Source organism: Vicugna pacos, chromosome 31 (assembly GCF_048564905.1).
Source record: "Vicugna pacos chromosome 31, VicPac4, whole genome shotgun sequence".
NCBI classification, from domain to species: Eukaryota; Metazoa; Chordata; class Mammalia; order Artiodactyla; family Camelidae; genus Vicugna; species Vicugna pacos.
Window position 1 is genome coordinate 23,479,181 of NC_133017.1, and position 60,948 is coordinate 23,540,128.

At 39.3% G+C, this 60,948-nt stretch overlaps 2 pseudogenes; both read right to left on the bottom strand.

The window, feature by feature from the left end:
• Positions 1-50,050: 50,050 nt before the first annotated feature.
• On the bottom strand, positions 50,051-50,660 carry LOC116286099 (transmembrane 9 superfamily member 3 pseudogene; annotated as a pseudogene).
• A 3-nt stretch (positions 50,661-50,663) lies between these two features.
• Positions 50,664-51,219, bottom strand: LOC140690618 (transmembrane 9 superfamily member 3 pseudogene; annotated as a pseudogene).
• Between the last annotated feature and the right edge of the window lie 9,729 nt (positions 51,220-60,948).

The following is a 60,948-nucleotide window of genomic DNA, read 5'->3' on the forward strand; positions in this document are numbered from 1 at the left end:
TCATTTACAAGCATCTAGCAGAACCTTAAGGTACATCAGCAAAGTAAACTAACTTGGTAATACGCACAGCACGTTCTCTAGAAAAGCTGCCATGCGCTGGGAACAGATTGTTTAGCCTAAGCAGGCATTGTTGCATGAATAAGGGGTAAAGGTTGATATTAGAAGGCAGCCAACACTGTTGATTTAGTGCCACTTTCCTGGAGCCATAATGATCTAGTGATAGCATTTCCCCAGTAGGCTGCAGTGACCCCAGTGAGGCCTTCCCCCTCAGGCTTTTTCCATTTGCTGATGGTAACGTCCTGTGCTCGCAGAGTGTGTAATTCCTACAGGGAGAGTCACATAGAGCCGGAGAAATGCTCTCGCAAAAGACTGCCTGATGGGAAAATCAGAACCCAAGAGACCCACGGAAGTGATGCAAGAGCAGAGCGGGGTGTGTTGCTGACTTGCATTTTCCTGATGGAATCCTGAGCGCACAGGAGCCTCTTAAAGGGCACCAGGCCCTGTCTTCCCAGAAGCAGCTGGACTCGCGGTGAAGCAACGGGACAGCCCTCCACACCCCGGCGTGGGTTGCTGTGATGGCCCCTCCCAGGGCAATTCCCGAAGAAAGGCAGGAGGCAGCGGCAGGTTATAATCCCTTCTCAGTCTCTCTTTTCCTGGATGAAGTGAGTCCTAAGAGCAGCCAAGAGCCCCGGGAGTGATGCCAGAGAGCTGAAAAAGAACGCTCATGTCACAGCTCCACGCAGCCCCCGCACTAAGAGACAGGGCTGACCCCAGCATGGCTTCTGGCAGCCCAAGGCCACATCCTCTGAGCTCAAGGCTTCCAACAGAATTTACCACTTTTTCTAGCCGACACCTGATCATAGGCCCCTGAGTCCCCTTTCTTACTTAGTGAAAAATTCTTACAATTGTAAACCTCCCTGTTTCTTTGAGACAACATACATAGGTATCTCCATCTCCTACAAACCAGAAGGGTCTTTCTCAAGGACCTGAAGGCCATGCCTTTGAAAAGTAACCATCAGTAAGGGTAGGGCCTCTGTCTCCCAGTCTCTGAGGGAGGACAGAATCTGGACTTTGGTCACGGCCACTAGCCGACGCACTCACTTTTACTGACCAACCCAACCTTCTTGACTACTTTTTGTGTTTTTGTTTTTGTTTTACCTCCCTGATTATATTTGAGCGCCTGCTCACTCCCCCTCCCCACTCCCTCATTCTCCCTTTAAAATGTCCATCACTGCCCATCACCTCTGGACCCGTTAGAATGGAGCTCAGCTTTCCTCTCTACCGTCAGTAGTTACTGAATAAAAACCTCACCGATGACCAGGGGAAGCCTCCAGGTAATGGTGGTGCCTAGTCCCAGAGTCAGCTGTGACATTTCAGATCGGTTTAGATGTTCTAATTCTCAGCTCAGAACAAGGGAAAGTGGTGAGGAAGTCTGAGGGATATTTCTGTAGTTCTACAAGAAAAACAGCAGTGGCAACTCTTGAATTTAAAATACTCAAACTACGCATTGATACCGCAAACTGACAAATCACTCCGCTACTGGTTTTATTAATTCAATTTTCTCTGCATAGCAGGAACCATGTCCTCTTGGTGCTACAAATTATTCCCAGGAGAGTCCTAGACTGGTGCTAAATAGATATGATCTAAATTGAATTGAAATCTTTTATCTTACTGAAATATGCACATTTAAAAATCATAAAACCAGGAGAGCAGACATCTAAGGTTTTGGTTTTTTTTCAATGTTAATGAAGATACTGTATTCCACGGCTGATCTCATTCTTAATTTTTCTGAGGGTAGAAGACTGAAATCTTTCTTCAGCTTTTCCTTTTTATGCAGAGAGTTCAAAGGGCACACTGGGCTATTCATCAACCGGTGTTTTAATTACATACATAAATGCAGACCGCATGTGAGACCTCACAATACATAACTGTGCAAATGTATCTGCATTTATTTTATAAATGAGGTCACTTTTCCTAATGGAGCTATAACTTTTGTTTTCTGAAGCAGATGGAAGAAAATTCAGGGAAGTAAAATTACCTTTATGAGGTGGTAGCCCAGAGAGGGGGGCTGCCTGTCTTCGGGCTGTGAGTCTGAGAGGGCTCACCCATTCAGTGTGTGGTGTCAACAGCGTGTGTGTGTGTGTGCACACACGTGTGTGTGTACGCGCGCTCTCTGCCTCTCTTACTTTTGTCATTGATGCCTTTTTTTATGAGGTTCTGTGCTGGTGAGAGAATTTTAGCTGCTCTGACCAGGAGACGTCCACCACCTGCATGTCACCACTGCAGTTGTTCACCTTCAGAGCAAACAAGCCGCCCATTGACAGGCCTTGCGTGAATGTTGGTCGTTAAATTCATTGCACTCGGCAACTGGGCTGTGCCACCATCTTTGTAACAAAAGTTTCAGCTAAAGATATCCGGTCCAAAAGAGGATCGTACACATTTTGCCTCATGTTTTACAACCAGAAGTATAAAAGAAGACCTTTGGAAAGCTTAAAAGTGTGCGTAGGTATTTATGGAAGACATGTTGGGTCCCTAGCACTGACCTCTACAGGAGAGGACAGTACATACACAAAAGTCCAAAAATCAAAGCCTGGGTTTCTTGAAGTTCAGGCATTATTGTTGAGACAAATCACACCAAAATATTACTGAGAACAAGGTAGGTGTTACTTTTTTGGAGAGATGAAGAAAGACTGGAGTCACTGTATGGAAGAGAAAGTGGAACAATCAAAGGTAAACAAATGCTCAGCGGCTCTGGACCCCGGCAAGTGCAGAACAGAGACTTGAGATTAATTTCTTCAAGTGAAAAGACTGTCAACCATTGTGGAAACAGAGTGCCCCATTCCTCCTGCTCTGCTCCCATCCTGACCAGACATCTAGAAGCGGGAGGTGATCCTGCAGGTGGAGGGGCCTGGTGATCCTCTCCCAGAAAGGCAGGGTTTGAGTGGGAGCGGAAGGATGAGTAAAATTTAGATAGAAGAAGAACTAGCCCTTCCGGACACAAGCTATGGTGTGAGCAAGGGTGAGGGGGGATGCGTTTGAAGGTGGGGTCGGTTTCGTGGTTTGTAAGAAGAAAGTTGATCGGGGCTACTTTGTGGTATCCATCTGAATTTCGTATTTTTCTCATGTATTACTCATTACTCCCCCAGTTCTGGCTGTATCCAGCGTGCCTCCCATTCTGCGTGGCCTCTGTTCTAAGTATAATTATATATATATATATGCCCTTGTTAGAACAATTCCCAGTTCAGCAATGCTGGGTCTCTTTCCATCATCGTGGAGCAAGCAGCATAATTAAGCATCAATTAATATTAATGGATGTGAAGAAAAAGCAGGAAAGTCAGATGGCATAGACTTGAGAGTTTCTTGAAATACATATGTTTGTGGAAGACTTTTCTGTTCAACTTTTTTTCTTCCTTTTTTTTAACATATTATTTATTTATTTATTTATTATTGTATTACGTTTTTTGGTGGGGGAGGTAACTAGGTTTATTTTTTTAGAGGAGGTGCTGGGGATTGAACCCAGGACCTCATGCATGCTAAGCATGCGCTCTACCACTTGAGCTACACCCTCCCCCCATAAAACTCTTCTTTTTTTTTTTGTAGTGTATTTTTTTCCTTTTTTCTTGTTAATGGAGGTACTGGGAATTGAACCCAGGACCTGATGCATGCTAAGCAGATGCTCTACCACTGAGCTGTACCCCACCCTTTTTCTTCCTAAATAATTAACCCAAAGCCACGTTGAACCAAAGCTGCTTAATCTTCAGAACTCATGGGTCAGCTGAAATGACCCATGCAGTGAAGTGCAGGGACAAATTTCTGACCGTCTGCAGGAGATCCAGGCCACGTACTGACCAGGCCCCTATTAAAGATGCAGCCACTTGAGTTATGCCAATGGCCCTGGAAAATGTAGGGAGAGGGGCCTAAAAGCAACAACGCACATCAGCTCAGCGCTGTGTAGGGCGGAGTCCTTTATTTCATTCTTATGTCTAATGAATGAGTCTTTAAAAATTTTTTCTGTTCAAAATTGTGACTTTTCAATGATATAAAAATAATTAGGGAAAAAAGTCTTCCCTTGATCTTGAGCTTTTAGAATTTTCAAAATTTCAGGAGATTCTCTGCCCAACCAATCTCCAAACATGGATACATGGTAGCCGAGTGTGGCCCTCTGATGCTGTGGGAAGAGCTGGTCCTGCCCATTTCAGTATGCCGCAGCCCCCGTTCTGGCTCTCCTGGGCGTAAGGACCTCAGAACGCCATGATGCTCCCTCTCTTTCTGCCAGCCACAGTTTGTCCTTTATCATAAAATGTCCTGGAGTCCCGGGATGAATAGCCACCTGCCGTCAGGAGCTGGACCAGCTTATGTCACATGAAGGACACTCGGCAGAACTGAGTTCTACATTGCAGGGCCCTTAAGATCCGAGAGAGCGGGCTAAGGCAGCTGTGCTTCAGAACACCCCCAGACCTGCCTTTCTCTGCAGCAAGTCACCAGGGGTAGAGTGGAACATTATTTACCACCAACGTTGACAGGGTTTCACGGAAGCTATTTCAAGGTAGGAGCTTCTGGATGCACAATTGGAGCCTTCGTCCCCCAACACACCTGCAGGCTTTTCATCTGAGCTCTTCAGGGGAAAAGCACAGGGGATGGATCTCTTAGGGGCAGAGGCCCAGTTTATCACCATTCTGCATATGACAGGCTCTTTATTTAACACCATGGCCGTGACTCTTCTCCATGATGTACGACCCAGCCCTTTCCCTCGTGGCTCTGTCTCTCAACTCTTGGTAGTCTGTGGGCTCTGTGACAAATCCTTTGGCTTAGTTGTCACTGGTTATTCAAAATACATTTATCTTCAGGAACCTGTCATAGAAAAGACACTAGGGACAGCGGATCCCGTCACAGTTGAGGAGAAAATTATTATTATACCCTGCTCTCCGACTAAGTGTACAGTATTTGTTTTCATCTTAGCAGGAATTTGCGCCTTGGCGGGGCTTGCTTCCAATTGTTTTCTGATAACAGGACAGAATTTCCATAATGGTTTACTGTTTCTCCCTCAGCTATGTAAATGGCTCTCCCGAGACTATCACACCAAGTGCGAACATTATGCAAAGGGCATTACAGAACCCCTCAACCCCTGGATGCTCTACAGTGTTCTTGAGTGAGACTGATTGGAGTGCATTTTGAGAAGCCCAATTACAAGATGACTGGCATTTAAAACATTTTAATCTTCACTTACTCCTTCTTTTTGGTTCTATTTCTCTATGCAGATCCACACTTCTGATTTATATTCTTTCTTTCTCTCTAAAGAACGTCTTTTAACATTTCTTGTAAGGCAGCTCTTTGGGCAAAAATTCCGTCAACTTTTTGTTTGTTTGAGAAAGTCTTTATTTCTCCTTCACTTCTGAAGGGTCACTTCTGAGTTGGCGTTTTTTTGTTTTTGTTTTCTCTCCACACTTTGAATGTTTCTCTCCACCCTCTTCTTGCTTTCGTGCTTTCTGAGAGGTTGGATGTAATTCTTATCTTATCTGTTCCCCTATAGGTAAGGGCTTTTTCTTCCTCTGGCTGTTTTTCAGGGTTTGTTTTTGTCTCTGGTTTTCTCTAGTGGGAAATAATGTGCTGGCGTGCTGAGCTGTAGGATCCGGGGGGCATTCACCATGCCCGTTTTTCCCTGAGCTTCCTGGCTCTGTGGCTCGGTGTCTGACATTAACTGGGGAAAATTCGCAGTCACTGTTGTTTCAAATGCTTCTTCTGTTCTCTTCTCTCTTTCTTCTCCTCTTGGTGTTCCCATTACGTGTATGTCCCACCTTTTGTGGTTGTCTCAAAGTCCTTGGGTATTCTGTTCTGCATTTTTTGGTCTTTGTTCTCTTCGCTTTTCAGTTTTTTGTGGATTCTGTTGAGATACCCTCTAACTCAGCCCTTATTTCAGTAGCCATGTCCGCTCTGCTAATAAGCCCATTGCAAGCAGGATAGATTTTTACCTCTACCCTCTTCGAGTTTTTCAGCTGGGCCTGAGAATTAAGCTTGAGACAGGACGGAGGGGGGCAGGGCACAACCGCTGAAGGAGTGACTCAGCAACTGAGGACACGACAAACTGGTTAGAACCAAGATGCAGAAGATTCTACTTCCAGTGGACCTTGAGCCTCATGGCACAGCCACAGGCGCCATGACAGTTCCCAGGCTGACCTTAAAAGGCCAAAAAGTAGGCAGGGCCGAACTCCTGGCAATCCCAGCCCCTTCCCCAAAACAGTTGGAATAACCCTCCTGCTGTTGGCATATGAAATTACCAAGCCCATGAAAACTAACATCCCTGTCTCTGGCGCTCACTCTCTCGCTTCCCTTTGGAGATGGCCCACATTCTGCCTGCGGAATCTGTACCTCCGAGAGCTGCTCTCCCTTCTGGGTATGATGGACCCCACTCTGTCAATGGAGTGTGTATCTCTCAAAATAAACTTGCTTTACTTTACTGTGACTCGCTGTCACGTTCTTTCCTGTGCAAGACAAGAACCTATATTCTCTGGCAGGTGAAGAGGCAAAAACCGTAAAGAACATATATATTTTACATGACACAGGAGTCCTCATAAGGAATGAAGACCCCAAGAAATGGCAGAACCTACATGCTTTTATATTAGGTTGAACAAAGAGAGGTAAGTGTGAAAAAGTAACTAAATTACACAGGGAAACTAAAGGAATACAAGAAAAATTGTTTTTTAATCAAGGTCAGTTTGTATGGAATTCTCTAGGTTTCAGCTTATTGTTTTTGATGATAAGAATGCTACTTTCCTTTTGGTACAGAGAGGTCATCGATCCCATAAGAACTGCATCTTTAAGAAAAAGAAAGAAGGTAGACTATTTTTTTTCTTGCATTTGCTGTTTTTCGAGTGCCTTTAATGCAACATCACCCTCACGTCAAAGCACCATATTGTGAGGACGTATATGTGGCTACTATTCACAAGCAAAGTCATCCTTCATTTCTGTTACAGCATTTTTTTCTAATTTCTACATTTCTTTTTAGAAAAAAAAAAATTTCCATCTCTGTTGTATTTCAAAATGGTTCATGTTCCCCTACCCCTGCCAAAAACAGGAGGGGATTTTTCTCCGATATTTACTGTGGGAGCATCTGGAGGTAAATCTCACAATATTGTGGGGGGCCCTCCTATGACTGGGTCCCCCTGGAGTTTTAATTCTCAGCATTGTCTGCACTGAGCCTCCAGCAATCCATTAATGACATTTGAGGGTTTCCAGCCTCAGTACATGTTCCCACAGTGGTCTCTCCTGGTGAGTCTCTCCTCCTGTAAACCTGTGACCATCTGTGTTCACATGTCTGTCTCCTGAATCTTGGGGACAGTGGTTTGCCCTGTATCCCCCCTTCTCTGATGGATCCAGGAAGACCTGTTGACTTTTCAATCTGTTAGCTTTTCACTTGTTGTCAGGATGGAGCGGTGACCTCCAAGATCTTTGCGTGTAGAACCAGAAACCCCAAAAACATTTTAAAAATATACATTCTGTATCTTATGTAGTGGTTAATAAAGATTTAAGAAGAATGAAGAGCCAGTGAGGCCCTGCCAATGCTAAAAGTTATTTTAAACAGTGAGACATTCAGGTACAGACCTCTCAAAAAAGACAAAAACCCCTAACACAAGACGCACTCCCTACATCATTGAAAACTTTCCATTTTTTTAAGAGTTTTCATAATTTAAATGTATTTTTCTTTGTCTAGTTCCCATATTGGTTCATGAATATGGTATATTCATCTGAGATTATCAGAGTCAGTGAAAGAAAATAGATATATTCTGATCACACAATAGTCTTATGTTTATCATACAGAATATTGGGGTAAAATGTATAAAAGACTAAGCAAATAGGTTAAACATCTCTACAACAATAATCGTCTCATCGGTATCTTTTTATATTTTAATCTCTTCTAAATGTATGTATTTTGATAATATATTAGTCTGCAGATATCGTTTTATGATTTCAACCTTCCTTTTTCATTATTTCCTCAATAGGCGATGATACATTTAGTTCATAATTTGATGATGGCTTTTATTTCAGGTTGACATCCCTGAGTTATTTTGTGTATCTTTTGTTATTTTTACTCTTTCACATCATTTTCGCTCTAGATAGGACTCTTAAAAACCAGATAGAGTATCCTTTTGCTTTAAAAGTCAGAGAATTATTGTCTTAATAATATTGCTTAAATAATTTACATTTTAAACATTTTGGCAAGAATGCTAATGGTTTTACCACATTACTATTTTAACTAAGATAATTGAAGATAATGAAGAATGCCAACAAAGTTGCATCACTAAGCATTTGTTCTTAAACTTGGCTACATGGTACAATGACTTGGGGAGTTTATAAGGAACACTGGTATTTGATGGTCACCTCCAGAAATTTTAATTCAACTGCCTAGAAGTGCCTCCCCCAAGCAATTCTAATATGCAACATTTGGATTTGTTTAAACGTCTTCCTTTTTCTTATCCAAAATCAGAAAATGGTTGATATTAGCACCACGGATTTGGACATGATAAATTTCACGGTGCACATTACAAAACCAGTCACAGAACTGTCAGATGATTTTCTAGGTCTAATGGAGATTCAAGAGATATCAGATCTCTCTCCATCCCCTTCTTCGCCATGGTGCTCTGAGGAGTAGAGACTCTAAAGATTTCCCAAATCTCTGAGCTCTTAAACTGATAAAGATTTCAGGTCTCTTGATGTGACCCACTTTTATCTGTCAGCCTGCCTGGAAGTTGTCAAGTTGCACACGTGAATTCAAATGCCAGCTAAATACATGGTCTGATAGTTATAAACCACTTCCTTCACCTCGTGATACAGACCTGCGGACCTTGGATCGTGTCAGAGTTACACTTACTTCACTCTAAAATCTGATCTGACGTAACAGGGGAGTTTGATTTTATAATCGTGAGTCAGAAAGGGGCGATCAAGGACTCATTCTTAGGGAGCCGCTCCAATTCCAGGATGGTCACATTTACCATTTTCAAATAGCCACAGAAGTCTTGATAATCAAACAGTCGATCAAATGTGTTTATCTGGTGCCAATTTACACTCAGATACTCTGGAGGGAGAGTGAGGGGATAAGAAATAGAAATGAGTCCTTAAGGGCTCTCTGGTCAACCTGGGAATCTATGCATACAACTGACAGTACTGTGTGATTGATGTGACAAATGACTTATAAAGACAATCAGTCCTGGGTGTTAATTTATTTTTGGAGACTGCTTTGGTAAGAAAAGTTCCGCAGGGGCTTTAGCCTGGGACTAAATAAAAATTTTTAATGCTCTGTTACCAAGAAATATGACTCAAGGTTTCTCTTCTGAATAATTGTCCAAACCCTGTCAGAGGCTGACTGAGGACCCACTGCCTGACTTCAGTGGGTCAGTCAATCTTCTCAGCAACAAGAGAATGATTAGAACGAGATGAACTAAACATAAAGGAGTAGACACGAGGATCTGAGCAACTGATGTTGTGAGCGCAAGTCAAAATATGTATGTTTTAGCAACTTACGCAAAAAACAAAATAATCTTAAAGTGATATCCTGTTTCATTAAGAGAAGCCTACAAAAATAAGTATCAGATTTTTAAATAGCAGAACACACTTCAGGTCCTCAGACCTTACCTTAACTCCCGATTCTCCAAAAACCATCAATGCAAATAATTGGACAAGACAATACAAATTGTTTGATTGCTTTTCTGCATTCCACGAACAAATAATACACCCGTGAGCAAGGTAGTGTCTCTGAAATCTAGATTTTCACAACCTGTGCTGAGGGCAGAAATTGTTACCAGTCCTACAGTCTGAGAGGGCTCTTGTGAGCTTGGACTATCGTAATACACAATCATGAGGGATTTCCAGTTTGCTGAGAATACAGTCAGGGAAGGTTTCACGTGGGAGGTGAGACTGCGTTGGGATTAAAGTGAAAGAGCAAAAAGCCTCTTCCCAGGCGGACAAACTGCATCTGAGGCATCGCCAGGAACCGGGAACAACAGCATGAAGGCTTGAAGTACAGTATTTGCTGTTGTGAGTCATGGGGTCCTGGAGAGGAGACCACAGCTTTGCAGAATCCCAGGAAAGCCTGATTCACTTTTCTCCTAGGTAAACCAGAAATGACTTGGCTAACCAAATGTCTATGAAATATGCAAAATAAAATAAAATTTGAAAACCCCAGAACAGTCTATAAATTAAAATAGAAAACCATAGCTAAGCATGGTCTGTTTCTGAGTTTTTTCATTAATAATTTTTTATGGCTTTAATGAGGTATAATTGTCATTCCCTAAAATTCCCGTTATAAGTGTATAATTGGTTTTAGTGAATTTATAGAGCTGGGTGACCATCACAATCCAATATTAGAACATTTTCACCACTTCAGAAAATTCCCTTGTGTCTATTGACCATTAACTCTTGTGCCCACCCTCAGCCCTAGGCTACTGATGATCCTCCCACATCTGTAAACTTCCCTTCTTTAGGCATTTCATATAAATGTATTCTTATAATATGTGACCTTTTGTTCCTGGCATCTTTCAATTTTGTGTGACTTTTTGAGGTTCATCCAAGCTGTAGCAGATTTCAGTAGCTCTTTCTTTTTAATGACAGGCTAATATTCCATTGTATGGGTATGCCGTATTTTGTTGACCTATCCAGTAGTTGATAAGCATTCATATAGTTCCTAATTTTAGATATTATGAATATTGTTGCTATGAATACTCATATGGATATCTCTGTGTGAACACATTCATGCACTTGGGGTAACAAAATAAGTCAGATAGTTGAATCTTATCATCAGTGTATTTTTACTCTTAAGAAATCATTTATAAAATGACTATACCATTTAAAATTTTCACCAGTTATGAATAAAGGTTCCAGTTTCTTCACATCATTGTGAACTCTTGATATTCTGTGTATTTTTGTTTATAACATTCTAATGAACGTGTAGTGGTATCTCATTGTGATTTTAATTTCCAGTCCCCCAATGATGCGTAATGTGTAGCAGTTCATGTATTTATTAGCCATATGTATATATATATATCTTTGATGAAATGTCTATTGAAATCTTTTATACATTATTTAGTTGGATTATTTGACTCCTTGTTTTTGAGTATTAAGAGTTCTTCATGCATCCAGGATACTATTTCGTTTTCAAATAAATAATATGCAAATACCGTCTCCTTGTCTTTAGCTTGCCTTTCCATATCTTTAATGGATCTTATGAAGTACATATTTTTTTAATTTTGATGAAGTCAAATTTATCAGGGTTATCCTACCTGAGGTCATGCTTTGATGTTGTTATATAAGCAATCTTTGCCTAACTCAAGGTCACAAAGACTTTCTTTTATATTTTGTGTTTGTTTGTTTTTTCTGGAAGTTTTATAGCTTGAGCTCTTAATTTAGGCCTACAAAACATATCAAGTTAATGTTTGTATATGGTTTGAGGTAAGAGTCTAAGTTTATAATTTTTACATATGAATATCCAATTATTCCAGCACCAACTGTTGAAAACACTATCTTTTCTCCCATTGAATCACCTTTGCACCTTTACCAAAAATTAATTTCCAGAAATGGAAAGACTTATTTCTTGTCCTTTGATTCTGATTCATGAATGTATATGTCTTGATTACTGCACTTTTAGGGTAAGTTTTGAAATCAGTAATGTAGGTCCTCCAAATGTGCCCTGTTTCAAAATCTGTTTGGCTATTCTAGGTTTCTTGCATTTGTAGATAAACTTTGTAAATTCTCACAATAGACCTGAAGATATTTTGACAGAGATTATGTTGAATTTATAGATTAGCTTAGAGGATATTTCCATGTTGACAATATTGATCTTCTAACTGATGAACATGAGATGTCTACTCAGTTATGTAGATCTTCTTTAATATCTATAAGCAATATATTTTAGTTTTAAATGTATGCATTTTTCATTTTTTGTTATATTTATTCCAAATAATTTTATTCTATTTGAAACTACTATGAATTAAATTATTTTAAAATTTTATACTTGGATTATTTGTTACTAGTACATAAGAATATAATTTATTTTATATATTGATTTTACATTTTGTGACGTTGTTAATTTTCTTAGCTCCAGAGGTGTTTTTTTCTTAATTCCTTGAGACTTCTTATTTACAGAGGTATGTTATCCAAATTAAAAATACTTTTATTTTTTCTTGCCACTTTATGTGCTTTTAATCTGTTCTTACTTTTATGTCCTTTTAGTGTATTAGACTCTTGAGTATAGTGTTTAATAGAAGTAGCAAAAGCAGACATTCTTGCCTTCCATCCAGTCTTAAGGGAAAAGCATTTAATATTTCACAATGAAGTATGATGGTTTAAAGGTTTTTGCAAATTCTTTTTGCTGTTTTGTTTTTCTCCTATCTGTTGGGTTCCTTTATTCCTCTTTGGCTACCTTCTTTTGTGGTAAATAAATATTTTTAGTCCATTCTTGAATTTTTTCCTTTTTTTAGTTATTTTCTTAAGGGTAGCTATTAAGATTACAAAGTGGTTCTTAAGCTGACTCATTAACATGCATCTGAGAATCACACTCTGATTTTAAGTTAGATTTTTCAGCTTCCTCCTTGTTGGATGTCCCCAGAAGCTACGGAACTATCTTTTCTAAAACAGAAATTGTCTCAAATCTGAGCTTTTGTTAAAGGGAAGATGTCACCACTGATTCCCTGTGCACACCTCAGAAACTGAAACTTCCCTCATTTGTGACATTCCAAGTTCTACTTTACAATAACTATCTCATTTATACATCTTATGTAACAACCAGTGAATAATAAGGTTATTTCGAGAAAGAAAAATCATGGGTACCCAAATGATGCTATCCTTCACATTTCCAGACGTGATAATGACTGCATACATTATTCTCTTATGAAAGTACACCCAGTTTTTAGTCATCTAGGGAGTCACTCAGACCATTATTTGCTTTGTTTAGAGCCTTCATTATAAGTCTAACAACTCTGCAAGATTTGACAGACGTGACACTGGAACAAATAAAACTTCCAAGAACAAGGCAATTTGGTAGTAACACAAATCCTGCATTTACAATGAGTCACATTTAGATTTTGAATGGATTATTCAATTACCTTATAGTATGCCCAGACCAAGCTCTAATGCAGAAATTTTATATTCATCCTAATGAAACAAGCTCTGCCCAGATCCATGGGGGCTCTTTGGCATTAAAGCATCAGAACACATACATCTCCCTCCTCTCGTTTACACCATTACGGGAGAGACAATGGCTCATACACAGCCAGAGGGGGAACAGAAAGGGCAGGTTTTAATCTATATCCATCTGTAGCCTCACTGCACTTTTATTTTTCAAGAACCACCACTGCCAAGTGTATATCCCAGAGCTTACTCAGAAAGTGTGAATTACCTTATGTTATATATAATACATAAGAAGCCAGTTTATTAAAACATAACTCTATATCCATCTAGAAAATATATTTGTTATATTTTTTGTAATTAATTATCCTTCTCTATTATAAAAGCAAGAGTATGGATTTTCAATGAACTTTCAGTAGTCACATTGATGAAAGTTAAATTAATACTCTACCCCTTAATGGTAGCATTAAATTTCATTCTTTGTCTCTCTGTCTTATCATGAAACCAGCAAAGCTGTTGTCCCTTAAACTAGTAAGTAACATGGAAGGGAGCAGATGTGTACATAAGATAATTAAAGAAGATTTTCCCCCCTTGATGAATAGCAAGCATTCATATAACAATCATATAAAAATGAAGTTTACCAAGTTAAGCATTATTGCATTCTATACAGGACAGTTATCTTACTGATATCTTGTTTTTTTGCTGTATGTGTTTCAACATTTTGATTGTGTACACCAGGATAAAAGTAGTTCCTTTTTTATTAGGTATTTGATTTCCTGGTCAAATGGTCTTTAATTTAGTTTTGATAGAGCTTACAAATAATTGCCTTAACTATAAGGTGTCTGAAAGTAAAGAATATTGTGTGTGAGAGAAGTACGAGGTCTACCAGTTGTCTGAACCATTTGTGACCATCTTTCTGGGGGGCAGGTCTTCTCCACCAGCAGAAGTACTGCAGACTGTGATTTGGAGCTAAACACCCAGAGTCAGATGCAGAATGCCAGATCTGTCACGTGTTAACTGTGTAATTTGGGTAAAGTAGTAAAACTTTTCCATCCTTCATTTTCTCATATTGCTTGACTTTTAGGGTGGCTGTCAGGTATAAATGACATAATACACATAAAGTGCTATAGACCATGTCTGGAACATGCGGTGTTATTAGATATTGCAATAATTACATGTGCTATTAAGACATAAATCCGGCTCTATGACCTTAAGCAATTGCATGATCTCTGTGAGCCTGAGTTGCTTCCCCTATAAAATGCAGAGATTGCATTAAATGAGTTTTGAATTTATGAATTCCTTCTTGAAAAAAAGAAAAAGTAGTCTCTGACATCCAGAAACTGATCTAACCTCATGGTTAGACCTCAAGGCTACTACAAACTGACCTAATATTTATGACTGAACCATCTTGTTTTTCTGTTGTACACACACATACACACACACACATGCATTCTCACAGAGCATCTGCTTTAGACAAGATGACATGCAACCGACAAAATACCAAACATTCTCTCCTTTGTCAAACAGTGACTGCTACTCTTAGCCAATTACAATTTTATCTTGACTACAGCCTCCCTTTACATAAGATTTATTGAGATACCCAATCATAGGATCATCCTCTGATTTCTGACAAAATCCCACCCAGAGTAAACTGTTGTGTCCTTAGACCCTCACCCAAATAACCCAGCCAAAAGCCAATCATACGTTAGTTTCTAACACCCTCTTACTGCAGTAGCCGGCAGTTCCCCGTTGTGTGTGTTTTCCCTTCACTACAACAAGTGAAGAACCCAGCGTATGCAACTCCAGATGTTCACGGTGGTCTTCGGCTGAAGGACATTGACAGGGATGTCCCAGCAGTCACTTAGCGCTATCCATCATCTCACTCATCACCCCTCACCCCTCATGAAGTTCTCCTCTCTGATGTCCAAGGGGAGCTGACCCTTAGCTATATGGACACCTAGGGCCATCACCACCGAAGTGCTAAGAGTTTTGGTGGAAAAAGGGAAGAATCACAGATGCATCTTAAAAGGCCAGAGAAATGGTGATTCCATGGTTTAGAGATCAAATTCTGCTCTGCCATTGTCCCCAGTTCCTAAATTCCCATTCCTAAGGGCTCTCATAATACGTCTGCCTTTGTAGATGGATAACAATGGAAAAACTCAATAAAACAAAACCCCTCTAATAGCCAAAACCAAAGAAAAGAAAAAGAAACAAAAAGATAGTTTTACATTATTAAAATTCTAGGACATACAATGTTGGTTGGATTTTCAGGACTTCTCAGCTGCTCATAGCTGGAAACAGGATGGGGCACAGACGTTCCTGTGATGTCTTGCCCCATGAAGTCTTCCTCTGATCTCCCCCTTCCCCGTCCCCAACCCCATTGGAAGTCCTTTCTCCTGGTTCCGTCCCCAGGCCTCGGCCTGCAGAGTTGCTCCCCAGGTGGCCTTTCAGTCACTGTCTGGGACAGGCCTGTGTCTGCCAGGGCCTGAGAGTCTCGAAGGCCTGGAGTCCAGCAGCGGTGGCAGGTCCCCCAGACAGATGCGAAGGGACCAGTTAGTGAGCAAGAGTGTTAGGTTCTCACAAGCATTCCCAAGGGCTAGTGGGGTGGTGGAGGTGGGCAGGCAGCCAGCGCACCTGTCCAACAGAAAAAAAAAGCACTTTGAAGTGCTGGCAGATTCCATGTCCTAACTGGTCCCTCCGCATTCTCTCTTCTTAAGACCAAACAGCTCCTTCATCTGTTTCCGGTGACACATGGGTCAGAGCCTCAGCCCAGAGGGACAGCCAAAATACCCCGCCAGCCTTAGCAACAGCCTTAGGTGCCTCCCCTCCTTTTTTTATGGAAAGACAACAGCTTTAATGACTTATATAAACCTGCAAGTCCTTGATCGGTATAGATTTCCAAATCAAAGTTAAGTCATGAACTATTTACAATAACTACACTATCCTGAAATGCTAACATTTGCTTCCCAGTAGATCCTCCTACGGGGGGACAAAACGGCCAAAAGCGTTCCTTCTCGGCCTGGTCTGGGATTTACGAAAAGCCTGCTGAATGACAACAGTGTTCTGCAGAACTGAAGTACACTGCAAGCAAGTAAATAAACAATCAACCAGACTGATTTCAACAAAGTCAAGTCATGTTTCGAAAAGTAAAATCTATTAAGAACAAGTAACAAACATGTACAAGAAACGACAAGAAATGAGGACCACGGTGAGTTACAAATGCAAAATAATCTCTAGTTATCCCAGGCTTGTGAACATAATGATTAAAATCAAAAGTCAGGCGCCAGTTCAAGTATCATCCACAATTTAGATACTCTTGTGAAGTATTTGAACACATAGCATGTCTGATAACTTTGTAATTACATTGCCTCGTCTTCTCTTTTAATATTTGCAGGGACAGGCCAAGATGGGGAGGAAAATGTAACTTCCATCTGTGTATTAACTGAGAAGAATAACATGTCTGTCATGTATGTTTCAGATTGGGCTTCCTTCACTGTCTACTCTGCTCTTCTTGACCATGAAGCACGTAGATTGTGTACGAGTTTGATCAGAGCATCCGCAGCTGCTTTTCGTTGTCCTAAGAGCTATTTTCCGTTTCTTTTATGTGCCCCCCTTAGAGAGCTCTGCCCTTGGCAGTTTGTCAGAGGATCTCCTTCACGTCTACGGTAACGGGCATCTCAATGCCATCCTACAAGGGGTCTTTTCATTCAGTTGCATCCTTTTCCTCTCACTAGACTTCGTGTCTTGTGATCCTGGGGGAGAGTGAGTGTAGAAGACTATGGCAGATGACACGTGGCAGGTACCAGGAAGACGGGACAGGTGGTGAGGCTGTGCGTCAGGGAGGATCTCAGGCTGGCTTCACTCAGCTCCCCGCCATCGCTTCCCTGACCTCTTCCCTGTAGCTTCCCGTTTCTCTAAGATCTTGGTAAGTTTAAATCAGGCTGAATGAACTCTCTATTTGGTGCTCAGCCAACCCCCACCCCCAACATCATTATTGCCCACCCACCCCTTGGACTGACTGGTCTGGACAATTTTGAGGATGCATCTCAGACCCATCACCCTCGCTGTCCCAGGATCTTAGTCCTTGCTGCAGCGGAAGCCCTGAATTCCAGTTCTTGTCTCCCCCGCCGTATGAAACCGTCAAATCTCTCAGCCCCTAGTTCTGCTTGACTTCTTGGCATTTCACTGCTTACAGCTGATAATTATCCTGAGAGGAAAGTGGTGGAGAATCCCGGGCTCGCTATGGTGCATTTCCCTTTACCCTGAATGTTAGACCCTCCATACCTGGATGCCTTGGTGGCTCTCTGATATTTTCAAACAGATGTCTCAATAAACAGTTGTGAAAGGCATCAGAATCAGTGGTTCAGCAAGACCAGACCCTCGGAATGACAAGGTCCACATAGTAAAAACAAACCAGCGGGTCTGGGGACAAGGGGAACAAAAATCTGGAAACCAGAAGTCCTCAGGGATGGAAAATGCAGGTACACCTGCCAGATACCAAGGGAGCTTCGGCGTCTCCATGATTGATGCTGGGAGTGAGCAAGTGGCCTTCAGGAAAATCAGCCCCACAGTTGTGCTTAAATCATCCGGGCAGGAACGCAGGCCAGGGAGTCACAGCGCTTCTTAGGATGGTTGTGCCCGAGCCGTCCTGGCACACCCTGTGCATTTTGGCTGAGTAGAGAGCCAACATTTGAATGCTGTCCTAAAGCTTTCCTATTTTGGAATTCTAAACGAAGATTAGAAAGTGCTTTACTTTTGTGGGGTATTTTTACACTAGAATCGCAAAGCACAACTTTGCTCCGATTTTCAATGCCAGCTTACTTTCAAGTTCCAAAGTGGCATATGGACGCCACATTAATTAATACGCATTCCATTTAAATGCAAAATTGCTTTCGTACATTTTCTCCATATATGCTTGTATTTGTCTTAGAGATAAAGTATTCAATATACTCAAATGTTTTAAGGAAACTTCCGGCATTCCAATATTTTAAAATCTAAAGTTGGTGACAAGGAGTAATTTATCATGTTTTCTCAACAATCACATTGATCTCACATATCATTTAAGGCTTAATGATGATTAAGTGTATTTGGAAAATTCAGGAAGACTTTGAGAAATGGACCTTACCTCGCTGTGGTGTATACAAAAAGAGCCAATGGTAAGCAATTTAAACACTTGCAATTGTCTTTTCCTCTGGTCAGTTCCGCAAAGCATTGGTTTTCTAGCAAATGCGATACAAGTATAAACATTTCCATCATGAGATACTTGGAGATGCATATAAATTAGGCAGATTTAAAATTTCTAATAAGCTTAGGGTTGAGGGATCCTGATGTGAGCAAGAATGGGGAGGTCAGATTCTGTGTAATTCTAGCCAGCCATTTGTGAATCCTTTACCACCATTAAGCTAAGGCAGGATAGAGCATTTATTTAATTCATGAAACTCTTCATGTTTATGAATAATCACTGGAGCCCAGGGAGTTTTTAACTAAGAAATTGAAACTGGAATTGTCTTTCTCGGTCAAAACCACAAATTCTCTCACAAACGAGGCTTCCATCTTGTGTACCTCAACTTAAACTAAAAAACTAAAAAAAAAAAATCTTTTCACATTACTATGATTCACCTTATATTCAATGTCTTTAAGAACTTCTTACTATCATTAAGGGAAAATAGAATAAGATAAAATGCCTGCTTTCAAGGAGATGGTAGACTCGCAGGAGCCTTGCGATGTGCACAGTGCAATTCGGAAACTAGGTAGAAAGCAAAAAGGATTCTGAGAGAGTTCCAGAGAAGTAGAGGACCCCATTCTGGGGAGTTCTCGGGTTATTTCCATGCTGGATTGGGTGAAGTGCTTCTGGGGGAGGCAGCATCTATCTGCAGACACAGAGGTCAAGAGGCTCATGTCTGCCTGATCCTCAGGGCGAAGATGTGGAGCAAAGCACGTAGATTAGAAATGATAAATAGGTCTGTTTGTCCGCAGAGGACTAATCCTGAAGTGGGGCGCTGAAGCCAAAGTTAGGATGGCTTTGAAAACAAAGATAAGAAAATAGAAAGTCACAGAAGGATTTTACCTGAGAAGCAGCATCAATTTAAAAAAAAAAATCTTACACTAAAGGGCCACCTACTTGCTCTGTCTGCCTGTATTTCTAAGATTGTCAAGTTCAGAACATTTGCCCTGTCTGTAAGCTTCCACAGGACCTTGTGCACCGTTTTATCTCAGGGCTTATACTGTGTTAATATTACTTTTCCCACTTGTCATCACAAAGATAAAAATCAGGAGTCTCAACATTCTTTTTCATTTTTCGGTTTTTTGTTTCGCTTTTAACTTTTTATTGATGTATACTTGATGTATGATATTTCAGGTGTACAGTGAAGTGATTCAGTTATACACATATGCATATAAATATGTATTCTTTCTCATTCATCTTCTTCATTCAGCTTTTCCACTATAGGTTATTGCAAGATATTGAATAGAGCCCCCTGTGCTAGGCAGTAGGTCCTTGCTGTTTATCTGTTTCATATATAGCAGTGCATACTTATTAATCCCAAATTCCGAGTTCATTCTTCCCCCGCCTTTCCATAACCATAAACGTGCCTTCTATGTCTGTGAGTCTCTTTGTGTTTTGCAAATAAGCTCATTTGTATCGTTTTTTAAGAGTCCACATGTAAGTGATACCATATATTTGTCCTTCTCTGTCTGACTGACTTCACTTAGTATGATGATCTTTAAGTCCCTCCATGCTGCTGCTAAGGGCATGATTCCACCCTTTCGGATGGCTGAGAGGAGTCCCAACCTTCTTAACCTGGGGATTCTATTAGTGGGGATCAGTAACGGTAAAGCTATATGGAAGAGACCAAAGGGAGACACCGGGGTGAAGTGAGGAGCATATGGAGATTTAGGAAAGCAAGAAAGGAAAAGCGAAGAGAATAGATGCTTTATGTTTGGAGGAGTGGGGACCACAGTGCATGATGCGATTAGCAGGGTAAGGTTCGGATCAGTATTTCGTAGTGGTTTGTGTGTCCCAGGCAGTATCCTCTTGCTCAACCATCATATTTCCACAAGCTGTCCCTCCTGCGTTTACCTGCCCGCGAGCATCTGCTCCCGTTCCCTGGGCTTCCCCACATTACAACAGGATGATCTATCTCTCCATGCACCTAATTAAGGATGGACGCCCATCAAGGAATTCCTCTCTCTCTCTCTCCTCTTGCAATGTTTCCCTTTTCCTTGAATTATTTCCAGGGTCACCCAAGTTTATTATTATATCTCCCCTATTAATATATATAAATAAAGCCCTTCCTTCGGCCCATTTCCTCAGCCAGATACCGGCCCACCTTGCTCCCTTCTGCATCAAAATTTCCTGAAAGAATTGTCTGCCTTCACTGCCTCCAAATCTTCTCCAACCATATTCTCTTAAACCCACTCCAGTCAGACTTCTGACACTCCACCAAAACTGCTCTTGCCAAATCACCAGTTGTCAAGTCACATTTCCAAAGCCAATAGTCAGTTCTCAGTTTGCATGTTACTCATTTGACACAGCCCATCACTCCTTTACCCTGATGCACATTCTTCAAGTATCTTCCAAAACAACACCCAAGGGCTGCTTGAGCATCCTGAATGGGGTGGGGTAGACGACCCAAGACATCAAAGAAGAAAGAAGCAGCGTTGCCTTTTTTGACTTAATCACACGTTGTCAGTTCTGCCGTACTTGTCTGTTTGATGTGAGCCACTAAGTCCAGCCCACACTCAGGGGGAGAAGAGCTACTCTCCCCTCTTTTGGAGTGTCAAAATTTTGAGGACATATTTAAAAGCTGCCGCATGTAATGACGCAGAGCGATGAGCTCAGAGAAGCTTGAGTTACTAAATCTGGACTGAAATAACCATTTCCATCATTCCCGTGGTGAACCTAAGAATGAACAGAGAAGTGCAGGAGGAACAATTTAGAACGTGATGATATGATGAATTATCCTTGAAACAGTTTAACTGAGAAGCAGATCATTAGGAAATACCCTCAAAGGGACTGACCATCAACAAAATAATAACTCCAACTCAGGACGTCAGTAACCTTCCTGTTGTTGGCTGAGCTGCATCCTGCCCCTCTCCAAGTTCAGATGTTGAAGTTCTAACCCTGAGCGCGTCAGCATGTGACCGTGTTTGGAGAAAGGTCTTTAAAGAGGTGGTTAAGTTAAAATGAGGCTGATAGAGCGAGATCTAATCCAATCTGACTGGTTTCCTCATAAGAAGGGGAAATTCAGACGCACAGACACCGGGATGTATACGAACAGAGAGAGGACATGTGGGGACAGGGACTGAGAAGGCGGTCATCGCTAAGCCAAGGAGAAACGCCAGGAGCAGATCCTTCCTTTACAGCCCTCGGAAGGAACCGAAGCTGCCAGCACTTCGATCTTGGACTTCCAGCCCCCAGAACTATGAGAAAATAAATTTCTGTTGTTTAAATCACCTGGTCTGCAGGAAGTCATTACAGCAGCCCTAACACACGAATGCATTTCCTAATGTACGATCTTTTCGTTCTTAATTTCTGGAGATGACTTCTTCTGTCATCAGCTGTTGTGCAGCATGCCAGCGCATAGAAAGAAGATCCGCGACAGTTTCCTGTTCTGATCGTTTACCGACTACATTCTTGATGATTTTCCGCTCTTGGAGCAGTCTCATTGCCTAACAGATGGCATCCGTTTCTCTGAAATGTGCACTTTACTTTCATGTGCATCAATCTGTGGTGTTTAGTTTTAAGTGTCAGTTTGACTGGGTGCCCCTGTGTGCCCAGATATCTGGTTAAATATCATTTGGGGTGTGTCTGTGAGGGTGTTTCTGATTAAGATTAGCATTTGATCGGTAGACAGGAGAAAGCACGTTGTCCTCTCCAGTACAGGTGGGCATCATCCAATCCATCAAAGGCCTGAATAGACAGACAGATGCAGTAAGAGAAAATTTGCTTTCTCTGCCTGACTGTTTTCAAGCTGGAACGTCGCTCTTCACCTGCCTTTGGATTTGGACTAAGACCCAAAGTTGCACCATGCTTCTCAGTCCTTTGGACTTGGACAAGAGACGTCAGTTCTCCTGGATTTTTAGCTCGCTGGCTGCAAATCTTAGGACTTCTCAGCCTTCATGACCCACATGAGCCAATTTCTTATAATAAATCTCTTTATATATATATATATAGGATTGGTTCTGTTTCTCTAGAGAATCCAGACTGGTACACAATCATTCATTATTTGAGTGAAAAATGGGGCTGTCACATTTGAGTATGAACAGAAAGCAAACATCAGATAGTCAGAAATCCCATTTTTCTTGGGTTGATTTAATCATGCAACAGATCCCGCTCTTTCCCCCTTATTAAAACAACAAAATGTTATACCACTGGTTGCCATAAACTTTCATGTGTCCCAGAGTAACCCCGTGCCTAACTAGAGTCACTGATGGACTCAATGCCCTAAAGGATTTTAATTTATGGTCAAATCAGAGAGGACCTTGAAGGAAGCTTTTCTACAGGAAAACTGAATTAGGATCATCCATCAGCTGGTATTGAAAGACTAATTCCTTCAGAATCAAGCTGCTTGATTTCTAAGAACGTAGACAGGAGAAAAATGGCCAAAGCTCTCCCCGTGGCACGTGCACCCACTTTTTGTCCCTCTTGCAATGGTGGATGAACGGTCCATGACTGTCTCTGGGCAGCCCCACCACCTGGGCAGGACACCACCAGGAACTGCCCCTCCCTCTCTGCATCATTTCCCGCTTCCACTGATCCGGGGAGCATACCAACAAGACCCCCTTCCAGCCCCTTCCCCCCACTTCTTCCTACAGCTCCTGCCCCACTTCCCCATTTGTCTCCTTCCTTTACAGCAAAATGGACGGAAGAAATGTATGTAATTGCTGTTTTCGCTCATCCTCCTTTCATTCTCCCTTGGACGCAATCCAGTGATGTCTCCTGAAGCTGTTCTTGTCAAGGTCACAATGACGTCTGCATGACTAAAGCCAAAGACTGCTTCTCAAGCCTCATCTTCCAAGAATTACCTGTACCATCTGGGCTGTTGAATCTGCTCTACTCTCAGACGCTCTTTCCCGACTTGGGTTCCAAGGACAAGTCTCTTAGCCTTATTCCTGCCACATCGACTCCTCTTTCTGTTCTCCTTGCTGCTTCCACCTCGTCTCTGTGATTCCTAAATTTGGAAGGTCCAGGGCTCAGGCGTTAGACTCCTGCTGTCCTCCTCCTCCTTCTTCGTCATCAAGACTCACTCTCTCAGTTAAATTCATCCAATTTCATGACTGTCAATACCATCTAAATACTGATAAATTCCTAACTTACATATGCAATTCGGACAACCAGCCTAAACTCTCGACTTATATACATGACTGTCCACTGGACTTCCTCCCTGCTGTATTTTCAGTGCCCAAACATCACCAGGAACATAACAGATTCTCAATAGAGTTCTGTGAAATGAATAAATGAGTGAACGAATAAATGAATGGATGAACAGATAAATCCCGGCTTTGCCATTTATTGTCTGCATGAAGTTGGGTCAGTCGCCAAACTTCTCTCAGTCTAGGTTTCCCCACATAAAATGGAAGATATCAGGGTGACCTCTCCAGGTCAGCGAGAGAATTAAGGGCAAATTTTGGGGAAGAGAGAGGCAATCTGGCACGCAGGAACTCTGTATGCTTCCTCTCCCCTTGTGTTCAGGTTCCCGCTCTGGACACAGCCATGTGTGGAGAAGCCCTTCCGGAGCTCACTGACTGCTCGCAGTCTGGCCTCAGGTGCAAGAGCAGGCTGTCATGGGAACTGTGCTGGTAGCATCCCCAAGACGGCGCAGTATCCAGTCTTCTTGAGAAGAATCTACACCTGCGATCCCCTCCCCAGCCCCAGCCCCTCCTGGCATCACGAATGTAGACCAGCTGCAAACTGGCCCCAGGCATCCCCTATGCCCTGACTGGCCCTGACAACCCTTCTCAGGCCACACTGTGGCCACCAAACAGGCACGTGCTCACCCCGGGCCACCTAAGCCACACAACTATCTCACCAATTAATGAGTCCCTCCTGTATGCTTATAATCCAAGGAGAGACCGAGGGTATGAGCCCAACAGTACAGAACCACTGGCTTCCAAGGGGGTGGTGGTGCTTTTTCAGAGGCTGACTGAGGGTCCAAGGCTGCTCTCCACACCATGCAGGACCTCAGGTTGGGGTAGCCCCCTGTCAAGTGCACAGAAGGCTGACCCGTCTGTGTAGCAGAACAAGAGGATGGTTGTGGCCCATGCAGAACAGTGAATGCAGAAGAAGGAGGAGGCTGTCCTACTCGTGGCTGGAGCTTGGTCTAATACAGGCCAACAAAAAGCCTTCAATTTCCTTCATGGGCATTGGTTTCAGACCATAATCCCCTGAAATACACAGGATGCTTCTGGTCCACAGATATCCAGGATTCTTCATGTAGCCATCTGGATGCAGCAACAAAAACGACCCATATTCTTTTTTGTTCTGGTTGCTTTTCTTCATATATATATAAGAATATGTTTAAAATAAGGATATATTTTATATTCATATATTTTTATATTCATATAAATATATATATTTTTAATTTTGTTTCCTTTTTTATTGAAGTTTAGTCACTTCACAATGTCGTGTTGATTTCTGGTGTACAGCATAGTGCTTCATTTCTATATCTATATATAAACCCCCACACCTATGGTCAACTGATCTTCAACAAAGGAGACAAGAATATACAATGGAAAAAAGACAGTCTCTTGGATAAGCGGGGTTGGGAAACGTGGACAGCCACAAGTAGATCAATGAAGTTAGATCGCTCCCTCACACCATACACAAAAATGGCTTAAAGACTGAAACCTAAGGCAAGTCACCACAAACCCCCTAGAAGAGAAAACAGGCCAAACGTTCTCTGATATAAATTGTAGCAATGTGCTCCCAGGGCAGTCTGCCCAGGCAATAGAGGCAAAAGCAAAAATAAACTGTGACCTAGTTAAACGTATACGCTTTTGCACAGCAAAGGAAACCGAAAATAAAATGAAGACAACCTACGGCATGGGAGGAAATGTTTGCAAATGAGGCAACTGACAAGGGATTAATTTCCAGAATGTACAAATAGCTCCGAAGACTCAATAACAAAAGAAGCAAAGAACTTAATTCAAAATGAGCAGAAGACCTAAACAAGCATTTCCCCAATGAAGACATACAAATGGCCAATAAGCACATAAAAAAAAAAAAGCTCAGTGTTGCTAATTATCAGAGAAATGCAAATCAAAACCACAATGAGCTATCAACTCACACCAGTCAGAATGACCATCATTAAAAAGTCCATGAATGTCAAGATTAGACTGAATTTCATTGGGTGGCTGAATTTTGTTATTCAAAGTAAGCTGTTGTAAGATGAGTTTCTCTCTGTGAAGAGAACAGGCTTTTCTTGGCATATTGAGCTGCTTTTGAGAACAGATTGTAAGTTACTTTACGTTTTAAGTGATCTGTCTTTGAAATCTTTCATTGTCACTTCGGTTAAGCGGATGAGGATTGTTTCACAGTGACCTACGAGCCTATATGACCAAGTGTTTTCAAATATCTTGTATTTTTGACAAACATCTCAAAGATCAAATTCTAATCAAAATTCTCTTGACCTTTAGCTAACTTCGGGATGTTTCATAGGGCCCCTGAAGCATCTCAGAGAAAGACGTTAGACTCAAGAAAGACTTTAGACTCATTAGATTTATTGGGTATGTTAAGTTACATGGGAAGCACTGCCAAATGGGTGGTGATAAACCTTCTTAGGTTTATTGTATGGGTAAATGTCATTAACAAAAATGTTCTAGAAATCTTTGTCACAAGTCCATAAATGATAAATGCTGGAGATGGCATTGAGAAAAGGGATCTCCCACATTCTTGATTTCCAGAATGTCCGTCTCTGCCTGGCAGTCTCCTCCTGGTCCCCGCAGGAGCTTCTCAGTCCTGCCTGCCCTGAAGCCATTTTCCACCCTCCTGTCTCTGCCAGCGTAGCGTGGGTTCATTTGGCAGGACAATGCGTCAGTATCAGCGTGAGTTTCTCCTCTAGACAGGGGCTCCCCCACAGGCTCTTGTAAATTGCTCTGTCTAGTCTCATTCTCAGAGCCCCCAGAATGCACGGCTCACACTTGGCAGAGAAAAGTTGACTCAGAGCAACCAGCAGGAGGAGGAGATGAGTTGAGGAGATAAACGCGTTCCAGCAGCTCATGTAAGCCAGATCACTTCCATTTGTTTAGAATTATAACATGTTTGAAAAATTAAAGAAATGCCAAACAAGATGACAAAAACTGGAATATGTTTACATGTTAACATTAAAACATGAACAACTTGAACACAAGTCAGTATATAATTGTGCTGTTCACAAGAGAGTTACAGAATGAAGGCAAGGCAGCTGAATTTTGAAACAATTGGAGTTAAATGAATGGAATGGTAAGGATTTTGAGAAATTTCTTCAGGCTTTGTAGCCACAACATAACTGAAGTGCAATGCAGTCCATGAACATCAATGCCTAATGATGCTGGACTTAGAAGCTGCAAGAAGATACAGTCTAATGCAGACGAAAAATGACTTTGACAAGCTCTGATTTCTTTGTGTTCAATACATTCAAGGCATATAGAAGTTAAGGAGTGAACTAAGATCGATATATTTTTTTAAGAGGAATGCTAAAAAATATAGAATGTTAGAAAATATTTTGGCTGTGTGCTTGACTAGCAATTCTCAGAAGAAAGCAAACAAAATATCTTTCGAGTTTAAAGGGCCCTGAGCAATCATTCCAAGTATGGAGAGAATGAATCCGAGGCCCAGAAAGTTTAAGAAGTCACCCAAAGCGCAGCCATTAGTCACCAGTTCTGGGACGAGGATAAAACACGGACAAGGGCCATGTCTACAGAATCCCTGGGGGCGGGGATTACTGGAACGTGTGCTGATGCTTGGCGGGGTGTTGTGAAGGTCTGTTCCTGACATTCCATGCATCAGGGAGACAATAATCAATGTCTTTTTGTAAGCGTCAGAGGCAGACAAGGCCAACTGTCATTTTGTTAAATCTGCTGTGCAAATCCACTCTCCCTGGTGGCGGGAGATTACAGAGGCAGGATCATGGACGACTGTTCCAAGGACAGCCGCCTCCTAGGCATCATTTGAGAAGAGAGCGGTGATGAACTTCACTAAGTTCATCCTCCTGCTCCGATCTTTCCGACTTCTCCTTTCCACATTTTTTCATCCACGGATGAGTTTTCAAAAAAAAAAAATGCCATGATTTTCTTCCTTTGGTTGCCACACACAATAACATGTAAAAAAAAATCAACTTTTAATCTGTGAGATTAAAATAATTTTATGCATTTAACATGAATCTCATTATCATGTCAAACTGCTAATACCATATACACAATAATAATATGAAATAAATACAGTTTAAATGAAGACTGACTGAACAGTTAGCTAGTTAAAAAAAAATTAGAGTGAGGACATGGAAAAGCAAACCTCAGTGGGGAGGGTATAGCTCAAAGGTAGAGGGCATGCTTAGCATGCATGAGGTCCTGGGTTCAATCCCCAGTAGCCCCATCAAATCAATTAATTAATTAATTAATAAACTTAGTACCCCCCAATTTTTTTTTTAAAAAGAGAACCTTAAAAAAACTGTTAAAAAAAGAAAAACAAACCTCAGAGTATAGACAACTATTAATTATGGGCTTCCAACCCAACCTTGAGTTTCCTTGAGAAAAAAATGGCAAAGAAAAAGAATCAGTAATAAGTTTCCAAATGTCCCTGACATGAAAACAACCCTTGATCAAAGAAAACATAGCTTTCCCTCGTACTAAGGTCTAAGATACATTATGATGTAGAGGGCCATGTGTTGGCCCTGCATCTATGAGAAACTGTGCTGTGAAGTCCACAGGTTATCATACTGTCCCTTAATTTATGCTATAAGCATGGCTTCTCTGCATAAATGGAAAATCCTTCATCATCTCACCAACGTTTTGCTTTACTAAAAACTTCCACTGCCCTTTTCAGGCAGGCTCATCCCCTCAATGACCCAGGAACACATGCTCCTCTGGTCAGCATCTGAGCCTGTTCTAATCACATTCTTCTCTCTATCCTTCCCAATGTTATTTGCTGTCAACTGAAAAAAAAAACAAAAAAGCATAACCTAAAAGTTGGGAATTATGTTTTATTCAGTGGACTTGCTGAGGACATAAGCCTGGAAGACAGTCTCTCAGATAGCTCTGAAGAGGTAAGGGAGGAGCCGGAATCTACAGGAGTTTTTGCAACAAAAACCTGGTAGTCAGAACATCAAAAGATTACTGTTAATTAAAGAAACAAAACCCAAACATTTCAAGTTAATAAATTTAGCGCTTTTCTATATATGGGAAGATGCAGGAGTCTAGGCTCACCGAAACCACCCCTTTGATGTGCACCTGAGCTATCTAGAGCCAGTATCCTGCTTTTCTCCACCCTGAATCCTCTCCTGGTGCACAGCTGGGGCAGCTCCAGTGGCTGATGTCTTGGTGGCCACAACATGTTGGTTTACTGATATGGCAGGCAACATTTTTCATACACAATATTATTTAACATCTGGGGAAAAGAATGGGCTAGGCTATAGTAGAAAATATCATTTTGTCCCCAAGATTCTTAACGTTTTGTCGTATTTTGCCAATCTCAGCACTGTAGGTAGAAAGATCCTTGACCCCAGTCAACCCTGCTGTTTGAACCCTCTTGGGGCACTTTGGGGTTCTCTAATCCTGCTCCCACTGGAAGCATGTATGCAATGAAAATATCCTTCAGGCATAAAGGGGGACATCAAGACATTCTCAGATGAACAAAAACTAAGAAAATTTACCACCAGCAGACCTACCCTAAACGAATGTTAGACGAAGTTCTCTACATAGAAACCAGACAATAAAAGACGGAACTTTGGACCATCAAGGAGGAAGAACAACATAATAAACAAAGGTAGGAGTAGACACAAAAAGCTCTTCTTCTCCTCTTCAATTTTCTAAATTACGTTTAATAGCTGACACAGAAATTATAAGGCTGTGTAACTCTCAATATATGTAAAATAAATATTTGACAATTGCATTATAAGCAGAGGAGAAAAGGAGGGTGTTGAAAAAGATAAGGTTTCTATACTTCGTTTGAACTGGTAACGACACAATCAGTAGACTGTGAGGCGGTACGTATATATTACGTAATACTTAGTGTGGCCACTGAAAAGCTATGTAAAAAGATACACTCAAAAACACTACAGACAAATCAAATAGATTCTTGAAATTATTCACATTAATTAAACCACAGAAAAGCAGGGGAGAAAGAAAAAAGAAGAACAAAAACAAAAAATAAAAAGGCAGATTTAAGCCCTTGCAGGTCAATCATGATATTAAATATAAATGGATATAAATACATTGATTAAAAGACAAAGATTGGCAGAGTGGACCAAAACGCATGACCCAATTATATGCTGCCTACCGTAAATTCACTTTAAATATAATGATATAGTCAGACACAGTAAAAAGTACGCCAACAGTAATCAAAGGAAAGGAGTGGCTATGTTAATAACAGACAAAGTAGACGTGAGAGGAAAGAAAATTCTTAGCGATAAGGAGGGACATTAAATACTGATCAAAGGAATCCACTGAGAAGACAGATAAACCCTAATTATATGTTCACTGAAAAACAAAGTGTCAACAGCCATGAAGCATGAACTGGTTGAACTAAAAGGAGGTCGGCAAATCCATAATTATAGTTGAGGATTTTAACAAAGCACAGCAGCAGTTAATTGAACTCTCAGAGAGAAAATCAGCAAGGATGTAGAAGAAAGATATTCTTCAACAAGATCTAACACAAAACACTCTACCTAGGAGAAGAATACACACTTTTTTTCCAATTGACCACAGGACATTTACCAGTATGATACACATCTTATGATATAACACAAATCCCAACAATTTAAAAATAATTGGCATTGAAAATAATTGGCATTTTTTCAAAACTATGATGAGGTATCACCTCACACCAGTCAGGATGGCCATCATTCAGAAGTCCACAAATGACAAATGCTGGAGAGGCTGTGGAGAAAAGGGAGCCTCCTACACTGCTGGTGGGAGCGCAGTCTGGTGCAGCCACTGTGGGAAACAGTGTGGAGATTCCTCAAAAGACTAGGAACAGACTTACCATGTGACCCAGGAATCCTGCTCCTGGGCATATATCCAGAAGGAGCCCTACTTCAGGATGACACCCACACCCCAATGTTCATAGCATCACTATTTACAATAGCCAAGACATGGAAACAGCCTAAATATCCATCAACAGATGACTGGTTAAAGAAGATGTGGTATATTTATACAATGGAATACTATTCAGCCATAAAAACTGACAACATAAGGCCATTTGCCGCAACATGGATGTTCCTGGAGAATGTCATTCTAAGTGAAGTAAGCCAGAAAAAGAAAGAAAAATACCATATGAGATCACTCATATGTGGAATCTAAAAAAACAAAACAAACAAACATAAAAACAAAACAGAAACAGACTCATAGACATAGAATACAAACTTGTGGTTGCCAAGGGGGCGGGGGTGGGAAGGAACTGGGATTTCAAAATGTAGAGTAGATAAACAAGATTGTACTGTGTAGCACAGGGAAATATATACAGGATCTTGTGGTGCTCACAGCAAAAGAGAAAGTGACAATGAATGTATATATGTTCATATATAACTGAAAAATTGTGCTCCACACTGGAATGTGACACAACATTGTAAAATGGATATAACTCAATAAAAAAAGTTTAGAAAATATTAACATGAAAAAATAAAATAAAATAATTGGCATTTTCTCTGTCCGTGATAAAATCAGAAGAGATATCACCAATATAAAGTTAACAGGAAGTTCTCCAAACACTTGGAAACTAAACAGTGCACTTGTAAATAATACATAGGTCAAGGAGGAAATCATGAAGAAATCAAACAAAAATACATTTACCTGAATGAAAATATACAACATCAAAATTTGAGAGAACTAAAGCAATACTGTAAGTCCGCCTTATGAGACTTAATGCTTACATTAGAAAAGGGGAAAGTCTTAAAACAGTAATCTAAGCTCACATCCCAAGAACCTACAGAATGAAGAACAAAGCTAGCAGAGGGAAGGAAATAACAAAGGGTAGAAATTCATGTAACCAAAACCAGAAAATACAAAGGAGATCAATGAAACATAGTTCTTTCTTTGAAAAGATCAATAAAATTGACAGCCATCTAATGAGGAAGACAATAGAAAAGGAGAGAAGGCACAAAATACACACATCAGGAATGGAACAGAAATACCAAAATCTTTGCAGACATCAAAAGGGGGGATAAAGTGGGGAGGGTGTAGCTCAAGTGGTAGAGTACATGTTTAGCACACACGAGGTTCTGGTTTCAATCCCCAGCACCTCCTCTAAAAAATACATGAATAAATAAACCTAATTACCAACATAGCCCCCCCCCAAAAAAAGAACTGAAAGAAAAAAAATTTTTAAAGGGGAGGGGTAAAAACAATACTACACAAATAAATTTGACAAAGTGAATAAATTCCTCAAAAAAACACAAACTAACACAATTCATCCAATACAGGGAAGATAATTTGAATAGCCTAAAACTGTGAAGTAAATTGAATTTGTGATATAGAAGCTCCCCCCAAAAGAAACCTTCGTATCCAGATGGCTTCAGGGGAGAATTCTACCAAATATTTAAATGTAAATTCTACCCCCATCTTTTCAAGAAAATAGAAAAGGAAGAGACACCTTCTATAATTCATTTTATGAATTATTACCCTAATATTGAAACCAGAAAAATACGGTACAATGAAAGAAAAACCACAGCTCAATATCCTTCATTAATACAGACATAAAAAGCCTTCAGAGACACACAGGATCTCTGTATTCTGTTTCACAGCAGCACGTAAATCTAAAATTATCCCAAAATAAAAAGTTTAAGTTAAAAAAACGTGAAAATCTTTCATTGGTCTAGAACACTAGACACACGCTTTTAACTCTAAAGAGCATCACAGATAATTGCATGTGTGCTTATATTGGGTGAACTCAACAAGGAGGATGTAGCAAAACAAAACTTTTTCCTGTTGTTAAGTGATTTGTGTAACTGGGTAATCTAAATTCAAGGGGAAAAAAAAATAAGATAAATGGACTAAGCTAGCACCACTGAACATATGTGACCCACTGATAGACTATTGTCAGCCCTCCAGCAGGAAGTTGGTGTACCAGAACTATGAACGGCAATTAAGCAAAAATAACTACAAAGATATATATATTTGTAAAATGAGAAAAATTTCCAAAGTCACAGGTGGGGTTATATGAGGGGACCTATACAACGCCTCCACCCATGCTCTCCATGCACGACTCCCCAGAACCTGTGAATGTTGCTTTTCACGGCAAAGGGGTTTGTAGATACTATTAAGGATTCTGAGGTGCAAAGGTATCCCTGGATTATTCAGGTGGGCCTGATATAATCATTAAGGTCTTAATAACAGGGAGGCAAGAAGATTGAAGTCATAAAAAAGGATATGAGATGAGGAAATCGGAATTTGCAGTTAAGCTCTCTGAACTGCAGGAAGAGGGCACACACCATGGACGGCACGTGGCCTCCAGAAGCTGGAAAAGCTGGAATCGTCCAGGAAACAGATTCTCCCCTAAAGCTTCCCAAAGGAGCACGGCCCTACCAACACCTTCTCCAGACCTGGAAGAGCATTACTCTGCGTTGTTTTAAGTAAGTAAGTTGCAGGCCATTTGTTACAGCAGCAATACGCAACCAATACAGTCTGTAAACACAGCATTAGGATGGAGCCACGGGAATAGAGTGACCTTCTCGGTGGAAAACAAAAGGGATAAAATGCAGCACACTATGGTGCCCAGAATGGGGCTAGTAGGCAACAAAAGGCAAGGATCCCAGAGAGACAGGAAACAAAAATGGGGAGCGGGTTTATTGCCCAGGAGGCAGAGCTGAGAGTCAGGGAGGCCGCAGTGGCTGGGGTGGGTGCCCAGAGCGGAGTTCCATACAGGGGATAGTTGCATGGGCTTGTCCCCGTGAGGCCCTCGGCAGAGCGACTGTTCACAGTAAACACTCGCAGTGTGTTGCCTGCCCATTGTCACGGTCATTGGCGGCACCGCAGGAGCTGGTTGGCTCACCAATGTGTATTACATTATCAACAACAGTTACAAAAGGCTTCCCAGTTGCTCCTATAATGTAGCCCAGGAAAATGATTTTCTTAAGAATAAAATTGGCACTCATTTCCCTTTCAATCAAGGAAACAGATTTGCTTTTTCACTTTCCTTTAAGAAAAAAATAGTTAATTTCTTTTAACTGTCAGGAAAAACACCAGTCAGTGAAACTGCAAAGTTAATAAAGAAATACAGCTTTAAATTTACAACCAGCAACAGGCAGGGTTCTTTACCTTCGGGAAGGTGAGAAATTGTGGTTAGCTGCTTTGCTCTCACCTTTGAAGAGCATGAAGGTCATAAATCAAAAACTCAAGTGGCAGCTGGCAAGTGCTCCCGATTTCCTGAGGCATGTGTCACCGCCAGAGCCATGCACTGTTCTGGGTAGAGATTATTCCTGATTGATAAATATCCTGAAACTCCCCCTAGAAGAGGCAGAGCCCAGGGAGACAAATGTCTCTGGTCCTTCTTGGAGCAAAGGATTAGGTGTCGTTTAGCTGACTGCTACCGTGGTTCCCTTCAATGTGCGCATCCTTTTACTGGATATAATATTCTCGAGAAATAAACTATGGGATTCCACAAAGAAAGGTGAGCGATGAAAATGTCACCTCATAGTTCTGTGTTCATAAAAAGATGGTTAAATATTTTGGAGATTTTATATATATATATATGAGAGAGAGGTGGGGATAAAGCAGTTTCTTATTAAATCTGAAAGATTCGTGGAAAGCAATTACGGAATCTATACAACTTACTAAATTCTTCAAGAATACCAGTTAGACTGGTGTCAGTGTAAAATTCAAAACATTAAAAATAAAACTCTACGGGTTATAGGATGAGCTCGTGCCAAAGATTTCTTCTGACCATTGGTCAGGAACCACCAGGTCTGGTAAAGCCTTCTCAAGACAATTTGAGGAAATGGATGTTTTTAATCATTTTTAAAAGAACGTTATAATAAGATTTCCAGATTAGATATAAAGCAAGCTAATGCCCTACAGGACAATAAAACAATAAAGAATTGTATTAGCTTTTAGCCTAGACAAAAATCACTTACATTTCTAGAAGACACAATTCTGTAAGTGAGCATATAACTTCACATAGTCTGGGCTCTCATCAAATAGTAGGTAAGAAAGTCAAACACATTCTTAGAAAATTAAATAATTCTTATATATTAACAGTGCCTATTAAACACTGGATGGGCACGCCAATTCTTTTAGCCTTATTTCAAGTTTGGGATAAATTTTCTTCACACTGACTATACTTAAGACCATCGCTATTATAATGTCACTATTTATTAAACTTGTACCATAATTAACCTCATAATGTGATAAACAAGTATTTTAAAACCCTAGTAAAAACCCCCAGCCATTGGAGGTAGATTAAATTCTTTAGGACATACCAGTGCTATCTGAGTTATTTAAATTTACATGAGACTGACCCCTCCTGTTCTCCACTATTAGTTTATTAGTCTGGCGGAGTGGACTCTAAAATTACTGTCCTCTAGCTCTAATGTTTCATTCAGCCTGTGTCTACAAAGAACCAGTATCTGTAACTCATTCCCCTTTCTTTACTGCCTACAGAAGCTAGAGCAGCACATAAAGGGAAACGCAGCTCAGACAAGTAGAAATGAATGCAAACACTTCCCAGCGCAAATGAATGGCTTGGTGGCGGACTCTAACTTGACTCACACAGCTGTGTTACTGACCCCACACCAGCTGGTCTCAGAGCACACGGTGAGCAGTGACATTACTCCATGTGCATAACCAGGAATCCCATTTATGCAGGGCTGGATATTTCAAATAGCACACTCTGTACTCACAGATAACCAGAGAACATACCTCAGAGCCCAGTTCAGAGTCGCCAAATTACTAAAGTTTAATTTTTTTATTTTTAGGTAAATAACCAAAGTTTTAAAAAAAGAAAACAGGAAGCTTGAAGCTTTCATCACCTGAGAACCAGAAGGAGGGTGTTCAGCCCTTTTTTTTCCTGAAAACTTCAAGGTTTAACTTATCAAAAACAAATCCTATTAATTGTCAGCCCCAATTTTTAAAATTTCTTTAATAACCTTATACTGAATGTGTTGATATCTGTGAATTTTAAAACGCTCTACAAAGAGTGATCACTATAGTGAATTTTTTCCTTTTAGTCCAAACCACGTGAGAAACTCTGTAGTAAGAGTGCATGATAATAACTTAACGTTTAAAAGATGCTATCAATCTTTAAAAAAGAACTATTCAGTTTATGCCATTAATAGAGAAGTAATAGTTCACTTACATAACACAGCTTTTGGAATGTACAATTGGGAGTCAACTCTGAGATAGATTCTGATTAGAAACCAGAGTTAGACACTTTTACTGCCCTGTCTGCTCCTGAAATATCTAATAGTCACACAGAGAATAAATGGCCACTTGAAAGAAGTACTCAAGTGTGGATTCAGACATCAAAGACGGTTGTACCACATGGCCTTGTGTTCCCTCCCAAGCCCTGTGCCCGGGTGCTGTGACTCATCGCAAGTGCAATTGTGAAGACAATGGTGCAGCCTTGATGGTGTTCAGACGGTGCAGTTGCACTGACCTTTGTGGCTGAAATGGCCACCAAATTAATAATTAGTCTTTGTTGTTCTTATAAAATTAATTCTACAGATCATTTGATACAGGTTATTCCTTTGACTCCAAGAGTTATTATGCTCACCTAGAAAAAAAATCTATCCATTTCCTGTTTGCACTCTAAACAAAGGAAGGGTAACTGAGGGAAGCTAAGGTATTGCCGTGGTGTTTCCTGTATTTAAACAGATTCTCAGGCAGCAAATGTTTTTTCTTCCTTCTTGATTTGGAGTATTTTGCTCTTCCTTTTCTAGTTTCTTAAGGTAGAAGCTTAAATGATTGATTTGAGATAAAAGTGTAATACTTTTATCTTTTAATACTTTAAATCATTAGTCAAGACTTTTCCTTCTTTATGTGTCTATTAATTTTCGATCGTATCCAGGACATGGTAGCTGATACATTGCAGAAGCCATGGATTGTGCTGTTTTTCCCAAGAGGGTTCAGTTTAATTCTGGAAGGACCAAAAATTATCATCAGGTGACTGTCATCAAATCTAAGCCTGATTTATGCTTTCGAATGACAGGCTTACTTCAGTTTCACCTTTACTCCAAGGCTATAGACATCACTCCTGGAGTGAAGCCTTTCTAGGGTTTCCGCTGAGACCCCTGATGCTAGAAGTTTCCCCAAGTTCTCTAATCCTCAGGGCAAACCCTAACCATGGGATTACTCCAGCATTTTCTGCCATATAATTTCGCTTGGCTCTCAGCTTACCAATACCACTAGCGTCTACCAGCTCTCTCCAAGTTTCTCTACAATCTTGTGCAGCCTAGACGTTGGCCATGGCCACTGCAATCTTCAGACCCCTCGTCTTAGCATCCTCTCACTCTGAATGCTTTTTTCTTTCCTGCACTCTGTCAATGAGACGGCCACTCCTTGCTTGAGCTCCGCCTCCCAGTATCCAGCCAAGAAAATGTCCTCAGGGGGAAAATTGGATGGATCACTTCACATGTCTCCTACTTCTAAAGATTACAATCTTGGTGGGTTTTTTGTTTGTTTGTTTTAAAAGACAGTGCCTGAAAATAGTGGTTTTTACATTTTTTTAACTCTATAGTGGTTTGTGATAATAATCTATAAAAAAGAGTATAAAATATTTGATATTTTTATAAGTTCAGTTGGTTTGAAATCCATTCACATTATCAGAAGAAATTTCAATGTTACATTTGTCAATGAAAGGAAAGGAACAGCAGTTAAAGAATGTCACCACCATTAAAAATTTTAAGAGGATAAATTTTCAAAATTCTACCTAATAGCATAAAAGGAGTTTCTATCAATCAGAGAAAAAGAAAGAAGTTATGTCCGTCAACTTGCTACCAACTACTTGTATAGAGTTTCCTGTCAATGGTGGCCAATAAGAATTTGAAGAAATCATCACTAAACAGTCTTGACTAGGAATTATGTGTATCTGTTTCAAAAATAAGTAAATAAACCTGATTTTTAAAGTTAAAAAAGAGTAAAGTGTCATTCCTTTGCTGTTCACTAATTCTGACTTCATTCAAAAATTTTTTTATGAATGCAGGTTTTATTACTGATGAAGTAACACTCCCAGTTCATCCCTCATCTTGTGTCTGTTTCATAAGTTAACCAGTTACATCTAAGACCATGTGATGGGTTTTGACGAGGATGCTCCCTGGGAGGTGTCCAGTCACCGTAAACTTCTTCAAAATTGAGCATTATGTTTGTATGAGGTAGTTAATCATAACTCTGGAAGCCATGAGTATTTCCTGCTTGTGGGTTCTGTAAGGTGGAAGCTAAAAAAATTTCACAATGAAGAGAGCAGACTGCAGCTCTCGTTCCTGATGCGAGCTGAGCCCAAGCCATCCGGGGCTGGCTGGCTCCAGAGCTGTGAGTCTGGAAGCTGATCGCAGGGCCACTTCATGCAGCTCCGAAGACTGATGCCCAGAGCAGGAGAGAGTACCCAACTAGCATGCGCATCGCTTGGCCCACCCCCAATGCAAGGCCAATTTAGTATTTCAGAATACTAAACACTACCAAACAATGTAATTAGAATTATTCCATAATGCAGTCTTTCGGCCACTCAACAGAAAAACATAGAATTAGGCAGTATGATTCTCAAATGCATCCTCTGCTTTCTGTCCTCCCTCACCACATATATACACGTGCACACACTCACTCACGAGTACACATATTCACATCCACGCACAACAACGTAAGATCAGTGAGGCATTTAACAAACTTTAAGGAAGGGAGAGTGTCAACAAACTCAACAATAAAGATTTAATAAAATAATAATAAACATAGTAATACAATAATAATAATAAAATAAAATATTTAATACAGTATTTTTAAAAATTACCACAAAATCCACAATAAACAAAATATCACAATTTTGGATAAAGACAGGATTCCATTCTGTTAATGCATAATTCTGCCTCACTTGCTTCCCCTCCAGCAAACTTGATGTACAAAACCAGATGGCTCCTAGTTGGCTAATTTTGTTTTTTAGAAATATGTTTCCTTTTCACATCAGTGACAATGGACAAACACAGGATCTGCTCTCCAAATTAATATCTACTCACCCTGACAAAATAAGATTATGCATCAGCTTATCAAATGCAGTATGGCAGTATTTCCCACTACAGAAAATTGACACCTAAGAATAAAACTACAAGCATGACCAGTAAGTTTAAAAGCCAAGCCAAATTCAAGAAATTTTAAAGATTTTTATCTCTAGCACTTAAGGAAGCTATTCAAGAATCCAAAAGTCAATTCATTGATCTAGGAAGAAGAAACCAGTCAGGTGAATAAAAACTTCACAGCCGGCAAGGTTTTCTTAATATCTTCATTTACTGCATGAATGCATCTTTCCATTATATTCCCATCTCCATGTCTGATAAAGTGCTGAGTCCTGCATTTCAAGTTGTCATATCTGGGGCTCACTTCTGTTCATTCTTATCTAGGGTGGTTGCCTTCCCACGTGAACTCTCTCTTAGGAAGGTGAAACTGCCATGCCCCATGCATTTACTATACATGGTACAAAAGTCAAGTCCAATTGTATTTCCCCCTCAGTGTGGTTGCTTCTCCTGCAGTTACAGAAGGCGCACTCCATCATCAACAGAACAGAATTCTCATAGGCGTGTGAACTTACGTGAGCACGATTTCCAGCTTCTTAAATTGCATCCATTTCTTATCTTTGTTTTTCTTTTTCTTTCCTTCGTCTTTTTTTTTTTTTTGACATTTGGCTTGTGTGTGCTCCCTTCTCTCATTCATATCTTTCAAAACATGCTACTATGACCAGAATAGGAAAATAAATAATATTTGTTTCTGTGAAATTATTAGAAAACAGAAAATGTTAACTACTGTCAAGGTCTTTGCGTATCACATTATTAAGCTAATATTTCAAACAGAAAAAAAAAATGACTATTTTCACAAATATTACCTTTGAGAGGATCCATCCTCAAAATCTTATAAATCCTTCAGAAACACACACGGAAATTCTACTTAACTCACTCTCTCTCTGGTATGCTTGCTAATTTTTACTTTTCTGAGATTGCCCAAAACTTGGTAAAAGTCTGCTAAAAGCCATAGCAATGTGCTTTCTCGGCAACATTGAGCTTTCTCTGGTGAATCAGAAAGTTTGTTTGCCTAATTAGGAACTACAAAGCCTAAGATGACTAAATTGCATTAACCTCAAATTTAAAAAATCACAGTAAGAATCAGAACCTAAAAAAACTCAAGCAGTCCCATGGTCTGAATGTCCTGACGTTCTCACTTTTTGTCTCTATATTCTTTAATCTATTCTATTTCCAAGCTAAATGACTCTCCCTCTGACACCCTTTTTATCACTTTTCTCCACTGCTTAAAACTCTCAAAGACACCACCTCGTACTCAAAGATTAAAATTAATTGCTAACGCTCAAAGCCGTGCATTCTCTGGTCCTGATCGCATTTACGAGCTGTAAATATTGAAGCAAATCACTGGAAAACATATGGCAAACCATGGGTAGGTAAAATCATATATTGAGAATATAAAAATCATAGGAATTTCTGTTACAACAGAACTTTTTTTCATAAAAGTAGAATGGCTGGGCTCATGTCAGGTGTATGTTTAACTCTGCAAGAAATTTCCAAACTGTCTTCTGAAGTGGCTGCACCATTTTGAATTTAAGCTAGCAATAAAATGAGTGTTCCTGTTACTTCAGACTTTCTCTAGAATTTAGTATTGAAGATTTTTTTTTTGTCTCCTCTGATAGATGTGGAGTGATATGTCATTGGGACCTTAGATTTCTCTAATGACTAACAATATTGAGCATCTTTCGATATACTTATTGCTGTTTATATATTGTGTGTGTGACATCTGTTCAGATTCTTTGGCTGTAATTTGATCAGGCTATTTACTTAATTTTTATTTTACCTGAAAACTCATACAAAAGGTGAGCAGATTTTGTCTCATTCCCTTCTAAGGGTTATATATGTATACACTGCACATTAAGGAATCTGATCCACTTACAGTTAAATTTTGTACACAATGTGATGTATTGTCAAAGCTTATTTAATTCCATGTGCATATCTTATTGTTCGGGCAATATTTGTTGAAAGAATAACTTTCTCTATTGAATAATCTTTGAACCTTGGTCAAAATCGGTTGACTATACATGTGTGGGTTTATTTTTGTACACTCTATTCTGTCCATTGATCTGTGTGTCTGTCTTTTTGCCAAGACTTAAATGTCTAAATTATCACTTTATAGCAAGTCTTGAAACCAAGTGATGTGTGTCCTTCGCCACCTTTTTTCTTCCCAGAGTTGCTTTGGCTACCTGTGTCTTTCCACAGCCATTTTAGTACCAGCTTTTAGATATCTATGAACAGTCTTCCTGGGATTTTTGAATGAGATTTTACTGAATCAATAAAGCAAGGTGGAGAAAATTAATGTCCTGACAGTATTTACTCTTCCGAACCATGATCCCAGATTATCTTGCCATGTTTTTAGATCAGCATATAAGGGTCTCAGCATACATCTCCTGTATCTATTTTGCTAAATTCAAATGTGATATATTTCATTTCATAAATTTATAATATTTAATTTTTTTTCAGTAGGTTGTACTCACCAGTTTGATAAACAGATTTAATGTAATTCCAATAAAAATCCCATTTGGATGTTGTGCAGAAATTAATGATCTAATCCTTAAATGTACATGGGAATGAAAGGAACTCAGAATAGCCAATACAATATTGAAAAAAACCAAATTTGTTAGACTCACGTCTTCTAATTTCAGAACTTGCCACATAGCTAGAGTAATGCAGATATCCGCTATAAGCATATACGTATAGATTAATGGAACAGAACTGACAGTCCAGGAAAAAAAACCTTAAATTCCTGGGTGCCAGGACCATTCAAAGGAAAAAAAGAATCTTTTCAACAAATAGTGTTGGGCTAACTGGATATCTATATGCAAAGAATAAAGTTGCACTCTTTCCTCATAACAAACACAAAAATTAACGTGTTAGATTATAGACCTACATGTAGAAGCTTAAAGTATGAGAGGCTTAGAATAAAATATAAGATTTGTCCCCCAGGCCTTGCATTAGTCAAACGCTTTTTAATTCCAACATGAGATGCAGGTGAACAAAGAAGAATACATACGTTGGACCTACTTCAAAATTAAACCCTTTTGTACTGGACATTGTACTATCAACAAAGTCAAAAGACAAGCCACTGAATAGAAAAAAAATTTGCGAGTTATATATTTGATAAGGAACTTATATCACACATGTATGAAGAACTCTTACAACTAAGCCGTAAAAAGACAAATAATTCACTTTGAAAATGAGCAGAGGATCTTAATGGACATTTAGAAAATATAAAAACGGCAGATAAGCACATGAAAAGATTTTCAGCATCTTGAGTCATCCCGGAAATACAATTCAAAACCTCAGGGAGGTGGCCTCTCACGTCCACCAGGACGGCTGTAACACAAGAGGCTGCTACAAAATGGCTATAACGCAAAAGTGTGGGGGTGGTTTCACATCTCTGTGAACATACTGAAATCCACTGAATTGTGTATTTACACAGGTGAATTTTATAGTATGTAAATTATATCTCTATGGAGATGTCATACTGAAGATGATTTGGTTTTAAATCTGCCTTTAAAGAAAAATAAAAAATAAATAAATACTTTATTAATGTACAGACTGGTTAAAGAAGGGAATGGTTTAACGAGAGGCCCCAGAGTGAGGAGAATGCTTGATAATTTTGGGGATTTGGACATTGGAAAGCAGCGAATCTGCTTTTACGTAGTGTAGATTATTTGAGTTTGAAATATGCATTTGCATAAACTGATCTCTTAGATTTGTTTACATTTATGTATGTTGGATAACTGACATATTCAGAAAGACAGGGGGAAAAGGAGGGAAGTGCAGGAACAGTTTACAGTGACTTGGCATTGGTGGGAGACTTTGGAAGTTGGAAAGCCAGGGTGTGAGAGCCAGTCACATTCACCTAAGGAGGGGATGGAGAAAACAGAATTGGACACGTCTAGAAGGGAGTAATTTTGGAATTTGGAATCTTATTTTTTAGAGGAAGGTGGGTTGTGCATCCTATAGAGGAGATCAAATTTATCTCTGCATAAGAGAGTTATCACTATTAAGTATGGTTTCAGGTCTGTAATAAAATGTTAGGTGGCCATTTTCAGGTCAAAATTACTTTGTGCTTCTTTCAGTCTTTTTTTTTTTTTTTGGTCCTTACGTGACGTTAAACTGACACAGCTCACAAAATCCAAGGTAGTAAGCGTGTAAGCAAGATGTCTGCTTCCACAGGGATACGCATGATTGCGGGAAAATCAGGTTACGGCCAGAGCTCACACAAGTAAGCCAACGTGATTCAGAGCACGAAGGGAAGTTGTTTGAATTTATCAGCCTTGCTTGTTATCATCCTTCTAAAATCCATCTAATGTTTTCCTTCACTAGCAGAGGTGCGTGGGCTTTCTGTGGTCCATAGACGTGTTCTGTTTGCTCATCAGACAATTATCCTCGTGTTTGAATTTACTGCCAACATCTAAATTTCCAGCTGCAATGAAAGTGAATGAGAAACCTACTGGGATCTAAAATTCTCTGGAACCTTTAAATGTTGGCATGATTTCAAACTTACAGAAAAGTTTTCAGAAACTACTCTAATCCTCTTACCAGATTCATCAAAGTTTTCATTTTTCAATTTGGTTTTTGATTTTCCTGAATCTTGTAAGAATACATTGTAAATGCCATATCATTTCACCCCAGAATATTTTTTGTGCTTTTCCTAAGAACAGGAATGTTCTTTTCAAAAACAATTGGACAACTATAAAAATTAGGAATCAAGAAATTTAACATCGATATACTACTACAATCCAATGCAAAGTCCACACTCCACTATCATTTGCCCTAATGTCTTTTATAGTTAATCTTTTCCCCTCATCCAAGATTATGGGTTGCTTTTTGTTGTCATGTGTCTAAAATGTATTATTTTTGATCTAGAAGAGTCCCTCAGGCTTTGGCTTTTGATGAGTATTGGCCAATTAGTTTGTAGAATGTTCTTTGGTTTTAGTTCGTCTGATGCTTCATTATAATTATATTCAGATTATCCATTGTGGACAGGGATACCAGCAAAGGTGCGTTATGTCCTTCCTAGTGAAGGAGTGTGAGAAGTCCCAATGGGTAAGGTAAGCAGACCTCCTGGAGAATTATCAGAGAGGCCCCATGAGCAATGGCACCAGGCATAGAGGAGGAAGCAAGACGTGACCTGACAGTGTGTGTGTATGGGGCGGGGGGGGGGGGTTCTGTCTACGCAGATTCAGAGCCAGGCTGGACCCTTCCACAACCCTGACCTTCCCCCTCCACAAAGTCACTTGAAGACCAGTATCCACAGGAATTGCAACTAAGATTATCCAAAAAGCTTCTGGTGTGAATATTGCCACCAAAGTCTTCCTTTTTCTGATACATGGGAGCTATACTCCACAACAACTAAAAGTCAATATTCTGTTTCTGACAGATCTATTCACATGGAAGAAACAGAAATCAACTTCATCCTCCAATCTTAAATATAAGCAGACAAAAAAATTAGAGATTACCCAATATGGAGAGAAAATAAATAGAAAGAAAAAGACCAAAGTAAACAGAAAAATAGATCTTGAAAAAAATAAAAGTTTGAGTGACACAGAGAGCAAATGTATATAAGAGAAAATATTTCGTCTGAAAAAAAAGATTGTTAAGAATAATAAAAATGATGTAAAAATCTTGGATATAAAGCACAAATCAAGGATAAAAATATAAAATACCTGCTAGAAAGAAAAGGAGAAAAGAAAAAATAAATAAAAATTACAAGTGACCTGAAGGGTCCACCAGAAGTCCCAGACTCTTACCTGACAGGAGTTTCAGAAACTGAGGAAGATAAAACAGTGGGAGCAATGGTGGTGGGAGCAGGCACTGCTTGACAAATTACCAGAAAATAATGAGAAACATACTCCTAGGACTGAGGAAAGATATTTTTTCCTTCAGATTGAAAATAGCTACTAAGCCACTATGTTGCTGACACTCCCAGAAAGGGAAAGGAAAATGAAAGATTGTGTGGAGAAGGTGAGACTCCCAGAGGAAGGCGGGCAGGTGTCTGTTGGCCATCTTGAGACAAGAAGGAAGGGGGCAGGGCACAGCCATTAAAGGGATGACACAGCCGTTGGCACCAGGAAGGCGGATGAGTCAACTCCCAGTAGACCTGGAGGCTCAAGGTGGCAGGAGACTTGACCTCCAGTGGACCGTGAGCTTCATCACACACACATTGTAATGGATTAGTGTGACACGGTGGGTCAGGCGCCATGACAGTTCCCAGGCTGACCATGAAAGGCCGAGAAGGTGGTGGCCCGGTTCCTGGGAATCCCCGCCCCTTCCCCAAAGTGGCTGGAACAATCCTCTCACTTGTTGGTGTATAAAAACCAGCAGCACAGAGCCTTACTGGTGCTCTCTCTCTCTCTCTCGCTTTCTGAGACGGCCTCCACTCGAGTGTACATCTCTCTAAATCAATCTACTTTTACTCAACTATGGCTCACTCTTGAATTCTTTCCTGAGTGAAGCCAAGGACTTTCAGCTGGGGAGGGGGGCGCATCCCAGGGACTCGAGCAAGACCCGGGATATTGTTTCCTGCGTCATTCTGAAAACTCAGAGGTTTGCCACAGCATAGAATGAGTTAGTCTTACATAAATTTATAATTCATGTATAGCTTGGCCATGTCCTTGCCAACTGATCAAACTCAGCTGCTACTTCTAGTGACGCCCAACACTCCATGCAAACTTTGAGATGCGTCACGAAAGTGTAATTTATTGTTGCACGGGAAGTTTGGAGAAACAGAATTTAATGTGATCCTCCTAGCATGCCAGAACTCCAACTATATACATCTAAATTATTTTTTCTTCCTAATCAAAAATTTTAGCTATCTTTGGAACTGTGATAAAATTCTATGACAAGGAATACCCGAAAGGAGATGAAAATTACATTCAAACTGAGAGAGAAAGAAGGCTTTATACTTTCAAGGAAATTGATTTTGAACTTAAAAGTCTTACACAAACAAAGCGTCCAATAGATGTGAATGCAAACTAATGAGAATTTCATCTGCAAAAAACATACATCCTGTTTTTCTTTTCTGAAGAAGCTAATTGAGAATGCACTAAACTTATAAGAGAAGGGAAATGAGTAGGAGGAAGACGTGAGGTTCAGGAATCAGGGAGATTAATCTAGAAGTGCAGAGAAAGATCTGTGGTGACAGCTGTGTGGTAAAATGAGAGGGTACCTATGACAAGTTTGTCTTGTAATAACCTTTTATGAAAATGAATATACATATGTATGTATGACGGGGGCATTATGCTGTACACCAGAGACTGACACATTGTAACTGACTATACTTTAATTTAAAAAAATTAAAATTAAAAATTAAAAATAAATTTTAAAAGACAAGTAAGTGAAGAAAATACAAGAGATGCGGGGAATGGCTCTAGGCAGAAATTGGAAAACTTGTGATAGAAGATGGAATTAAGAAAGAAGGAATTAAGATTGTTTTATGTAGATAGTAAACAAATTAATTCATAGTCAAAAAAAAAATGAAAGAAAAGGAAGGCAATTAGAAAGTTCAGGGAACACAAAAGCTACACCGGAAATGATGGACCATTTGGAAGCAAATTTAAATGCATCTTAATTTTAAGTTACTGATGGGGCTTAAGGAAATTTAATCTTGATCCTAAGAAAATTCTCCTTCAAAGTGACATATGGGTTATGCCTTGGTTTCCATAGAGAAAGAAATGCAATCTTAGCAGAGTGTTTGGGTGTGCGGTGATCAACATTTCTAGAGTTTTTAACTCCTAGAATTAGTCTATTGACAAAATGGAAATATACTATTTGTCATTTGGAATACAACATAAATATTAAGATGGTTTTGGCAGTAGTCTTGATAATTAAATTGTTAACAATAGCCATGACAATTTTATATTAAGGCTATGATAGAATTTAGGAAGTGAAAGATTTAGGGAAGTTGAGAAGAAGTTGAGGGAAGGATGAGAAAATAAATGTATTCATTTCAGAGAGTCTGGAACTTAAGGGAACACCAAAAGCTGATGGAACAGGAAAAATATTATTATATATTATTTATTGTTAAAGCAGCTAACATAAGAACTATAAATAATAATTTAAGTAGTTAATAAAACAAATTGTTAGTAATACAAATAGATAAATGGGTTTGGGAAATGGGAATGGAGAAAAAGTGTGTTCATTTTTTTCCTTTCAATAAATATCCAATTATATTGTATAAAGTTTTTGAATTATGAAGAAGAAAAATATACAATATTTTATCTGAGTTATGGGAAAGTCTAAGATGGAAATTTAAAATCCTCTGTATTAGATGATTTTTCTATATATTTCTGTGAAAAATAAAATCAGAGGCTAGAATGAACTTGATAGATTTCTGTTTAGGATATGAGTTGATATAACACATTGTTTGAAAGAATTTAAGACTCCATATTATCTAGTGATTAAAAAAATAAATTGTTGCTACATTTAGATAGTTATTTACATTCTGACGCAACATAGGGTATGTTACTTGAAAATGAGGAATAATAATGTCAGATGTCAGTAGAGATTTATCTAAATTAGGTCAGGCTTAACATTAACATATGGAAAACTTAGAAGATTAATTTTATAGCTATAAACATAATTAAGTTTATTAAATTAATACATTAAAGTTATATTTTATATTTCTCTTAAGACTTGGTGTTGAACCTTTACAATTGCCTTTAGCATTATATTTTAAAAGATTTCTGTTAGATGTTTATAACTACCCATATCTTTTTGCTTTTTAACAGCATTTTATACAAACATTTATAAATACGTGTGGCTTATCTTCATTCATCATAAATTGCTGCTCTTCCCACATAAAGAAGTGAGCAAGTAGCTATCTCCTGGGCTAAGTCGACAAATGCCATCATTTTCATACACAATTGTATTAACAGAAGAAAAGATTTAAAGCAGACAACATACTTTTTCATTTTCAGGAAATAACTTCCTTACATTCTCTGACTTCCAAAAACTGCATCATGTCAGGTTGCGAATGTACATTACTTCTTTAAATTAATCCTGGAACAGTTTCTCAGCTTTGAGCACACTGAAGGCACTTTATCTTCCCTTGCATTTCAGCGGATGGCTGCAGGCTTTCTTAAAAATCTCCACTCACTTGATTTGAGTTGCTCATGGATCTCTGGCTTTGTCATGGTGGCTGCTCTATCACCTTGCTTTTTACAAAAGGAGGAAATGAGACTGCAACCTGGTGATGGATGAAATTTAAAAGGATGAAAGGGTTGATTGGTTTGAAATTGTTCAGAAAAGGTCTGAGACGCTCCCTTTAAGTTGAAGGCCCCTGGATGTCCAATCCCCCGAATTCATAACATATGCTGGAAGTCAATGGGGACAGTTTGATGGGGAAGCCTTGACAACTCTGTGGTGGGTTTGACATTTAACACTTTGCCAGCACAAGACAGGAATCATATGAATGTGGGACATTCGGAGCGGTTAAACTGCTTTAGCAATTAAGCTTAAAACAGTGAATTCAGCCAAATTTCTAGTTTTTGATAGTTTGGCTGTTTTATTTATTGTTACTATTGTTGCAATTTTTGTGTTTCTTAAATGATACTGCTTCTCTATACACCAAGGAATAAGGTAGATTATTTCCAGTTAGCAAAGCGCTTTTTTTAAGCTTCTCCGAGGAAAAGGTGAACTCTTTCATTCATTCTTTTCATGTCTGTTGATGTTGAGCTGAACTCATCAAGATAAACAGAAATGAAACTAGAGTAAATGAGGCTGATAGGATCAAAATGGTAATGAAAGCTTCTCTTTTAATATTTACAATGAAAATTTATCTGTCTGATGCCCACCTTGGAGAACACGATCATTGACACTAAAGCAGTACGTGAGAGAAATATGACTAAAAGAGAACTTTAATATATATATATTTCTAGAAAGCTCTTTGTGTCAAGAGAAATACTAATGTGAAATGTCACTTTTTTTTTTAGTAACCTTTTTTTGCTCATCCCGCAGTAGGCTTACCACTTTTACCCATCCCCACTTTATACGGTACACCAACCTGAACAGACCTCGTGCCACAATTTCATTCAGAGGGCTTGTCATTCACGCTGTGATCGTACTGGATAATCTAGATGTAAGCAAACTTGGGGATTTTAAAATGGGGGTCCCCTGTGTCAGAAAAGCATAGCTTATAGTATATTAAAGAAAAATTGCATTCGGTAATACTGCCTTTTGAAAAGATATCTTCAAGTTGCAAACACAAACACACATATTTTCACAAAACAATTTGGTCAGGAAATCTTATTTTAACACTCCAAAGCAGTAATGCTTTAGATGTGACTTAAGTGCCCCAGACAGGATTAACAAACTTAAATGTTTCTAAATTACAAATTTAGCTCCCGTAGAAGTCTCAGAAAAAAAAACAGAATAAGACAATCCCCACTCCCAAAAGAAGTATGACACACACATTTTAAAAAACCCCAATGTTTCACGCAGGGGTAGGCAAGATACTAAAAGCCGCCCAAATTCACACATTTCTACACCAATTATCATCAGAAAGAAGGACTCCATAGTCAACCTGTACATCCAAATGCATTTGGGAATCTACACCTACCTTACGTTATTTAATGTTATATACATTTATTTTTATTTTTTAAACATTTTTAATTGAGTTATAGTCATTTTACATAATGTTATATACATTTATTACCCACCCCCCTTGTTTTTAATAATTTCTTATGTAAAACCTTCATTCAAACCCAAAAAAGATGTAAGACTAACTTGAGGGGAGGGGGCAGATAATCACTTTAGACGTTCAGTTAAAATGTAGTTTATCTAAATCTCAAAATGTTTAATAAAAACAAATATCCTCTCCATTTAACACTTCGCTTTCTAACTGCACAGTAAATTGCATTGTAGAGCGTACACCTCTATCTTCAAATTGTTTCTTCTTTGGATGGAATTAAGACGTAATTGGATAGTTTTAAGATGAATAAGTGGGAAGTTGGTCCAACTAAGATGACAGCAGATATATTACATGCAGGATTTAATGTTTTTAAATTCTCTCTTTTTAAAAAAAAATGGATGTAGTCCAATCGGGAAAAAAAAAAAAAGGTCAGAAAAGAACCCAAGTTCAGTATATAAAAGTGTCCCATAATAGGTTGATGATGGCAGTAAAACTAAAGAGAAAAAAAGTGATCTTCTCTGGAACATCATTTTTTAATAACGTATAAACACTAGTGCCAGGAAGACTTCTATTCATGAAATTTTAGCATCCAAGTTTCCCTCTATTTATTTTATTGGAACAAATGCTTTAAATAAACTATTTGTCTTCTTCGCTGAAGAGAGCTGGTCTATTTCATCTTTAATGAGCTAGTTTTGGGGAAGATTAGCCATGTACTGTAGCAATGCCTACTGCATAAAATCCAAGCGTTTGCTGTGAACAGTTGGAGAAAGCAGTCCGTGAGAACCTAGGATCAATGGAAATCAATGTTACTTTAAGCCATCCACGAAAGAGAGACCCACAACGTACCCAGTGTTAAAGCCCGAATCTCTTCTTGTGCTTTTATTTTGCTGTGCAAGTCCCACCCCTGTGAGAGAAAAACTGATCCAAAGTTCCAGGTTTTCTTGGGTCTTTAGTCAATTTTCACATGAGTATAGCTTTTTTGGACAAAGGCACTTGTTCCCATGTAACCAATTGCTCCACACATTATCCCCAAGGCTGTGCTAAATACCGCCATATATCCAGAGCAAAATGATGTTTGAAATAAGCCATACACCTTTGTTTTGAAAAAACAGTAGTAAAAGGAATGATGTAAACATACATTGTAGTTGATGCAGCAGAGAGAAAACTTGTCCATTGTCACCTCCAGTCCTCTGCATTTAGTGGAAAGCACGTGCACACGGTGGTCACACATACAGTCACAATGCACAGGATGACCAGCACCAGCATCATGAAGCCATAGGCAGAACAGATTTTATATGCCCAGAAAGATGTAAAGATGAAATGCATTTCAATAAAGATTGAGCCAAAAGGTAAAGTTCCTCCCAAGCTAACAGTAATGGCAGCTCCATGAACCATTTTTTCTCCCACATGGGACGAGGCACAGCATTGACACGACAAGGGAAGTTAGGCTGACCTGACAGATTTCAGCTCAGTATTGTACCAACAAGATTTAGAGGAAGGATAACAAATTATACGTCTGACTTTTTCCATTTTACTGAATATGACATCTGGATTTTAGTATTAGGAACCAGTTTCACCTTTCCTTCACTAGTCAGATGAACGCCAACAATTCGATTTCCATTAAAACCTATTTCAAGTTTTTTATAGGTCCGAAGATAATGATCTTCTCCCTTTTCATCTGCTTCACCAACAGTCCCCCATGTTGCTAAGTCCTCTGCGTACATCTGGCACCAGCAGTGATTTTTGATGGCGTACACACATGCATCTCTCGTTTCTTTATCTAAGTCAATTTCACAGTCAGTGGCTGGCATCACACCGTCTTTAAATTTAATACCCAGACCACTAAATTCCATTTCAACTCCTTGGTGCGCTTCTCCCAGAGTGTCATGGTAAGGACAGATACTATATATTTTTTTTTGACCCCACAGAGAAGGGAAGTGAAAAGTACTTATATGTCTCTTGGCGATTATGGTAGGGCCCGACAGTATTCATCTGTTAAGACAACTTTGTCTTTATCTTGATATGTGTGCTTGGGTCGCCCGCCAGGGCCCGGGGTAGCAACAGCAGCAGGGGCCACGCCGGGAGCGCCCGGCAGCGGCCGCATCCCCCGCGCATCCCCCGCGCATCCCCCGCGCATCCCCCGCGCATCCCCCGCGCATCCCCCGCGCATCCCCCGCGCGGCGCCCTCCCCTTGACTCCTCCCCCTCCGCCGCTGCCGCCACAGTGGCAGATTCGCATCCACAGGGCGCGCACAGAAGCGCGGGGCCCGGGCCCAGCCGCCGCCCACTCCGGAGCCTCCCCCCAACCCCCGGCTCCTCCCTGCCTCCTCCCGAAATGTCCCTTTTTGGAAAACTGAAATTGAAGAATCAAACATTCTTAATATTTCTCTTACTCTAATTCTAACACGTAGAGAGACTGTGTCAAAGAAACCTGACACACAGCCTGAGACTTGTGATTTCAGCCTTAAAAACATCCTAACACGATATACAGGTTATGAATCACAATCAGTCTGTTAAAGAATGTACCTGACACTCCATGAACAGTCATTGGATGAGGTACAGATAATCACCAGGGTTAACCAAATATTGAATAAATATAATTCTTCATTGACAAGTAAGATTGATTTGGTATGAAACCGTTTAGTTACATAGAAAAAGATTTTTAACCATTTTAACCAAAAGTTTAACCAATTAAAAAAAATTTAACTCCATTTTTAATGGTGACCAAAGTAAGTAATTATGATTCAATTTCATAATATTATGTCTTTAAAACAAACTTATTTACATATATAAACTTACACGTAAGTCTAGTTCGAAACGGATAGTGGTTTCAAAGATGGTTTTGCTGAATATTCTTTACCTACTCTTTGAAAATAGTGTGTCTACTTTTATAATAGGTTGATATTTAGTAAATACACTTTGGATTTGATTTGCTAACATTTTATTTATATTTTTTAACCTACAGATATAGATAGCCAATATTTATAGTATAATTATTTACAAAATTATAAAATTTCAATTCTAATTTTATTAACATTTACTGTTATTTAATGAATTACATATTTACTATATTATTTGCTTAATTATAAAATTTGCTATGTTTTATATAGTAAATTATAATATAATTTTATCATACTGTCCCTTTATGATATTAATATTCTAGGAAGGAATTGATTTGGATATAAGGTTAATTTGGAGATATTTTATTTCTCCAAAATATTAAGCTTCTCAAAACATAAGAAATTTCTGTCAGTCTATTGAGCTAGTTATTTTTCCAGATATGTACATTATTATTATGTTAATCTTAGTCTTCCTGAATATGAGACATTGATTTATATGTATAGATCTTATATCCAGCAAACTTACTGAATGCCATATTGTTTTTTCTATCTCATTTTCTTGGTCTTTATATGACCCACAGTTATTGATAGTTTTGCCTTTTCCTTTTCAATTATTTTATTTAGTTTACTTCTCTTGTCTCCTGGTCAAGGTAACTTATGCATTGTCTTCCATTGCGTAAGAGAGCCTTGACCAATTTCTGGCTCTACTGAGAAGTCCTCTAAAACTTCATAATTAATTCTAATGTTTGCAGCCTATTTTGAAAGTTATATTTCAGCATAAATAAGGACTTGATAGTAAGCTTTTGTTGTCATTGTTGGTGTAGGAAGAGACAAATTTATCAATGAAATTAATTATAGGACTTGTAAACAACTTCATGCATACATGTAAATTGTTAGACTGAAAAGTTACATAAAAAACACAGAGGAAAATCTTAAGTGGATTATTTACTTCATGGCTGTGGAACAACTGTCTTTCCATGGGATATAAAGTTAGAGCTCAGTGTCATACAATTCACACACAATTTTCGAGTGGACAATACAAGTATATGTGAAAGAAGAAAATTTTAATTATATCCAAGAGAATTGCACTGTTACCTCAGGATAACAGAATTACTTACAGAAGGCACAAAAAAGAACAAATTATAAAAGACAACATTGAAAAATGGGACTACATTTAGCGTTGCTAAATGGGAAAAAAAGAAAAGGAAAGAAAAGAAAAGGAAGAAAGAAATGTGTATTGCTATATGTTCCAAATACTGAAAGTAGTTATCAGTTGAGAATGTAATGCAAAGTCTGATTAAACAGAATGCTTTTTTTTTTTATCACAGCACTGGTAAATTAGGCATGGTGTGTGTCTTACTTCAAAACACTGTTATACACAAAGTTTGTTATTACAGTAATATACTCCTGCTGCTCTGTTTATCAAGCCAGAAAATCTATCATGCAGAGTCCACTTTTCAATCAAGTCTAAATCCTTTCTCTTACATCACCAGCCACGTCCACGTTAATGCAGTTCCCCGGGGCAGGCTTTCAGTAAAGCAAAAAGAAATAGCCTTGAAATAAACATGTATTTCTGGGCACAAAAGACTCTTATCTAAAGTTAAGCACAAAAGAAGTCTATTTATATAGTCCGAAAACTTCAAAACACAGATGCTTCTGGGAACAATTCTTCAATAAAAACGAAATTAGGCAGTTCAAGTTTAATATTTGATTTCAAACATTTCCCCAAGCCTTGCAAAGCCTCATAGTCTGCTAATATGTCAACACCAAGTTGACTTTTACTCACAACTTTACATCCTCATGTCCTGGTGAGCTGTTAATTTGGCATTCCCGAAGTTTCATATTTTAATTTTTGTTGATCTAAATGTTACATAACTTCACTCCAAAAATATCAGTGAGAAGTCATGGATTTATCGTCACAGTAAATCAACTCAGAATCGGAAGTCTTTTGTTATTATTTCTGCCCTCTCAACACAGTTAGCAAAGGGATAATTTGCATGGAACTTCACTCAGCAAGCCAGAAGCATATCTAAAATATTTTCCCCCTATGTGTAAAGAAAACACCTTAAATATTCATAGAAACAATCTTTCTTTTTCCCTAGGAGTATTCCATTTCCCAATGCGAATAAAGCTACAGACCTGAGAAGGGCAGGAAGAATTTGGGGTGACAGTTAAAATGCTGATGTATGAAAAATAATGCAAGTAGCGTCAGAAATAATTGTAATAGAAAGGTAGAAATTTTGTCAATAATAGACAAGCATCTTGAGAATTGATATAAGTATCTTTAGGGTTTGAGTGTTTTGTTGATGTTCATTGGCTTTAGAAACATAAGGAAGAACACAAAGGCATGTAGAGAAAACAACTACCCCCTGTTGTGGCCACTTATTTCACTCCCCCCCCCCCAATAATGGTGGAAATACATAACTGTTAACATCTCTGACTAGGGAAATAAGATGGGGAGTGTTCAGTACTTAGTGGCTGAAAAACTTGACTATATAATCTGGGAACACCCAGATATATCTTGGAACCACTGAAAGGCTCACGATTTTTAACACGTTTTTAAAAGTCAGAGAGTAACATATTCATTACACAGACTTGTACAGAAAAAATATGTCAAAATTATTCATTTATGATAACCTCCCAATGGTGAGGTGTTCTCTCTTCCTCTATTTTCTACATAACATATTTTATTAACTTTATTGGTACATAATTCACATAGAACAAAATCAACAGATCTTTTAGTCTATAGAAATTAATGCTTTCTGGCAAATATATGCATATAATCATGTAACTATTATCGCAGTCAAGATGTGGAACATTTTCATCACCCCAAAAGTTCCCCCAAGCCTTTCTGAGTCTATGTCCTGCCCCTAAACCCCAGAAGCCATGGATCTGATTTCTATTATCACAGCTCATTCTAACTATTCTAAAACGTCCGATAAATGAAATCACATAATACATATTCTTTTGTGTGTGGATTCTCTCACTCAACATTATGTTTTTGAGATTCATTCACGTTGTTGCTGGCATCAGTGGTTGGTTTGTTCTTACTGTCAAGTCATGTGTCACTGTACCGCGATGGGTTCACCCATTCTCCTAGTGAAGGATGCTTGAGTCCCCTTCACTTTTTTAATTGTTATAAATAAAACTACTGTAAACATTTTTGTACAAGTTTTTGAGTAGACATATTTTTATTTCTCTTAGTCTGAAAGCTAAGAATAAAACAGCTGGGTTGCATGGTAAGGATATGATTAACTTTATAAGACATTGCTAAACTGTTTCCTAAAATGACTCCAGCATTTTACATTCTTTCTGCAATTTATGGGCATTCCACTGGCTCCCAATCTTAGTCAACACTTGTTATTGTCAGTCTTTTTTTTATTTTTTTAAGCCACTCTATTCGACGTGGAATTGGCATTTTATTGAGATTTTAATTTGCATTTCCCGCATGCCAAAAGATGTTCAACATTCCTTCATGCGAATTTTGGTCCCCATTTGAAAGGCATGCTTTTAACTGTTTGGTCAAGTTTTCTGCCCATTCTCATTTGGCTATTTAAATTGGATTTTTATTATTGAGTTGTAAGAGTTCTTTATCTATTTTGTATCTATTTTCTTAACAGATATATGTGTTGTGAGATTTTCTCCAGATTTGTGCCTTTTAATTTGTTTTTAATTTTCTTGAAAAAGTAAGTTTTTACATTTTGGGAAAGTTGAATTGTCTCTCTGCAGTATACACCAGTTCTCACTCTAGATTCTGCCCATTCTTTGTTTTTATCCCTTAGGGGTTTTCGGTTTGTTTGCTTGTTCTATTTGGTTTATAAGCATATTGGAATTTTTTTCTTTCAATTTCCTATTTCAACTAGTTATTCTTAGGATTCAGAAATACAAGTAGACTTTGTACATTGACACTAGAATCTGAAATTTGGTTAAATTAATTTCTTGGCTCTAGAAATGTTATAAGCTTCTTAGGCTTTTTCTATATAAACTGTCACATCACCTCTGAATAATGACAATTTTACTTGTTTTTAATACTCTATCGTTTTTGACGCAGAGAAGAAAACTATCAACAAAATGAATATGGAAGGGGGAAGGTACGTGAAAAAGGTATATCCAGCAAGGCGTCAATGTACAAACTAGACAGAGACTCTTAGAACTCAACATCAAGATTCTCTGTCTTTTTATTTCTGTTTATGCTTCCAAGCCCTTTCTGCGCTTTCAAGTACCTGTCATGTCGCTTTAGCAGCAACAGTGTAAATTCTAAATCTCAAGAGACTGAGTAGAGTCTCTTGAGTAGGCCCGAGGCCTCCTCTAGCAGTGTCCTTATGACAACTCCAGAAACCCCTTCTTTCACAGGACGCGGGTTTTCTCAGGCTGTCACTATTCCTGCTCCTCTCCTCTCCCAGTGTGTCGTGAAATCACACTCTTGACAACAAGCACAGGTGTCTCTGGATGTTCACATGATCTGCAGTTGACACTGCATCCTGAACGCACATTTTCTGTACATCTGGTAAACCAACCCACAGGGGTGTAATTACTCCACTCATTGCATTGTATTATAATTATTTCCATGTTCATTTTCTTATTGATTGAACTTCTACTATGTGCAAATAATTGGAACGGGTACTCTAGAGATTACATATAGAAATGCTAATTCGTAGGCCTTGCCAACCTACCTGCAACAAAATGCTTCGAGTAACACCATGAAATATGGATACAATTCACTTGGAGTAACTGAATATGTAATTGTGTCATCCATGTTGCTAAATCAGATGTCGTGTAACAAAGAAGTGCCAACGGTTTAATAAGAGTGTATGTGACAGAGCAAACCTATTATTTTTCTGCTAATGGAGAATTAGCAATATCCTTAGAAAGAGCCCTTTTACTCAAAGACGAAGTCTGTGGAGCAAAGCTCCACATTATGGGAGCATTTTATAAAAACCACCCATCAGTCCAGTCCCAACCCCTGGTGGGGCGGGGGGAGGGTAGAAGGTGAACTGAAAGCCCTCATTTATGTAACGTCCGCATACGCAGTGACCTCAGGTTTCCCCACGGCAGTGAGATTAAGTGAGATTCATTTTCTTACAGCTCTCACTCAGCAGGGCTCAGGACGGAGATGCAATAACACGTTTCCTTCATGAGTATAAGGAAGAAGAGGCAAGGAGGGAGGAAAGAAAAAGAGAGGAAGGGAGAAAAATTAGCCATTATGGATTTCAAGAGAAAAAAAGAGCAACTAATTTAAAATCTATTACTGTGAATTTGCCATTTCACAAATATCTCCTTAGTGCTGGAAACACCTCTTCTGCCCATGAAATTCACATTAAGGAGAAACAAACACATATAATTAGCGACACTCTCAAGTAATATAAATTCCTGTTTTAGTAGTAATAAAATACTCGGGGTGCAAAAGAAGGCAAAAAAAAAAAACTCTCTCCACTTTAGGTTTCTACAAGTTTTTGCAAATAGGAAAAATATTATAAAGTTTGGGAACAAATTAGAAATTTAAAGCATAAAAATAGAAAAAAAAAATCTATGCCGAAGGGTATGTGTCAATGAGAAGACTCTGTAATAGCTACAGAATAGAGCACAGTCTGGTTTTAATTAAGTTTAAATTAGCTTTACATGAAAATAAATTGGTTTTGAATCAACAAGATTAAAATAATGACATTAACATCTAAAAGAAATGCTGCTTTTTAAATCTTCTCAATCAAGCCCGAAGGCCTAGATGAAGTAAAACCAGAAATTATAAATTACCAATTAATTTAATCGTAGGGTTATTTATGTTTATTTGATTTTTTGGAACATGCTTAATAGGCAATTTTAGACTATTAAAGCGTATCTGTTGGGTATATGTAATGAAAATTAGTACTACAACCACGAGCCATTTGAAAGATGTGTTGTTTTCTACCTTGAAAAGCTCAGCTCTGCTAAATCAATAGGAAAGATCATTTTCTATTATTATTAATTTTAATACATCTAATAATTTAATACTAAATAAAGTAAATTATTATTTTAAAAATCTATTCTCTATTTTTTTTGTGTTCTTTATTCTAACAGTTAGACCAAGTTTCAACTCAAATAAGTCATCCCCCTACTGCCTGTTTTTTCTTTCATCATTGTTCATCTTTCTCATAAGCAAAGAATCAGAATTTATCATTGATACATTCAAATGCCACCCTCAGCACACATTTGTAAATAATATGCTATTATATCATTCTTGGTGATAAATGTTCCTAGGAATGGTGATGGGGAAGGCCTTCTTCTTCCTTTTTGAATGAATTTAAAATTCATGACAGATGTTAAATATTCCACGTGTCTCCCTGGAACCTCTCCCCAATGCCTCCTTCCCTTCCTCTCCACCACTCACTTTTCTAGGAAACGGACACAGATGCTAATATCCTCCCAGGGTGGAGCAAGCTTAGCACTTGAAAGGCTGCTAGACCTAAATCCCACATTTCATGTGCGAAGAAGGGAAGGCCCACTGAGAAGAAATGATGTGCCCGTCCGTGTGCAGCCGTGCTCAGGTCTTGGCCCCTGCAGCTCTCAGGGCGATACACCTGTGGGCTTCTGGGCTTTCCCAAGGGAGCTTGCAAGTGTTGGACCCACTGCCTCACAGCTATATGGCTGGGGCAGACTCGTAAATATTCCGGAGCCTCAGTTTCTTCCCAGGCAAGGCTGTTGTGAAGACTGAATAAAAGAATGTATACAAAATTCCACCAGGGTACCTGGCACCTAACGGAAAAAAGTGCTAGTTGGGATGACATATTGCTTTCAATTTCAGACACTTCCCGTTCCTCCTTTAGTTACATTATTGCAAAGATTAAATAAATTATGTAATGGGTGGTACAACTCTTACACACGTAAGAGTATGAGCACTGAACTCTGGCCAGGGCGACGCAGGTACATTCAATGAGCATCAAATTCTGGATTAATTGTAGTCAGAATTAGCCCTAGACGTCTATTTTCAAGGTCAAAATTGCCTAAGTAAATGAACTGTAACTGTCAAATGCCTTTCCCTGTCTCTCTTCAATTTCTTAGAATCTGTGTTCTCTTCAACAACTCCTCTCTTCCATCTCCTGACTCCCATCTCTGTCTACATCTTATTGTCTGTCTCGTGTTTGCTGGTCCAGTTCCTCTCTTTCTGCCATCCTTCTTCACTGATAATGCTTGCTTCTTTCTCCCCACAGTCCTGAATACTTTTCCAGACCTCCACCAACGTGCATTATTACTTTTAAAATAGAGCCTCCTGGTGATTCCTTTTGTGTAGCCAGTCTGCACTGAGTCTCCTGACCCCTATTACTGCATCAACGCCATGACTTTAGTAATACACTTGGTTGTCCATTCCACATTTATTACATACATTCACAAATCCAGCTCTTTCTTTTCCTTCTGTCTGTCCAAAGCAATGATTGACGCTGAGATTTTATTCATAGTCAGACTCCTCAGGCATCGTGCAGAGAACCCCGTACGGCATGCACACTGCAAGTACTGCTCACCAACATTATCCTGTCTGTGGGCTGCATCATCATTTTCCATCTTTTGATAAATATTTGAGTTTTCAATCATTTCCCTTTCATGTCAATTAAAATACTTTTTTATATTATCTTCTTAACAATTGCTAAAATGAGCCAGAGTTGCAGTGGAGCAAGACACAGTTCCAAAAACACCCCCATCATTTTCCTAAAGGGTTTGATAGATAAATAATTCAGACTCATCTCATTTAGCAGCTGCTGCTAGTTACATCCGTGTATGAAAATATTTCTGTAATCCTGGCTCTTCGCTAAAAGAAAAGCATTAATGGCCCTGAACACTTTTCTAAGCACTGTTTTGTTGAACGGTTTCAGCACAAATTCTCTTTCATGTGAGTATCACAAGGAAGCTATGAGTCTGTTAATCCAAGAAAGTCTGGGGTTGCTGTCTTGTGACTCATCTCAAAGGGTATAAACTGAGTGTTGAGAGTTTAACTAAACTGCTCCATAGTATTGCTGCGTAGCCATGCATCCTGCGTGGCTGAGTGGCCTTGAACGGACACCAGATATCCCTCAAGCCTAGTGCACGTTAAGTGGAAGTTCCTGACATGCCTTCTCCAACGCTTTGGTGATAAACAACCTCCTCTGCCTCTAAGCTCTTTCTCCATGCGCACTCCTTAGACAAGATGCTCCCCGCGACTGCAAAACTTCCCCAAACCCTGCTCTTCTTGGTTGGAACTGACCAATCTGGTCTTAGCTCTGGAACTCCAAAAGCACTCCACCCTTGGACCCTAAACAAGGCATGTGCCCCTGGTGTGCTGGGCTTTCTGACTGCAGGCTGCCTTCACCTTCCCTGGTGGCCCCTCCAGGCACACCGTTTATCTCCTCCAGGGCCTATGATTTTAAAAATTTCTCTGTTTCACTTTCCCTTGTGCTCTTTGCTGAACTGTGGCTCACCATCCGACTCCCCAGCTGGGGACACTACTGAACGAATGTTAAGCTAACCGAATCACAAGTAACAAGTTTACGTTCTTCTGAAGATGAGCAGTTTTCAATGTCACGAATAGTACCTGCAAGGGCTGACTCTGTTTTGATAACCAAAGTTGAATATGCAAAAAGAAAGCCTTGTGTCAGGCCAGCCCACTGTGGCATGGACTGGAGCGAGAGCTGAAAGTGTAACCTGTTTCTTGAACATCGGCCAAAGCTTAAGGCTGAGGAGGTGGGTCTGCCCTGAGCCGCAAATGACATAATCATCCTGCAGGAACCCGGGGCTGGCACACCTGCCTTGATCCCAGTGGGGGTTGGTACTTGGCTTCAGAGTGATTCACCCCCAGGGGCATAATTCCTCTCCCCAATCTTACATGGGATTCTGCTATAGGTCTATGTGCTGTCCCTGCACTGCCCAGCTGCTCAGCCTCTGCAGAAATTCGTTTCACTGATAATCCTGGCTCCAAGTCAAGCTGGTGGCCCAGGCAGCCAGCCTGGTCT